Raw genomic sequence first — 71,765 nt, 5'->3', positions numbered from 1 at the left:
TTAGAAAGTATCACTATGAAGAAAGCTAGTGGAGGTGATGGAATTCCAGTTGAGCTATTTCAAATCCTGAAAGATGATGCTGTGAAAGTGCTGCACTCAATATGCCAGCAAATTTCGAAAACTCAGCAGTGGCCACAGGACCAGAAAAGGTCAGTTTTCATTCCAATCCCAAAGAAAGGCAATGCCAAAGAATGCTCAAACTACCACACAATTGCACTCATCTCACACGCTAGTAAAGTAATGCTCAAAATTCTCCAAGCCAGGCTTCAGCAATATGTGAACCGTGAACTTCCTGATGTTCAAGCTGGTTTTAGAAAAGGCAGAGGAACCAGAGGTCAAATTGCCAACATCCGCTGGATCATGGAAAAAGCAAAAGAGTATACAGCACAGGTATAGCTAGAATAAAAATTCTAGAGTCCTTGGACTGATGTGCCTACATTAAGTATTCCTAGGTGATTAGTTTACTGGTGCTGAATAGTTTTGCTATTTTAGGATTGTGAGCATCATTTTACATTTTCCCAAGTGTCCTTTTAAAATCACAAACTAGAAGGAGCTGAGAATAACATCTACCCTGGAAGCAGAATCATGTGCATGCATGTGTAGGGGCAGAAAGCATGGATGATATGCAACCATATCGGGTATCTTAGGTCTCTAATGTCATGCTGAGAGAGAAAAAGTGTGTGTAAGTGCATGTATGTGTATCTTGTGGTATGGGGAGCTCACCGGTTGGGGCTGAGGTAACTCAGACATCCCTGAGTTTGTGTGATGGGCTGATGCAGGGAGACTGCAGTGGCTCACTCACCAGTTTCTCCTTCTCCCTTTTGCTGAGTCGTCACATGACACCTGTGCTCTGAGAGCCAGAACACAGAGTTCCCTGGAGCACAGGACTCGGAACCTCGACCAGGCATAAGTTTGTGCTGGTGATGCCCAAAGTATGTCTGTGTGGCCCTCATCTACTTCATATTAGATCCATGAGTAGTATGTGTGAACAAAGTCGTACACACGTGGCTCTATTAGGGAAATGATAGCTCCTGTCATGAACACAGCATTTGCTACTGATAATGGATGAGCTAAAATCTGTAGGTGAACATTAATACATGTTTGTACCATGTGCACAGAGAAGGAGGACCTACTAACAGTGTATTTCTGGGTGTGAAGAGAGGGACTGAGACAACAACTGCATCTTCTGCATTGCACGCAGCTAAATGGTTGAAATTTATGTAAGCAAATATTTTGAACATCAGAGCATCCATGCTGTAAAGAGAGTTGGCAAAATGGCATGAAAAATAGGCATTCACAGGAAATGGTGATCAAGTGTGCTCTTGAGAGAAGAAAGGTGGCCCCAGCTAACATGTGCAGGTGTGTGTGTATGGATGCAGGGGAACTGTGTGGGAATCCCATACCCTACCCTTCTGAGAGTGTGTATCTACACTGTCTGTTGTTGTTGTTCAGTCACTCAGTCTTGTCAGACTCTTTGCCACCACATGGACTGCAGCATTCCAGGTTTCCCTGTCCTTCACCATCTCCCAGAGCTTGCTCAAACTCATGTCCCTTGAGTCAGTGATGACATTCAACCATCTCATCCTCTGTTGTCCCCTTCTCCTCCTGCCTTCAATCTTTCCCAGCATCAGGGTCTTCTTCAAAGAGTTGGCTCTTCGCATCAGGTGGCCAAATTATTGGAGCCTCAGCTTCAGCATCAGTCCTTCCAATGAATATTCAGGATTGATTTCCTTTAGGATTGAATAGTTTGGTCTTCTTGCAATTCAAGAGACTCTCAGGAGTCTTTTCCAAAACCACAGTTCTTTGGCATCTGTTGGCACAGTTCAAAAGCATCAGTTCATTAGCCCTCAGCCTTCTTTATGGTCCAACTCTCACATCCATATATGACTACAGGAAAAACCATAGCTTTGACTAGACAGACTGTTGTTGGCAAAGTAATGTCTCTGCTTTAAAATATGCTGTCTAGGTTGGTCATAGCTTTTCTTCCAAGGAGAAAGTATCTTTAATTGCATGGCTGAGGTCACCATCTGCAGTGATTTTGGAGCCCAAGAAAATAAAGTCTGTCACTATTTCCATTGTTTCCCCATCTGTTTGCCATGACGTGATGGGACCGGATGCCATGATCTTTGTTTTTTGAATGTTGAGTTTTAAGCCGGCTTTTTCACTCTCCTCTTTCACTTTCATGAAGAGGCTCCTCAGTTCCTCTTTGCTTTCTGCCATAGGGGTGGTGTCGTCTGCGTATCTGAGGTGCTTGATATTTCTCTCAGCAATCTTGATTCTAGCTTGTGCTTCATCCAGCCCAACTTTTCGCCAGATGCACTCTGCATACAGTGTCTGGTCTCTGATGTTTCAGGGTCTGTGAAAGCCCACTCGGTATTAGTTTAGAAGCCCAGGAAAGCACATAAGCAAACACTATGGGTCCCGTGTGTGGTATACACACACACACACACACACACACACACACGCACACGCACATAAGCATATGCACACTAGTGCTATTAAAGCTCATTTATTGAATTGTGACACACAGTATTATATTCATTTCAGGTGCTGCTACTGCTACTGCTAAGTCGCTTCAGTCGTGTCCGACTCTGTGCGACCCCATAGACGGCAGCCCACCAGGCTCCCCCGTCCCTGGGATTCTCCAGGCAAGAACACTGGAGTGGGTTGCCATTTCCTTCTCCAATGCATGAAAGTGAAAAGTGAAAGGGAAGTCGCTCAGTCGTGTCCAACGCTCAGCGACCCCATGGACTGCAGCCTTCCAGGCTCCTCCATCCATGGCATTTGCCAGGCAAGAGTACTGGAGTGGGGTGCCATTGCCTTAGGTGCAGGACTTAGTAATTCTGTGTTTTTATACATTACTCCGTGATCCCCACGACAAGTCTAGTTACCTCCTGCTACCATACAGAGTTATTACAATGTGATTGACTATATTCTCTATCCTGTACATTACATCCTTGGGACTTTTGATTCATTGCTTTTGCTTTTGGCCTCTATCCAGAAACATCACTGTCATTCCCAATGTCAAAGAGCTTATGGCTTGTGTTTCCTTCTAGGAGTTTTATGGTTTCAGGCCGTGCATTTAATCTATTTTTGTGTAAGAAAATGATCCACTTTGATCTTTTTGCATGTAGCTGTCCAGTTTCTCCAACAGCACCTGTTGAACAGGCCATCTTTTCCCTGTCATGTACCTTTGCCGCCTATGATGTAGATGACTTGACCACATACACCGGACTCTGTTCCTAGGCTCCCTCTTCTGTTCCACTGGTCTGTGTGTCTGTTTTCGTGCCAATACTATACCTGTTTGATGATGGTAGCTTTGTAGTGTCATCTGAAATCATGGAGCCTGATTCCTGAGGTTCTCCCTTTCTTTCTCAATTTATGGCAACCGCGGCAGTTGCCCGTGGCAGACTGAACTTGACCAGAGGCAGCCACTTCCCAAGTTTCTAGCAGAGCTGCCTAAGTTTATTTTGCTCTGTGTAACTAGGAGGGACTCTCCCTGACAGGCGCCAGCTTCTCCCCACCCCCCAGTGCAGGAGGCTGTTTGGAGCAGAGAGACATCCAGAACTATGGTCCACATTTGGTATCACATAGGGTAAGTCACTCAAGCTTGTTTTGCATTACATTTGTTTGTTCGATATTTGATAATACCTGCTGTGATAATCAGAGCTCTGTTCCATCCTATAGTCACCCTAAGGTATGAGAAAGATGATTTTTTTAACACTGCATAGCCACTATCTTCTTTAGACTATGGTGAGGGAAAAAATTGGTTAAGATGAAATGTCTGAAATTCCAAAACTGGTTCTTTTTGCATAGGCAGTTGGAAAAAAATTGGCCTGATGAAATACTTTTTTCAGAATTCTGACACTGAGAAAATAAAAATATTTCCGGGAGAAAGCATAAAGTTAACTAAGTAAATTTAACTTTCCCCCACTGTTATTTTTGGCTATGTGTTTGCCAGGTGAATTGCCATGACGTGTGGTCATGATTCCCTGTCTTTCCATTTTCACATTGTTTGTTTTTAATAAGAGGAATCTTTATTTTAAAAAGTAGAGGAAATTGTTGAACTTCACCCTTTTGTTTTTGCCCTGCAGGAATTAGTTTCTGTTCTTTGTGTGTGTATTTGTCTTGTGTGTAAGTGTGCTGGCTATAGGAAACTCAAATTTGTTTCCTGAATGCAGCCCCTTGAGGTGCATTCTCCAGAATGGGACCATTTTGGGTAATAATCCTTCTGAGTTAACTTGTAAATGAGCACCACTTAACTGACTCAAAACTAACAGCGCTTACAAATGAAATACTTCCTAACATTCAGAAAATTGACCAAAATGAATGTCAAACCTCTTGATCTGGGAAATATTCAGTACTGAATTGACATCTGGTATTGAAGCTAGCTTAAGTTTGTTGGTTTTCTAAATGTAACACAACTGTTGTACTTAGGTTTGTTAGAGATCAAATAAGACCTTATATCTGTTTCAAATGTGTCAGCAAGAAAATATCAATAACTTGATATGATGAAATATTAAGTCTACCTAAAATAGCTTTCTCCAAGTTTCTTTCAAGTTTTGGAAACTTGAAAGTGATCCAAGTTAAATGGCAAGAATTCATTGACTATCTGGGCCACACTTCAAATAGGATAAAATATTGGAACATTGGTTGCTGGACAAATCTAAGTTTACCAACCTCTGCCTTCTTAGGAGAGGAAAACTAAAGCATAAGTTTCCAATCAGAAAATACTGGTATGACAGTCCAGGTTCGATGCACGATACTGGATGCTTGGGGCTTGTGCACTGGGACGACCCAGAGGGATGGAATGGGATGGAATGGGGAGGGAGGAGGGAGGAGGGTTCAGGATGGGGAACACATGTATACCTGTGGCAGATTCATTTTGATATTTGGCAAAACTAATGCAGTTATGTAAAGTTTAAAAATAAAATAAAATTAAATAAATAAATAAATAAAATAAAATAATTATCAGTAAAAAAAAAAGAAAGAAAGAAAGAAAATACTGGTATGACAAACAGTTCACAATTACTTGCCTCTTAGTTTTCAATAAAAATTAAGGTGTTTAAGAGTTGAGCATTTGAATCTAAATATGTAATTAAAGCTACTAAGAATAAAGGAAAAAAATATCAGTATATAGTAGGGAAGTAGGATATATGTTTTGAGTGAAAAAAGGAGTTTTATACATGGTCAGGCTGAGATTAGATTAAACTTTTGTAAATGGATCTCACTAATATCTGTGGATAATTTGCAAAAAACATGGAGAACTGCTATGTACTGCTATGTTATCACATTAAATTGGAAAAACTCAGAATGTAAACTCTTTACATATAATACACAAACATAATTATGCTAAAATATTCATAGAAAAATGACAAGAGGGAAATTCTCCAGATTTTAATGCTGACTCTCTTTGAATGGTGAATGATTTTGCTTTCTTCTTTCAAATTTTCTGCATGTATAAGATTTATAATAGAAAAAGCAATCATTGGGCCAGGAATTAATCTTGCAGTGACTAATAGCATGGGATGTTTGGAATTGCAGACTTGATGCCAGATGCTGGTTTTTTTTTGTTTTTGTTTCTGTTTTTGTTTTGCTTTAAAAGGGCAGTCATTCTTAGGGCTGAAACAATTTTCCCAAAGAGATCAGCTTCAGCATTATAGCTCAGTAGTGTCCTCCTGACATACAGTTTTGACATGTGCCTCCTTGTCAGAAAATAGTTGCCTATGATCTGCCAATTAAGGATTTCTCCTTTGTTGCCAGAATAAGCACTGCTTCAGAAACTTATACTTCTGGAAAGTTTCCGTGCAGCCAGCACTAGAGAAAAATGCTGTTGCTTAAAGGAGATTTAATCTCCCAAGGTGAGATAATACCAACATGTATTTTCAGAGGAGGTTCCTTTGACCCTATAGTCATGAGCATTTCAGGTTTCCTCCAAAACTTTCAACCACTAAGCAAAGATCCACATCAGGAGGAGCAACTTGGAGGAATCTGAGCTCAATTACTTTACAAGACTGCTAGTGAAGATGTAGGTGATGGCAGTATTAACTAATCTCACTGCATTTATCCTTCAGTCATCCATTTATTAAGTATTTATTGAGTGCCAGATCTTGTGCCATAATTTATGTAACCTTTAGATTATATTTGCGTTGTCTTACAGTGACCAATGACCTTATTTGACCAAGAGTTTTGAGACTTTTTGACAAATTTCCCAAATGTCAAAATTTAATTAAATTTCTTTTGACGTCCAGCTGACTTTAAGGTTCTTTAGGGAGCTCTTAAGGCATCTGGAGGAATACTGAATTAGTTTCATTTGATATGTTGAATTACATGGGAAGTATTTTCAAAGCCTTCCAAGATTATACTGTATGGGTGAAAGTGAAAGTGAAGTCACTCAGTCGTGTCCAACTCTTTGCGACCCCATGGACTGCAGCCTACCAGGCTCCTCTGCCTATGGGATTTTCCAGGCAAGAGTACTGGAGTGGGTTGTCATTGCCTTCTCCGACTGTATGGGTAAAGTTTACTGTATGTCCTGGTATAATCTATCAGCCATAATTCTGATTCTACCACATCAGCCATAATTCTGATTCTACCACAGCAACTTGATTCAGCTTCTTTGTCAACACATTGTGATCAGATCTTCAACCTTGCCTTTTAAGTCTTTAATAGACAGTTAAGCTGTGCTTTGCAAAACTGCTTAATCTTCATGCAAATTCATAGGAAGATCTTTTAAACAAACATAGGTCAGATATATCATTGAATTTGGTTAAGAAATTTTTATCAAACTGGTAGGAGAAGCAAATTTTCCCTCTCACTGGCAGCCACAATGGACCTAAGGCTGTCTGCAGCAGAATCAGCAGAGTGACAAGACAATCTTACAGTGACACTCACCCTTGAAGGGAGAGGGGATTTTGACTGTGCTCTATGCTAGTACTTAAGAATGAACAGTGAAAGAGGAACTGTTATCTGCTTAATTAAGTGAGTTAGGAAGTGCTGGCTTTCGAAAAACCTGGTTTTCATAAAATACAATGAAAGCCTAAAACCAAGGATTGCTTACTTTGCCCCTTGAAATAACACAGCTCTATTGAGAACAATACTTTGGGGGCATGAAGGTAAAATGAGAAAAAGTAAGCAACTCAGGGCAAGCGGTGATGCCTTTAGAGCAAAAAGAGGATGGCCCTCCATTACCAAATACCATTTTTCCAGGGTCTTTGTGACATGTGTTGTTCTTACCCCAGTTCTGGCTCCTTTTCACTTTGATGAGCCTAACAGAAGGACTGGTTACTGAGTCAACTGGTGTATATGATTATAATGGTTAAGGTCTCTGTCTGGAATATTACTGATTTTGATCTATGTTCTCCAGATATTCAGAAGCCATGCCCCTCAAGTTACTCATGACCTAAAACGATTTGGTATATTATAGTTCTGCAAGTCTGGCTACCAGACAACACGTCTCCCCAGACTGGTTTTCAGGCTTATTCTCCTGAATTCAGGTCCAGGCTGGTTTTCAGGCTCATTCTCCTGAATCTTTTATACAAAGTCTTTCTTATATAAAACTCGAATTGAGGACTTGGAACTTGGGAGTATTTATAACTTGATATCAATTCCCTAGTCAAGGTAGGACTATGCCCCACTTCAACAGGAAACAGCTAGACAGGTTGTTGCCACATTCCCTGAAAGACTTGGGGAAGGATGAAATGGAATTGGAGGTTGAAACCCAGACACCCTAAACACAAATTCCTCTGCCAAGTTTAAACATACTCATGTGTTATCCTCAAGACTGAGGAGTATCAAAGAAAAGGGGAGAATTGTAACAGAACACAGTGAGTTCAGCCCCTAGCACAGCAGCCGTTGCTGTCTCTGCGTTATTACTCTGCACCCTGTTACCAGGCAATGGGTCCTTCTCAGCCATTGGTCAGTGTCACAGTGGGCGGAGCCCACTGGCAACCGACTGTCAATGAGTGACAGTTAGTGGCCCTGATCAGCCACTGGTCGGTGCCACAGTGGTCCTGCTCAACCATTGGACAATGCAGCAGTGGCCCCCACCCACAAGCTACCAACTGTTAAGAAAGGATGCTTAGTGACTGGATTCAGACAACAGTGGAGTGGTGGTCAGTGAAGTGGAGAGTGAGGTAAGAGGCAGATCTGGGCCTTCTCCCTGAGGCCCTCCAGCTCACCTGGCCTTAGCTGGAACCCCAGAGAACAGGCTGGGGGCTGTGTCCTGTATGGCTCCAGAGCCCTCACCAAGGCCCCCCACTAGCCTTTGAGGCAAGCAGTGAACCTCTCCCCATCCCTATCTCTTTGATCCTGTAGCAATGGCAGTCAGCCTGGGTTGCTGTCTGTGGGACCTGGTCTCTCCCCCTTGGGGAGTCCTGAGGAGACTGAGGGGCCACTTGGGTTGGGCACCTGGCTCCTTCAGTGATGACAGATGAGGAGGGTCTGGTGACCTGGCCCTGAGGGAGCTACTGGCTGAGCTCTGCCTCCTCTTAGCCAGGCCCAGGACCTTGGAGGGTGAAAGTTGCTCCTTGAGACATTGCTCTTTCATATCGGGACAGAGAATAACATTTGTTTGGTAGAGATTTATAGGAACACCTCATCTGACCATGACCTGACCTCAAGAACAGAGGCTCTGACAAGAAGTTTGTAACAGCTAAGCACCTCCCTCCCTCAACTAGTGCTTTTAAAAGGGCTTTGATGAAAGCTTTCAGTAACATTGGGGTTTATAGGGCATGAGCCACCCATCTCCTTGCATGGCCTTGTAATAAACCTTTCTCTGTTCCAAGCTCCAATGTTTGAGTATTGTTTGCCCTTGCTGTGGGTTGGGCACACGGACTTGGTGATGTTCAGTGACAATCTTCCCTTGCCTCCTTTGTCGTACATGAAGTGACCGTATGCACCGGGCTGTATTTCTCAGCTCTGACTTTTGTTCCACTGGAACAAAAGTGTGTGTGTCTGTTTTCATGCCAGTACCATACCTGTTTGATGACCATAGCTTTGTAGAGTCATCTGAAATCAGGGAGCCTGATTCCTGAGGCTCCTTTCTGAAGGTTGCTTTAGCGATGCAACCCTTCTTTCTCAAGGTTGCTTTGGTGATTCAGGGTCTTTTGTGGCTGCTCCTACTAAAACTATGTGTTCAGGGCAGATGAACTACTAAGGCTATCTGTTCAGGGCTCTGTCTTCTGCTCCACTGGTTTGTGTTTCCGTTTTCATGCCAGTACCATACTGGTTTGATGACCGTAGCTTTGTAGTGTCATCTGAAATCAGGGAGCCTGATTCCTGAGGCTCCTTTCTCAAGGTTTCTTTGGCTATTCAACCCTTCCTAAGGTTGCTTTGGCAATTCAGGGTCTTTTGTGGCTGCTGCTACTAAGCCTATGTATTCAGGGCAGATGAAGGCTCTCATGGAGCTGGTTGTCCCCACTCCTCTGAGATAGGAAGGAGTGGCAGAAAGTCAGTAGCTTACCGTGGAAGTATTTCAAAATGCAACAGAAGGGAGAAATAAACGTGACTCCCACATTATAAGTGAGATTTAACTAACATTTCTGTTTCAGAGTGGCATGCATTCCAGACTTGGGGAAGGAAGCATGATGAACCAATCCCTGGTTCAGTGGCTTAATTTTCTATCTTCTTTTGCATTTTCTAGATCCACTTTGGAGGTACTTGTATCCTGAGTCTGTACAGTTGATGCTGTTTGACCCCTGAGAGAACTCTGTGCACTTCAGAAGCACTGAGCAGGGCAAAGGGTCTGGCAGATGTGCAGTCTGAGTCTGAGAATCAACAGATCCAGTTCCAGAACCACACCTGCCAAGATCCGCATGCCAAGGGTAAGCCCTTCCCCTTTTCCTAAACATTTCATCTGGAATCAGATCTCTATGCACCTCTGGATTCCAAGCTCGTGCTATTTAACATAGCAATGTGCTGACACCCAATATATCTGTATGCTGGTGATCACCTCTGGCTCCCCTGGGTGCACAGGCAGTGGGGCACTGGCTCCGTAAGAGAGAAAAAGTGAAGCATTCTCCTGGGAAGGGCCCCAAGGAGTACACAAGGCTCAGGATGTCCAGTGACACAAACAAGGTCCCAGTCATGATATTCCCGCCTCCCCACGTGATTGCCCTTTCATGCACAGTATTAACAAATAGGGCTTTCCTGGTAGCTCAGATGGCAAAGAATCTGCCTGCAGTGCAGAAGATCAGGGTTTTATCCCTAGGTCAGGAAGACCCCCTGAAGATGGGAATGGCAACCCACTCCAGTATTCTTGCCTGGAGAATTCCATAGACAGAAGAGTCTGGTGGGCTACAGTCTTTGGGGTCACAAGGAGTCGGACAGGACTGAGGGACTAACATACACACAGTAACAAATAAGGCAAGGTGTTGGGTTTGAGGGGTTTATAAAACTCCCCCGGTACCTTTGGTATTTTCTCCCCATGTATCTGCCATGTCTCTAATCCCTAGGCACATGGATAAATAGCCTTAATACTTCCTTGCTTTATCTCTCATTAATGCTCTTTGGTCAAGCCTTCCACTTTCACAAAAGGCATATGCCCCTCCCTGCAACCCGTCCTGACTCTTTTCTTCTTTTCCATATTCTAGTATTCTCCATTATAGGCCATTGAAAGCACAACCTCGGGCATCTTTCAAAGATTCGGGCAGAAAAGCACAGGCTGCACAAGCTATAAACGCTTTGTAGTCATAGGCAAAGATTGTGGGCAAGCACACTGTTTAAGGGAGACCTGCCGTAGCTGTGGGTATGACGGCCAGACCCCTCAGCCTCAGCTAACTAATCCTCGGTACCCAAGTTGAATCATGATGGACACCAGGTATGTCCTATGTGTTTGGAAAGGCCGCTTTTGGCCAGCCAAGGTCTTGTCCAGACCCAGCGTCTCACCACAACAGAAGAGAAAAAGGGCCCTTTCTCTGGAAGTTCAGATACTCTCAATAGATGAAGAAATCAGAGTGAAAAAAACAAAGATAAAGACCCTAAAGGAGTCCATGATTGAATCCATCTCCACCTCACTAGCGGCCCAGCCGGAGCCCAGTGCCCCAGAAGAAGAGGAAATGGCCTACATATGTGCTATTACAATGGCCTGGGACGTTCTGAATAAGAATGGAAATTTCACTCCAGCAAGAGTCACGGGTGATCCAGAGTCCAAGATGCAGTCTCCAAGGAGACTGCAAAAGCAACATTGTAGAAGGTGTCAGAAGCCCAAGCGGGGCCTATGAAGGAGTGTGAGGAAAAGCAAAACTCCAAATCACCCATGGTACCTTCAGAGAGGGAGGATGGCCCATATGGGGACAAGCCACAGGTATGCACACCCATCACCCCGATCCCAAGTGAAATGCAAACAGTGTCATCTCAGAGCTCTGGGGTGCACCCAAACTTCCTGTCACTTTCAGAAGATGACCATGAGAAAGAGGGCAAGGAAAAGCAGGACACCTCAAAAGTTATGTCCTTGCCCTGTACAGTGAAGGAGGTGGGTGTAGATGTTAGAGGTGAACATGTGCTTCCATCACTTACACCGGGTTTCATCCTCACTGTGCCCAAGGCTCCAGAAGAGGGGGTGCACAACACCTGCCCAAAGTCCCTGGCTGTGTCCCCTGAACGTGCTACCTCCTCAGTGAATGTTGACCCTGAAGAGGGCACCTGCAACTCAGGCTCGGAAGATGCAGAGGCATCCTCCAATGCCCCTAACCTGGGCCTGCGTTATTCACTCTGCCTAGCAAACAGAAAAAGGAAGCTGCAGGCCCCAGGGTGTGAGGAAGAGTGGCAAGAATCTCAACCCTCAGCTGGCTCAAAGGCTATTAAGCCCACCAGTGCCATCAAGAAAGGCGGGGGCAAGGAAGTGGGACAGCTGACAAGCATGGCGTTCCCAGAGGAGCTGTGTCCCATTGAGAGAGGAATGCTGGTCTGGTTTAAGTTTCAGAATCACCCATTTTGGCCAGCTGTGGTCAAGAGTGTCAGCCCAACCAAGCAGACCGCAAGGGTGCTTTTGATTGAGGCCAACATGCCCTGTGAGAAGAGTGGCATTCAAGTTCCTCTTCGAAGGTTGAAGCATCTGGATTATAATGGCAAAGAAAAGCTAATGAAGAGAGCCAGCAAAGTATACGGGGCAAGTGTGAACTGGTGTTTCTCACTGATTTCCAGCTACAGAGAAGGGCTTGTTCGCGGGTCTTTTGTGGGCTCTTTCCTGGACTATTATGCTGCTGACATCAGTTAGCCCATGAGGAAAGCCATCCAGGAAGGAGATCTGCAGATGGATTTCCCCAAGGTGAATTATTCCAACCTGGAAGATTCTGAGGAGGAGACCCCTGTGGCTGCAAAGAGGCACTGCAAGAGAATCTTCCCTGACCGGATGAGGGCTGCTTGGGACCGAGTCAATGAGAAGCTGGTAGACTTCATCGTGAAAAGAAAGGGGGCCGACCCGCATCTTCTGGACATCGTCAAAGGCAGGAAAGAATCCAGGTGGCTTGAATCATTTATGAATTCAGAGAGGTATGTGATCTGCGTTGAAACATACCTGGAGGATGACGATCAGCTAGATGCCGTGGTAAGACATTTACAAGAAATCTACAAACACATAGACAAGAAAGCGCTGGCTCTGACAAGAGATGACCCAGTGAGCTTCCTTCTGGAAGTTCTTCTGCCAGAAGCAATCATTTGTTCAATTGCTATAATGGATGGATTGTACTACAAGGAGGCAGAAGCAAAGTACCGGCAAGGGCCACCTGTGCGTTACCAGGAAAAAGAACTATTTGATAAGGAAATCTTGACGAAAATAAGAAAGAGATCAGCTGAGAGGTACAAGGCTAAACTCTCCCCCTGTGCCCAACAGGGCATCGGGCAGGCTTCTCAGCCACACCATTAGCAACAATCCCCGTCTGTATGAACTGCACAAGCCTCCCACTCCACATGGCATGTAAACACTTTCTGGAAATCCGAGGCCTCAGGAACACACTTGAATTCACTCTGGATCCATCTCTAGCACCTGCGAGTGGCATGGTCATCATCAGTTTTTTCTTCCCCAAACCCTCACACCACTAATTTGTTAAATATTGTAAACAGCTGTATTTCCCTCTACTTGTCCAGATGTGTAGTTTTCCAGATATTTTTACGACATGGCTTTTGACTCTATGTCATATTTTAAAGGTGGACATGCATTCTTTTATTACATGAAAAAGCCCCTGTATTGGATACTAAGCAGCAATCGTGTTTAAGATCTAAGGCATGTTTCATACAGAAAAGCCACATGAGTTTGCCATTCCTCCTGTGGCACATCGGTATCCACAATTGATTGGATTCCTCCTTAAGATAAACCCTGATTTTTCCCTGCCATGCTTATCCATTTGGAAAAAAATCCCTGAGAGATGAAACCAGTGACAGAGATGTTTCCTGTATACTACCACTACCTTCCAGTGGTTCTTGGAAAAGCAGCCTGAAATCCAAACAAAGTTAATGGGTGATCCGCATGTGGTCCATGTGAGGCTGAATGAAACTTTTCGTGCAGTCAGTGTTTTGTCAACCCCTGCAAAAATGTTCACCCTTGGCTTCCCTGAGATTCCATTTGTGGGAGCTGCTCTTCTTCAAAGGCTGAATGGTTTCCCCAAATAGACAGACTCTTGGCTGTCTTCCTATATGACAGTGACTGGATCCCCTACATGCCATCATCTGTCCCCTTGTGGAAGATGACTACAGCCATCGTAGACTCAAGTTGACTTGTCTAGACCTGGAGTCCAGGCTGACTGCTTCGAGCCCATCTAGTTGGCATAGATTGTAGCAAAGCAGGCGCTTTGCCCTCATCGACCCATGTCCTCCCAAAAATTGCAGTCATTTGTCCCAAACCAAGCAAGCTTGTTCCTTTGACTTTTTCATCAACTAGCTCCGAGAGGTTCCAGCAGTGTAAGTGCAGACGCGTAAGTCATTCCAGGCTGCCTGAGCAGTAGGTGGACCAGGAGGGTCTGGGAAATGGGTAACAGAAAAGTCTCCATTCAGCTAAACATGGCTGCTGTCAGAGTACAGTGAAAGGTAGTTTAACAGGTAAATTCTGAAGCTCATGGATTGTTATCCTATCTGGAAACAAGATTTCATTATTACTATTTTTTTTTTTTTTGGAGAGGAAGAAAAGTGTTAGAAAAGCCAGTTTATTTTGTAAAACCCAATAGGAAAATAAACATTAAAGATTTAACGTGAACCTGAGTGTGTTTTTGTTCTTAGAATCAACTGTCACTGCCCCAGGTTCAACTGAGTTCAGTTCAGTCGCTCAGTTGTATCCGACTCTTTGCAACCCCATAGACTGCAGTTTGCCAGGCTTCCCTATCCATCACCAACTCCCGGAGCTTGCTCAAACTCATGTCCATCGAGTCGGTGATGCCATCCAACCATCCCATCCTCTGTCGTCCCCTTCTCCTCCTGCCTTCAATCTTTCCCAGCATCAGGGTCTTTTCCAATGAGTCAGGAAAAAACTTTAGCCCCAGGTTATGGGGATAAAATTACATGCCCATGTGATTTTTTTTTTTAATTTGCAAAGGGGAGCTGTCTTGATTCACAATAAAACCATTGTGTCTTTCACCTCAAACTTCTGCTTCATCACATTTCAGATTGTACATAGTTGGAATGTCTAAATAATACTCCTCCTCCTCTAGGAGGAGTTCAGCCTCCTCCTGGCCCACATCACCTGCATGTGCCCTTATCCGTTAGCAGCAATGAGTCTATTATCCAATGACTCTTGCACCTATGTTTCTCCTTAGCACAAACAAATACATATTTACTTATTCATTCTCAGCCCAGGTCATTCAATTCAGTGCTAAACCACACACAATCCACACCCGGAGTCCTGCACACCTGGTTCCCAGTGGCTTGTGGTTATCTGCTACTGACCACATCACTTGTGTGTGCTTAGTCACACAGTCATGTCCTACTCTTTGCAATCCCATGGACTCAAGCCCACCAGACTCCTCTGTCCATGGGGATTCTCCAGGCAAGAATACTGGAGTCAGTTACCATGCCCTCCTCCAGGGGATCTTCCCAACCCAGGGATGGAACCCAGGTCTCCCAAATTGCACACGGATTCTTTACTGTCTGAGCCACCTGGGAATTTCTAAGTCCAAGGAATTTGAATATGATGAAACACTAAAATTGTGCTGTAAAATTATATTTGGAAGCTTGGAGTCTTCGTCAATTCCAAAGCTACCTGGAGATTTCAAAAGCCATCTTTCAAGACCTTAACCTTGCACATGCCCCCTCCATGACCTTGGTATGGCAGGTTCGCTGGAGATTGCTGCCAGCATTGACCTGGCAGAGTTTCAAACATGTTGCTCAGTATCACTCTGCCACTGAGACTCAGATGCAGCTTTCATGGTCCCACCCTTGCGAGTCTGATTTGGGGATCTGGGCTGAAACATTGGCACCTGCATTTTCATATGCCACATGAAGATCTGGATGCTGGAGGTGCCGGCTGCCCTGTTTCATCTGAGATCAGCCATGGGATCAGTGTGTAGACTCCAAGGTGCACGGAGCTCACTGAGCCTCCAACTTCCAGGGTCGCACAGCTCAGAGTCTCCAGACTAGCCTTTCTGACCGAGTGGTGACTGACAGCCCTTCCCATCATGCCCCCAAGCCTCCCAGCTCCTGGCCCCGCCCCCATGCACAAAATGAGGCGAGCCCAGGCACCCCAAGACTGAGGCAAGATCCAGATGGAGTGGAAGCAGATCAGGGCTTTCCGTAGCTCTTCTGAGAAAACCATAAGGCTTCTTCCCACAAGAATGCTGCAAGAGCGCTCCCTCTAGGAGGTGATGTTGGGCACACGTGGAAGGACAATCACAGCAGTGAGGGAAAAGAGCGAGAGAAGCGTGCCCACCAGGATGTGGGAGAGATTGTTTCCCCATAATCTCACGTCCTAGCTCTAGCCCAAGAGCACATCTCATGATCTCCATTCTACTGATGAGGAACCAAAAAGGGAAGGGAATGATGTTTATTGGGGCAAAACGGGTAATCACCAAAACAAGTCAACTGAGCAAGAGAACTTGTTTGAGTGAGCCCAGTTCCATATTGAGGGCAGTCACATGGAGAAGGGTGGGCAAGAGAGGGTGTCCCTTCCCCTCTGCTGAGGGCTGCATGAGACCCCGCCTGAATGTTATACACACACTGTCCTATCCAAGCCTGCCTAAACACCTATCAGGGAGATATCTTTACTGTGGCCACCTTAGAGTTGATGGAAATGGGATTCCAAAAGGTGAAGAGTATTGCTGGGGGTGACAAAGCTGATAAGAGGTGGGACTGGGCTTAGAATTCAGTCACATCAAACTCTGTATACTAAAACCAATGCTGGGCTGCTGTGTTTTTAGAAGTTTCTTCCCTGTCAGAACCACTTGGAGAGTTTGTTAAAGTTCAGAGTGCTGGGCTCCATTCCAGAAGTATTGAAGAGGAAAATTTAAAACTTACACCCAGCTAGAAATAACTAAATACTCCTTCTGCTTCTGTAACTCAGCTTGCTCCTTGCAAAGTCACGTAAGTTATAACTGTTTGGGAAAATGGAAACTTAAAACAATGCCAGGAGCTGCCTGCTTAACCACGTTTGTTTGTGTAAAGGTCAGGCACCCCCCCTCCCCCACTGTGTCCTAACAGCTCTTCCCACTTGCATGAAACCCCTGGTTTAAACTAGCTTATTAACAGTCAGCACTGCCACTACAGTCTGATGTCATGCACTGTCTATAAAACCTTTGTAACGCTTTTGTTCAGTGCTCAGAGCTGGAAGTGTTAACTCCTCTGGACCTACTGGTGTAATAAACCTGAGTTCTCCAACACTCCAAGTGTGGTGCTTGTTTTCTCGACCATCAGACTTCTTCAACAGTATGGAGGCTGAGGATTTGCATTTCTGAAACTTTCCAAGGATGCTCATGTTTTGGTTCCTAGACCTCTACCTCCTCTCACAGCCCACCCTCAGCACTGGAGCAGTGGTGCTCTCAATACTGGAGATCTAGTCCTGCTTCCATGCTTTCAGACACTCCCTTCACCCCATCCAGAATGTTGCCTTCCTGGGTCACCTTAGAAAAATTCTCCAGGTCCACCCATCAGTCAGTTCAGTTCAGTCGCTCAGTCGTGTCCGACTCTTTGTGACCCCATGAATCCCAGCACGCCAGGCCTCCCTAGAAGACTGCTTTCTCTGATCTGTTCTCTATCTGCAACAATCCACTCCCACGTCCTGTTGCTACTCCTTGTAACAATGACCTCATGGTTTTGTGTGTTATACTTAAGTTTGTCTTTATCTGTCCTCCATGCTGAGTTCTTAATTTTCCAAGGGAATGGCCTTGTCCTGTTTATCTTTTTATGCCCAGCTGCAAGTAGAAGCTTACAGAAATGCTTGTTCACAAACCCATTCCTCCACACTGCTAACTTTCAGGTCCCTCCATAGCCCTGACCTAACCACTGTTTCATTGTGATCTTTTGCCATTCCTTCGACTCCCCAGTGCTGCTCCAGATTGCTTTCCACCCAGTAACAGCATCAGATAGTACAGGGGGAATGACTGCATCCACAAATGTAAAGTATGATTAATTATAACAATGACCAGCTTCAGTGTAATTAATAAATATGTTTTCAGGACCCAAGAAGTACGAAGTAACACTGCAGTTCTCAAAGCAGAGTCCAGGGAACCCTGGGAGTCCTTGAGACCCTTTCAGCTGGAATCTACAGGATCAAATCTCTCTTCATAATGCTGCTAAGATGTTTTTGCTTTTTGCACTTTTTCCCAAGGGTAAGGTGGAATTTCCCAGAGGCAACCAAAGTGTGATATTGTGACAGACTAAAGTCAGACAGACATGATTTCCCAGCTCTCTCACATTAAGCCATACATCAAAGAGGGTTACAAAAATGTAAAGCAATGCCGTTCTTTCCACTAACTTTCATCTGTTTTGTATAGATTTTTTTCATAGAGTATGTTATTCATGTTAACATGCAGTGGCTTTATTACTGTCATCTTTAAATCAATAAATAATATTTTAATTTCTCATTTTCAATTTTAATACAGTAAATATTGATATTTATAACCCACATAAAGAAGAACTCTTTGAAGTTCTCGATAAATTTTAAGAATGCAAAGGGGTCCTGAGAACAAAAAGTTTAAAGACTGATTTAATTTGATGCTCCACAATGGAATGAAGTAAAAAATTGTATCTTAGGTTATTGGGGTGGCAGTCTTCACTCTTTTAACAATGATTTTATGTTTTTTTTTCCTCTTAATGATAGGACAGGTACCACAGAATTCAAATTTAGGCAGGCAAGCACAGAAGATTTTTGTAATCCATGCAAAACATCAGATGTTTGCACTAAGTTTCTATGATTTAACTTTTAAATTTTTCTTTTTTTGTTTTTATGTGGGAAAGATATACATTAATAAATGAAATATATGTGTGTGTGTCAGTCCCTCAGACATGTCCAACTGTTTGCAACCCCATGGACTGTAGCCCACCAGGCTCCTCTGTCTATGGGATTTCCCAGGCAAGAATACTGGAGTGGGTTGTCATTGCCTTCTCCAGGGGATATTCCCCACCCAGGGGTCAAACCCAGATCTCCCATATTGGCAGGCTGGTTCTTTAGAACTGAGTCACCAGGGACAATACCAACATATGCTTTAGGGGGAACTCAATTCAACCTAGCACAATAGACAATGGCACAAGTTAGAGAAATTATACATAAAAGAAGTATGACTTAAAATCATGGAGCTCAAATCAAAGAAGCTACTTCCATATTTCAGTCTATGATAAGAAAGAGGTGAGGAGGTTATCAGACCAAAACCTTAACTTCCTTTATTGTATTGTTGCTCTTTGTCACCATGTGCTTGGAAATGTGACTTAAGAAACTGGGTATTCTGCTCTTAAGTTTCTTGCTGGACCTCACAGAGGCCAGGAGTGCCTACTGGTCTGGGGGAGCCCATTTACATTCTTTTAAGTCAGTCCATTCTTGCTTAGATGATGCAGGTGGGAAAAATGATCTGGACCTACAAGTTTTAGAACCAATTCCAGTACGTTGTGCCAAAACTCTTGGATAGGAGAAGGGATACAGAGGGAAAGAAAGAAGAAAAGTCGAGTCTTCTGAAATTCTAAACCCTTCTAACCTTGGGACCTCGAGGCCATTTAAAGATGCAGCTTGCAGTGATGACAAGCGTTGCTAAGAATGAAATGAGTTTGGTCAGTGAATTTAAGGCAGGAGATCTTGTAAAGAAAGACAAACGAGGGCAAAAACACTGCCAAATTGTTGTGGTGAGTTGAGCCAGGAAAACTGTTGCAAGTTGACCAAAGGGAGCCCAAAGACTGAGGAGGGCTGAGCCCAGCATCCACCACTGCATGTGGCCTCACTGATAAGAAAACCACACCCATGGGCAAGAGCTGCACTTACCTAATCCAGCCTCATGTACCCTATAGGTACATAGAACTTCTACTGTGGCTCAGCTGGTAAAGAATCCACCTACAAGGGGGGAAACCTGTGTTCGATTCCTGTGTTGGGAAGATCCCCTGGAGAAAAGAACAGCTACCCACTCCAGTATTCTGGCCTGGAGAATTCCATGGACTGTATAGTCCATGGGGTTGCAAAGAGTCAGATACAGCTGAGTGACTTTCACTTTCACCCCATTGATACACATTTAGAAGCTTAAAATAGTGCCCTTTTATTATGCACAGCTGTCCAGACCTGGCCTAGCTTCCAAGGCTGCACAGAGAGTGTCGACTGGCTGGGGTCTTCCAAATTGCTTTGTTGCCAGTCTTGACATGTAATCTCAGCAGTTCCCTTTGCAAACAGTGCAGTTAGCTGCCTCCCTCCTTTTTCTTTTTTTTTTAATTTTATTTTATTTTTTAAACTTTACATAATTGTATTAGTTTTGCCAAATATCAAAATGAATCCGCCACAGGTATACATGTGTTTCCCCATCCTGAACCCTCCTCCCTCCTCCCTCCCCATACCATCCCTCTGGGTCGTCCCAGTGCACCAGCCCCAAGCATCCAGTATCGTGCATCGAACCTGGACTGGCAACTCGTTTCATACATGATATTTTACATGTTTCAATGCCATTCTCCCAAATCTTCCCACCCTCTCCCTCTCTCTCAGAGTCCATAAGACTGTTCTATACATCAGTGTCTCTTTTGCTGTCTCGTACACAGGGTTATTGTTACCATCTTTCTAAATTCCATATATATGCGTTAGTATACTGTATTGGTGTTTTTCTTTCTGGCTTACTTCACTCTGTATAATAGGCTCCAGTTTCATCCACCTCATTAGAACTGATTCAAATGTACTCTTTTTAATGGCTGAGTAATACTCCATTGTGTATATGTACCACAGCTTTCTTATCCATTCATCTGCTGATGGACATCTAGGTTGCTTCCATGTCCTGGCTATTATAAACAGTGCTGCGATGAACATTGGGGTACACGTGTCTCTTTCCCTTCTGGTTTCCTCAGTGTGTATGCCCAGCAGTGGGATTGCTGGATCATAAGGCATGTCTATTTCCAGTTTTTTAAGGAATCTCCACACTGTTCTCCATAGTGGCTGTACTAGTTTGCATTCCCACCAACAGTGTAAGAGGGTTCCCTTTTCTCCACACCCTCTCCAGCATTTAGTACTTGTAGACTTTTGGATCACAGCCATTCTGACTGGTGTGAAATGGTACCTCATAGTGGTTTTGATTTGCATTTCTCGGATAATGAGTGATGTTGAGCATCTTTTCATGTGTTTGTTAGCCATCTGTATGTCTTCTTTGGAGAAATGTCTATTTAGTTCTTTGGCCCATTTTTTGATTGGGTCATTTATTTTTCTGGAGTTGAGCTGTAGGAGTTGCTTGTATATTCTCGAGATTAGTTGTTTGTCAGTTGCTTCATTTGCTATTATCTTCTCCCATTCTGAAGGCTGTCTTTTCACCTTGCTAATAGTTTCCTTTGATGTGCAGAAGCTTTTAAGGTTAATTAGGTCCCATTTGTTTATTTTTGCTTTTATTTCCAATATTCTGGGAGGTGGGTCATAGAGGATCCTGCTGTGATGTATGTCAGAGAGTGTTTTGCCTATGTTCTCCTCTAGGAGTTTTATAGTTTCTGGTCTTATGTTTAGATCTTTAATCCATTTTGAGTTTATTTTTGTGTATGGTGTTAGAAAGTGTTCTAGTTTCATTCTTTTACAAGTGGTTGACCAGGTTTCCCAGCACCACTTGTTAAAGAGATTGTCTTTAATCCATTGTATACTCTTGCCTCCTTCATCAAAGATAAGGTGTCCAAAGGTGTGTGGATTTATCTCTGGGCTTTCTATTTTGTTCCATTGATCTATATTTCTGTCTTTGTGCCAGTACCATACTGTCTTGATGACTGTGGCTTTGTAGTAGAGTCTGAAGTCAGGCAGGTTGATTCCTCCAGTTCCATTCTTCTTTCTCAAGATAGCTTTGGCTATTCGAGGTTTTTGTATTTCCATACAAATTGTGAAATTATTTGTTTTAGTTCTGTGAAAAATACCATTGGTAGCTTGATAGGGATTGCATTGACTCTATAGATTGCTTTGGGTAGTATACTCATTTTCACTATATTGATTCTTCCAATCCATGAACATGGTATATTTCTCCATGTGTTAGTGTCCTCTTTGATTTCTTTCACCAGTGTTTTATAGTTTTCTATATATAGGTCTTTAGTTTCTTTAGGTAGATATATTCCTAAGTATTTTATTCTTTCCGTTGCAATGGTGAATGGAATTGTTTCCTTAATTTCTCTTTCTGTTTTCTCATTATTAGTGTATAGGAATGCAAGGGATTTCTGTGTGTTGATTTTATATCCTGCAACTTTACTATAGTCATTGATTAGTTCTAGTAATTTTCTGGTGGAGTCTTTAGGGTTTTCTATGTAGAGGATCATGTCATCTGCAAACAGTGAGAGCTTTACTTCTTCTTTTCCAATTTGTATTCCTTTTATTTCTTTTTCTGCTCTGATTGCTGTGGCCAAAACTTCCAAAACTATGTTGAGTAGTAATGGTGAAAGTGGGCACCCTTGTCTTGTTCCTGACTTTAGAGGAAATGCTTTCAATTTTTCACCATTGAGGATAATGTTTGCTGTGGGTTTGTCATATATAGCTTTTATTATGTTGAGGTATGTTCCTTCTATTCCTGCTTTCTGGAGAGTTTTTATCATAAATGGATGTTGAATTTTGTCAAAGGCTTTCTCTGCATCTATTGAGATAATCATATGGTTTTTATTTTTCAATTTGTTAATGTGGTGTATTACATTGATTGCTTTGCGGATATTGAAGAATCCTTGCATCCCTGGGATAAAGCCCACTTGGTCATGGTGTATGATCTTTTTAATGTGTTGTTGGATTCGGTTTGCTAGAATTTTGTTAAGGATTTTTGCATCTATGTTCATCAGTGATATTGGCCTGTAGTTTTCTTTTTTTGTGGGATCTTTGTCAGGTTTTGGTATTAGGGTGATGGTGGCCTCATAGAATGAGTTTAGAAGTTTACCATCCTCTGCGATTTTCTGGAAGAGTTTGAGCAGGATAGGTGTTAGCTCTTCTCTAAATTTTTGGTAGAATTCAGCTGTGAAACCATCTGGACCTGGGCTTTTGTTTGCTGGAAGATTTTTGATTACAGTTTCAATTTCCGTGCTTGTGATGGGTCTGTTAAGATTTTCTATTTCTTCCTGATCGAGTTTTGCAAAGTTGTACTTTTCTAAGAATTTTTCCATTTCTTCCACGTTGTCCATTTTATTGGCATATAATTGTTGATAGTACTCTCTTATGATCCTTTGTATTTCTGTGTTGTCTGTTGTGATCTCTCCATTTTCATTTCTAATTTTATTGATTTGATTTTTCTCCCTTTGTTTCTTGATGAGTCTGGCTAATGGTTTGTCAATTTTATTTATCCTTTCAAAAAACCAGCTTTTGGTTTTGTTGATTTTTGCTATGATCTCTTTTGTTTCTTTTGCATTTATTTCTGCTCTAAATTTTAAGATTTCTTTCCTTCTACTAACCCTAGGGTTCTTCATTTCTTCCTTTTCTAGTTGCTTTAGGTGTAGAGTTAGGTTATTTATTTGACTTTTTTCTTGTTTCTTGAGGTGTGCCTGTATTGCTATGAACTTTTGCCTCCCTCTTGATGCAGATCACCTTATGCATTTTTCATGGAATGCACCTCCATAGCAGATATCAAAAGAGCTGTCTGCCAATTAAGTAAGATTTCATTGCCAGTCCCTGTTTGCCTCTCCAGCCTCTTTTGGTGTGCCAGGAACTCCCAGTACACATGCATCATGGCCCACATGAATTTCCTCTCTGATAGACTGGCAACACTTTCTCCCCTAGTGTCCCACTCTTTAACCCTGGCTGGGCCTTGAAGACCAAGCTCAGAACACTTCTTGTCCAGAGAGTCCCCGTAGATTCTCCCCAGACTGAGTCCCATGTCATCAAAGCTGATCTTCCTTGGGCCTATGCACACACCCCATGGTAAGTACCCTCAGGCCCAGGTGCTTTGTGCTGCTCGAACATAGGACTCCAATGCCTAAGAGTCCTAAGGAGGTGCCCAGCCCTTAGTGCTCAACAAGGGCAGTTGTGTACCTGCCACCACCACCTGTATCAGGATGCCTTTCCTCCAGCACTGACCCTTTCTCTCTGTGTGCCCAGATGGTAGCACTGGTGTTGGCCCTACCAAGCAGAGCAGCTACCCCAAGCTGTGAGTAAACAGGCCAGCAACAAACAGCCCCCATCTTTTAGAAGGAATGCACTGAGTATGGAGCCCCTTGCTGGTAAACAAGGAAAGAAAAGTACCCCCAGTGTGTGTGGTTCAGTTGCTTCCCCGCCTGTTCCTGGGCATGCCCCTTCCAGGATCTCCCAGAATCCACTTGGGCCACTCTGCCTGTCAGCCATCAATCACCCTCTGGTCCCTCTAAATCAACGGATTGGCCTGGCATGGTTTGCAGAGAGACAACCAAGGTAGGGGGAGGGAGAGAAATGCACACCTCCCACCCCTCTCAGGGGCCCTTTCCCACATGGCCAGGCTACTTCTTCATCCATTCTCAGAGCAACTCCCTCTGGGAGGAGTCAGGACTCAACCCTGGGCCAACTCCTTGTCAATCAGACAGCAGGGATGCAGAAACACAAATGGATACACACGTGTTCCAGCTCGTGTCCACCAGGGCAGGGGTCTGGTGAGAAAACGGAGTGACTGGACAATCCTGCCCTTCCTCCAGTGCCATCTTAACCCCAGGGCAACTCTACACCTGAGAACATGCCTGCTGAATTGCCCAGAACATTTGTACAATGGTCCTCAGAGTGGCGTGGTGGAGGGCAAAAGCAGGAGGGCTGAACCAGACCAGGCAACAGGGACTTCTGGGAGTTTGCTCCAGCTGCTGTTGTCATAAGGTAACATGCAATGGTTAGGCGGGAAAGTGGTCCAGAGTGACCTCACTGTGCTCTTGTCTTTGTTAGTGGAGGGGACTGGGGGTGCTGCATGCGGCCTTTCCCCTGTGACCTCAAGTACTGGCCCTGTGTGGTGACCCCAAGCCCTGCACAGATGTGACAAGAGGATGCACACAAGGAAGGGCTCTTTGGCACATGTGTAGGGTGAGTAGGAAATGGCAACCCACTCCAGTGTTCTTGCCTGGAGAATCCCAGGGATGGGGGAGCCTGGTGGGCTGCCGTCTCTGGGGTCACACAGAGTCAGACACAACTGAAGTGACGCAGCAGCAGCAGCAGGGTGAGTAGGGAGAAGCGGTGACCACCAATGCAGCTCACAACCGCTTCTGTGTACACCGCTGCATGCTGACTCAGGAGCTGTGGTGGCCTCCAGCATAAGGAAATCACCTGTTTTTAAATCTCATTCCATGCATGTCACTCTTTTGAAGTGGACACCTCAGTGGCATTTAGCACATTCCCAGTGTTGTGTAGCCTCCCCTCTGTCCAGCTACAGGATATTCTCCTCCCCTCAAACAAGACCTCATCGGCATTAGGCAGTTCCCCTACAAATCCTGCCAGGCCCTGCCAACCACTACTCTTTCGTGCTCTGTAGATTTACTTGTTCTGAACATTTCACATTAATGGAATCAAACAATATACTGCATATTTCACCTGGCGTCTTTCACAATGTTTTCAAGGTTCATCCATTTTGTAGCATATATTGGTACTTTTTAAATTCTTTCTGGTTGAATAAAATTCTGTTGTGTGGATAGACTATATTTTATTTATCCTTTCATCAGTTACTGAACATTTGGATTGTTTTCAGTTTTCATGTCTTATGCATAATGTTGCTATGAACGCCTTTCTGCAAGTCTTTGTGTCAACATATTTTCATATATATGCCATATATATATTTCATATATATTTTGACATATGTATATATATGTGTGTCGACATATATATTTGTGTCAACATATATTTTCGTAAGTACCCTTGCGTAAGTACCTAGGACTGGAATTGCTGGGTCTTATTAAACTCTATGTTTAACTTTTTGAAGAACTACCAGACTGTTTTCCAAAATGGCTGACCATTTTATGCTCCTACCAGCAGTGTATGAATGGTCCAACTTCATTGCATCCTCAACAGTACATTTATTGTTCATCTTTTTTATTCCAGACATCCTGGGGGGTTATCTCACTGTGGTTTTAATTTTTGTCTCCCTAAAAACAAAGGATGTTGAGCCACTTTAATCTTTAATCCATTCAGTCGGACACATAGCAACTGAACAGCAACATTTAATGTAATTCCTGATAACACAGGATTATACCTGCCCTTCTTTTATGTCTTAGTGAAAGTTGCTTAGTCGTGACCAACTCTTTGTGACCACATGGACTATACAGTCCATGGGATTCTCCAGGCCAAAATACTGGGGTGGGTAGCCTTTCTTTTCTCCAGGGGATCTTCCCAGCCCAGGGGTTGAACCCAGGTCTCCTGCATTGCAGGCAGATTCTTTATCAGCTGAACTACAAGGGAAGCCGTTCTCTATGTCTTATGTCATTTTTATTCCACTGTTCCTTCATTATGCCTTCTTTTGTGTTAAATAGATCACTTCTATTGTACTATATTACACTTTCTCATTTTTTTGTTTGTTTGTTTGTTTTTTTTTTTGTAAATCTTTTGTTTATTTTAATCGGAGGCTAATTACTTTACAATATTGTAGTGGTTTTTGCAATCCATTCACATGAATCAGCCATGGGTGTACATGTGTTCCCACCCTGATCCTCCCTCCCACCTCCCTCCCCATCCCATCCCTCTGGGTCATCCCAGTGCACCAGCCCTGAGCACTCTGTCTCATGCATCAAACTTGGATGGGTGATCTATTTCACATATGGTAATATACATGTTTCAATGCTATTCTCTCAAATCATCCCATCCTCACCTTCTCCCACAGAGTCCAAAAGTCTGTTCTTTACATCTGTGTCTCTTTTGTTGTCTTGCATATAGGGTCATCATTACCATCTTTCTAAATTCCATATATATGTGTTATTATACTGTATTGGTGTTTTTCTTTCTGACTTATTTCACTCTGTATAATAGGCTCCAGTTTCATCCACCTCATTGGAACTGATTAAAATGCATTCTTTTTAATAGCTGAATAATATCCAATTGTGTCTATGTACCACAGCTTTCTTATACATTTGTCTTCTGATGGACATCTAGGTTGCTTCCATGTCCTAGCTATTGTGAACATGCTATGATGAACACTGGGGTACATGTGTCTCTTTCAATTCTGGTTTCTTCGGTGTGTATGCACAGCAGTGGAATTGCTGGGTCATAAGGCAGTTCTATTTCCAGTTTTTTAAGGAATCTCCACACTGTTCTCCATAGTGGCTGTACTAGTTTGCATTCCCACCAACAGTGTAAGAGTGTTCCCTTTTCTCCACACCCTCTCCAGTATTTACTGTTTGTAGACTTTTGGACGGTGTTATGAAGACCTACAAGACCTTTTAGAACTAACACCCAAAAAAGATGTCCTTTTCATTACAGGGGACTGGAATGCAAGAGTAGGAAGTCAAGAAACACCTGGAATAACAGGCAAATTTGGCCTTGGAGTATGGAGTGAAACAGGGCAAAGGCTAATAGAGTTTTGCCAACAGAACGCACTGGTCATAACAAACACCCTCTTCCAACAACACAAGAGAAGACTCTACACATGGACATCACCAGATGGTCAACACTGAAATCAGATTGATTATATTCTTTGCAACCAAAGATGGAGAAGCTGTATATAGTCAGCAAAAACAAGGCCGGGAGCTGACTGTGGCTCAGATCATGAACTCCTTATTGCCAAATTCAGACTTAAATTGAAGAAAGTAGGGAAAACCACTAGACCATTCAGGTATGACTAAAATCAAATCCCTTATGATTCTACAGTGGAAGTGAGAAATAGATTTAAGGGACTAGATCTGATAGATAGAGTGCCTGATGAACTATGGACGGAGGTTCCTGACATTGTACAGGAGACGGGGATCAAGACCATCCCCATGAAAAAGAAATGCAAAAAAGCAAAATGGCTGTCTGAGAAGGCCTTACAAATAGTTGTGAAAAGAAGAGAAGTGAAAAGCAAAGGAGAAAAGGAAAGATATACCCATTTGAATGCAGAGTTCCAAAGAATAGCAATGAGAATAAGAAAGCCTTCCTCAGCGATCAATGCAAAGAAATAGAGGAAAACAATGGAATGGGAAAGACTAGAGATCTCTTCAAGAAAATTAGAGATACCAAGGGAACATTTCATGCAAAGATGGGCTCAGTAAAGGACAGAAATGGTATGGACGTAACAGAAGGAGAAAATATTAAGAAGAGGTGGCAAGAATACACAGAAGAACTGAACAGAAAAGATCTTCACAACCAAGATAATCACGATGGTGTGATCACTCACCTAGAACCAGACATCCTGGAATGTGAAGTCAAGTGGGCCTTAGAAAGCATCACTATGAACAAAGCTAGTGGAGGTGATGGAATTTCAGTTGAGCTATTTCAAATCCTGAAAGATGATGTTGTGAAAGTGCTGCACTCAATATGCCAGCAAATTTCGAAAACTCAGCAGTGGCCACAGGACTGGAAAAGGTCAGTTTTCATTCCAATCCCAAAGAAAGGCAATGCCAAGGAATGCTCAAACTACCACACAATTGCACTCATCTCACACGCTAGTAAAGTAATGCTCAAAATTCTCCAAGCCAGGCTTCAGCAATACGTGAACCGTGAACTTCCTGATGTTCAAGCTGGTTTTAGAAAAGGCAAAGGAACCAGAGATCAAATTGCCAACATCTGCTGGATCATCGAAAAAGCAAGAGAGTTTCAGAAAAACATCTATTTCTGCTTTATTGACTATGCCAAAGCCTTTGACTATGTGGATCACAATAAACTGTGGAAAATTCTGAAAGAGATGGGAATACCAGACCACCTGACCTGCCTCTTGAGAAACCTATATGCAGGTCAGGAAGCAACAGTTAGAACTGGACATGGAACAACAGACTGGTTCCAAATAGGAAAAGGAGTACTCAAGGCTGTATATTGTCACCCTGCTTATTTAACTTATATGCAGAGTACATCATGAGAAACCCTGGGCTGGAAGAATCACAAGCTGGAATCAAGATTTCTGGGAGAAATATCAATAAGCTCAGATATGCAGATGATACCACCCTTATGGCAGAAAGTGTAGAGGAACTAAAAAGCCTCTTGATGAAAGTGAAAGAAGGTTGTGAAAAAGTTGGCTTAAAGCTCAACATTCAGAAAACTAAGATCATGGCATCTGGTCCCATCACTTCATGGAAAATAGATGAGGAAACAGTGGAAACAGTGGCTGACTTTATTTTTCTGGGCTCCAAGATCACTGCAGATGGTGATTGCAGCCATGAAATTAAAAGATGCTTACTCCTTGGAAGGAGGGTTATGACCAACCTAGATAGCATATTCAAAAGCAGAGACATTACTTTGCCAACAAAGGTCCGTCTAGTGAAGGCTGCTACTGTTTTTTCAGTAGTCATGTATGGATGTGAGAGTTAGACTGTGAAGAAGGCTGAGGACAGAATTGATGCTTTTGAAGTGTGGTGTTGGAGAAGACTCTTGAGAGTCCCTTGGACTGCAAGGAGGTCCAACCAGTCCATTCTAAAGGAGATCAGTCCTGGGTGTTTTTTGGAAGGAATGATGCTAAAGCTGAAACTCCAGTACTTTGGCCACCTCATACAAAGAGTTGACTCATTGCAAAAGATTCTGATGCTGGGAGGGATTGGGGGCAGGAGGAGAAGGGGACGACAGAGGATGAGACGGCTGAATGGCATCACCGACTCGATGGATGTAAGTTTGAGTGAACTCAGGGAGTGGATGATGGGCAAGGAGGCTTGGCGTGCTGCAATTCATGGGGTCACAAAGAGTCGGACATGATTGAGCTACTGAACTGAACTGAACTGAACTGAGACTTTTGGATGTAAGTTTGAGTGAACTCAGGGAGTGGATGATGGGCAAGGAGGCCTGGCGTGCTGCAATTCATGGGGTCACAAAGAGTCGGACATGATTGAGCTACTGAACTGAACTGAACTGAACTGAGACTTTTGGATAGCAGCCATTCTGACTGGCATGAAATGCTCCCTCACTGTGGTTTTGATTTGCATCTCTCTGATAATGAGTGATGTTGAGCATCTTTTCATGTATTTGTTAGCCATCTGTATGTCTTCTTTGGAGAAATGTCTGTTTAGTTCTTTGGCCTATTTTTTGATTGGGTCATTTATTTTTCTGGAATTGAGCTGCGGGAGTTGCTTGTATTTTTTTGAGATTAATTCTTTGTCAGTTGCTTCGTTTGCTATTATTTTCTCCCATTCTGAAGGCTGTCTTTTCGCCTTGTTTATAGCTCCCTTTGTTGTGCAAAAGCTTTTAAGTTTAATTAGTTCCCATTTGTTTATTTTTGCTTTTATTTCCATTACTCTGGGAGGTGGGTCATAGAGGATCCTGCTGTGATTTATGTCAGAGAGTGTTTTGCTTATGTTTTCCTCTGGGAGTTTTATAGGTTCTGGTCTTACACTTAGATCTTTAATCCATTTTGAGTTTATTTTGGTGTATGGTGTTAGATAGTGTTCGAGTTTCATTCTTTTACAAGTGGTTGACCGAGTTTTCCCAACACCACTTGTTAAAGAGATTGTCTTTTCTCCATTGTATATTCGTGCCTCCTTTGTCAAAGATAAGGTGTCCATAGGTGCATGGATTTATCTCTGGGCTTTCTAATTTGTTCCATTGATCTATATTTCTGTCTTTGTGCCAGTACCATATTCTTGATGACTGTAGCTTTGTAGTATAGTCTGAAGTCAGGCAGGTTGATTCCTCCAGTTCCATTCTTGTTTCTCAAGATTGCTTTGGCTATTCAAGGTTTTTTTGTGTTTCCATACAAATTGTGAAATTATTTGTTCTAGTTCTGTGAAAAATACCATTGGTATCTTGATAGGGATTGCATTGAATCTATAGATTGCTTTGGGTTGTATACTCATTTTCACTATATTGAGTTTTCTTATCCATGAACATGGTATATTTATCCATCTATTTGTGTCATTTTTTAATTTCTTTCATCAGTATTTTATAGTTTTCTATGTATGGGTCTCTTGTTTCTTTAGGTAGATTTATTCTTAAGTATTTTATTCTTTTCGATGCAATGGTAAATGGAATTGTTTCCTTAATTTCTCTTTCCAGAGTGGTGATTAAGATGCACTGCTCACATGGGACAGTACACTCACCAAGCACCTGGTCGCCTGAGCCTCTCATCTCTTTTACTATATTTTTGAGTTATTTTCTTAGTGGTTCCACTGAAAAATACAGTTCAAGTCCTCTGCCTTCCTTCTGGAGTATCTCCCTTCCCTTGCCCCATCCCAGCCCCAGGTTATGAGTCATGGGTGGGAGTCACTGGGTCTGAGGCTACAGCAAAGGCAGAGAGTGTGGGTGAAGGGACAGGACTGGGTCCTGCTTGCAGAGCAAGGATCCTGGAGGAAGGTGTGAATCCCACCGGGTGGAGAAAAAGAAGTGGAGAAAGAGGAATGTAGTGTATATGGGGAAGGACGGAGGGCCCTTCCAAGGAGTGACAGGGACTGCATGGAGGATGCCCCTGGGCCTAGCTCTCTTCTTTGTGACCTTCGGGATAGACCCTGCCCTCCTGCACACCTGAGCCCTGTGCCCAGCTTAGAGATGCACCCGTTGGAGACCTAGGAGATGGAAGAATTGTCCTGAGCCATCAGAGATATACATGAGAAGCTTGGGTGGTGGGGGCGGGGAAGTGCCCTGGAGTTTGTGCCCAACAATGCTGAGGGCCTCCAGGGACAGAGTATGTTCTTGGCTCTGGGTCAAGGAGGCACAGTTCTAGGAACATCAAGTACAGCTGAGGCGGACAGGAGCAACTTGTTTCAAACCACACGGGTGCTGCAGCTGAGGGCAGCCACCCACAGTGTGGCAGGGGCACAGGGTCTGGAAGGCATGTGTGGGCAGTGTTTAGGCCCTGTTCGCCCCAAGGCCCTGCTGTCAGTCGGAGCCTTCCCTAGGCCTCCCCCCAGGACCAGTCCTGCCCTGGGAAAGGCCTCACAGGCCCCAGGATGTGGTGGTCAGAAGTATCCCCTCAGTCAAGCTCAGCCCAGCAGGGGGAACTCCCACCCCTCACCCCCACCACCTTCTTGTAGAGCTTCATCTTACCCCATCCCCAATGGTCCCAGGCCCCCTCCAACTACAAGACTAAGCCAGGCCCTTTCTTGGCCCCTTCCTTGGCCTCTACTGTGGAGCCTGACTCCCGAGATGGGTGGGGTGCAGGTGGGGGCCAGAGTCTTCCCTGCCTGCTGTGCAGGGCACACCTGCACCACCTCACCCTGGGCCCCCACAGAGCCCAGGCACTGGTCACTACATCCTGTGGGCTGAGGGCAGCTGCAGCCTGACATAGCAGGCCAGGGAGGGCATGGGACCCTCAAGGTCAGGATCGGGGGTCACAGCCCATATCTACAGGCCCCCAGCTGACATGTGCTGTGCTGTCCGGAGCAGGGGCTCAGGTAGATGAACTGAATGCCTGTCTCAGCTCCACCTGAGCCCTCTGCTGCTCTTTTCCTTCCCATTTTCCATTTTCTGCAGGACCTGGCCTCCCTCACTTGTCCTCACACTTGGATGGGGCATTCTTGTGTGAAACAAGCTCTCCCTGCCTGAGAGCCATCCAGGCCGTGTGCACAGAGCACAAGGAGACAAACAACAGGGTTCTGAGGATGGGAGGGGTGAGAGCCCAGGGGATGCTGGAGAGACATTGCAACACCTGCCCCAGAAGAGGCAGCAGCAAGACTGGCTGGAGGCATGTGGCTGGCCACAACAGGGTCTTGCCTGGGAGCAGGCAGGAGCAGAAGGCCAGGGGACACCACCCTCTTATCACCACTAACAATGTGCCTCACAGCCCTCAACTGCATTTTTGGATTGTTACTTCTAGCCATGTGCCTCCAGCCAGTCCTGTGGCTGTGTTTCCAGGGCCTGGGCCATGCAATGTGTGGCCCTGGCCTGGAATCCCTGTGCCTCCCAGGAAAAGCTGGGGCACTTTGGACAAGTCTGTAAACCCTCCTGTCCTCAACAGGAGCAGAAGGGTCCTAACAGTGCCCACCTCCCCCTAGGGCTCCTCTGAGGACTCAAACAGTGACTGCGGCCCCAAGGGGTCAGCCCATGTCCTGGTGCAGAGTCAGTGCTCAGAGATGCAAGCTGTTGGGTGTGGGGCTGACTCTTCTCCCAGTCTCTAAATCCTTCAGCATCTAAGTAGTGGTGCAGAGCCATTAGTACCAGGTTTCTGCTGTCCCTTATTTGACCAGATGGCATTGTGGGTCTCAGGCTGCCTTGTGGGAGTGCCAAGGAAGGCACTGTGATGAGCAGTGCACAGAAGCACAGTGTGGTGGGCATACAGACAGGGGATCACCCCATTACAAGGCCCAGGTGGGCATGCACTAGGACACCTGGATCTGGCCTCAGGGGCAGGGTCAGGGTCCAGTCCTCAGCAGCACAATGTGTCCTGGGACAGAGTCCCAGGTCACAGGGTTCTCAATGGTAATCTGGGCTGGATGGCAGCTCTAATGGAAAGAAATTGGCCCCAGTCATACACGCTCTGGCATAGGGAAGCAATCTGCTTAGGGGCTGATCTTCCATCTTTGTGATGGTGACCAGGTGCTGGAGGATAGGGAGATATGGCTTTCTATTGTGAGAATGGGAGCCATGAGTTTGAGCCCAGGTGGGTAGCTGGGGAAGAAACAGGGCACCTGAGGTACTATCGGGCCCAGTGCTCATGGGAAGGACTCCCACCCAAGCCCAGGGACAGCAGGCTCAGAATCTGGAGATAGGCCCCGCTTCAGCTCAAGGAGGAGGAGATAGGCTCTAGAGCAGGATGGTGGCCTTGAGAAGGGATGCACCCCCAAATGGTGAAAATCTGATAGCAGAGCCAGCTCCCGGTGCAGGGCCACATCCTGGCCAGGGAGGAATGTCAGGTGCACAACTCTGGGGACCCCCAGCAGCCAGGAGGTGTGGGTCCCTCTGCCAGGCCTGGGGAAGTGTCTCCAGATTGTCTGCTTTTGAACCTTGCCTACTGGCCCTAGGCAAAGGAGCCAGTGGGTACGGGGGTTGGGGGGGAGGATGGGCCCTGGGGTAGGGAAGGGGTGGTCCCACTGAACAGGCAAAGGAAAAAGAAGAGCCAGTGGAGGGAAAGTGCAGTTCCTCTTTTCAAATTATCCCCCAACCAGGAAAAGGCTGGGAGGGAGTGGTCCCCACAGAGCTGCCAGTGATCCTAGAGCCTGGTGTCCTACCTGCTGACCCTGCCCTCCACCCACATCTAACCCACTTATTCCTGGGGGCTCCCCAAGGTTCCTGGGGACCCAACCAGCCACAGTCCCTGCCCTCAAGTCTCTGTCGCTCAGCTCTCGTCTGTCCCCTCCTTCCCACTGGTTCCTGGGAGTGGGTTGGGGTGTCTCTGCACCACAGTGTTGGGGGGAGCTGCTCAGAGAAGAACACACACACATCTCCAGGAGACCAAGCAGAACTTGGCCTAAATCTGCAGTGAGGAAGCACGTGCTAAGCTGAGGACCCGGGACCACAGTGGGGAACTCAGACCTGCTGAGCCTATTGACCCAACGAGAACCCTGGGGGGATTATCTCCACAGCCTCATCCTCATTTCCAGGCTCCTCTGGAATGGACTTGAGCCCCTCCTTGGGGGCTGGTCTCTTCCCCTCCTCAGCCTCCTGGTCTCCTGCCTCGGGGAGACCCTCTGGCTCCCAGCCAGGACTTCCTGGGACCACCAGGGAATCCCTTCACATCCAGGCAGTGGTGGGACCCAAGGGGCTCTGTACCTCCTGCCTCACCTGTACCTCCTGCCTCACCTGCAGTCCCTTTCTCTGCAGCTTCTACTTCATGTGCACCTTCTTCCTCACCTGGGGCTCCTATCTCACCTGACTCCTCAGCCACTGCTCATCTCTGGATCTGTGCAGGGAAATTGGGCCTATCCTGTGACCCAGCATCAGGGGCCTGGGGCAGGCAGACAACATCCCAGGCCCCCCCACCTTGCCTTCTTCCTACCCTGGGGCTCCTGTGACTTATTTCACCTTCAGCCCCCACTGCCTGTTGAGGAAGAGATCCAGCCCCTGCCTGGGGTGCCTGTGGTAATTCTGGGGTCAGGTCACCTGCCCACTTTTTCAAAGTCTGGGATCACTGCCTATGGGATGTGGAGCACACTCCAGAGGCTACCTTTGAGCCCTGGTCAGAGCCTCAGGGATGCACAGCCCAGGGGTGTCCCAGGCCCTCTGTACTAAGGCCACCGTGTGCTTCCCAGTGTCCCAGGAGAGCCCTGGCGGATGAGGGACAAAGGCCTTGGGGTCTCTGTGCAGGGCCAATGGCTAGATCGGGAGAGCATTTGAGGTGTCAGTCAGTGTTGGCGCCAGGAGACCTGCTTAAGGGAGGGCTTGAAGTGGCAGGGCTTGGAGCCTCCAAAAGCAACAGGTACACCCACTGGTCCTCCAGAGCAAAGTGGCCTCCATCAATAATGGTCCCAATTGTGAGGGATGGGGTGCTGGAAAGAGGACCCTAATAACAGGCCCCACCCTACACTCATATTCTGCCCTCAAGAAGCCTGGAGTCTCTTAAGCAGACACAAGTTGGCTGTTTCCAAGCCAGGAGCCCCATTACACCTCCTTACACTTGAAAGCCTGACCCAAGGCAGTCACTGCATTAGAAATGTGTAGGCTTCGGGTTCAGTCAGTTCAGTTGCTCAGTCATGTCCAACTCTTTGAGACCCCATGGACTGCAGCTTTCCAGGCCTCCCTGTCCATCACCAACTGCCAGAGTTTACTCAAACTCATGTCCATTGAGTCGGTGATGCCATCCAACCATCTCATCCTCTGTCGTCCCCTACTCCTCTCGTCTTGAATCTTTCCCAGCATCAGGGTCTTTTCAAATGAGTCAGCTCTTCACATCAGGTGGCCAAAGTATTGGAGTTTCAGCTTCAACACTAGTCCTTCCAATGAACACTCAGGACTGATCTCCTTTAGGATGGACTGGTTGGATCTCCTTGCAGGCCAAGGGACTCTCAAGAGTCTTTTCCAACACCACAGTTCAAAAGCATCAATTCTTCTGTGCTCAGCTTTCTTTATAGTCCAACTCTCACATCCATACATGACTACTGGAAAAACCATAGCATTGACTAGACAGACCTTTGTAGGCAAAGTGATGTCTGTGCTTTTTAAGATGCTATCTGGGTTGGTCATAACTTTCCTTCCAAGGAGTAAACGTCTTTTAATTTCATGGCTGCAGTCACCATCTGCAGTGATCTTGGAGCCAGGAAAAATAAAGTCAGCCACTGTTTTCACTGTTTCCCCATCCATTTGCCATGAAGTGATGGGACCAGATGCCATGATCTTAGTTTTCTGAATGTTGAGCTTTAAGCCAACTTTTTCACTCTCCTTTTTCACTTTCATCAAGAGGCTCTTTAGTTCTTTTTCACTTTCTACCATAAAGGTGGTGTCATCTGCATATCTGAGCTTATTGATATTTCTCCCAGAAATCTTGATTCCAGCTTGTGATTCTTCCAGCCCAGGATTTCTTATGATGTACTCTGCATATAAGTTAAATAAGCAGGGTGACAATATACAGCCTTGATGAACTCCTTTTCCTATTTGGAACCAATCTGTTGTTCCATGTCCAGTTCTAACCGTTGCTTCCTGATCTGCAAACAGGTTTCTCAAGAGGCAGATCAGGTGGTCTGGTATTCCCATCTCTTTCAGAATTTTCCACAGTTTATTGTGATCCACACAGTCAAAGGCTTTGGCATAGTCAATAAAGCAGAAATAGATGTTTTTCTGGAACTCTTGCTTTTTCGATGATCCAGTGGATGTTGGCAATTTGATCTCTGGTTCCTTTGCCTTTTCTAAAACCAGCTTGAACATCAGGAAGTTCACGGTTCACGTATTGCTGAAGCCTGGCTTGGAGAATTTTGAGCATTACTTTACTAGCGTGTGAGATGAGTGCAATTGTGCGGTAGTTTGAGCATTCCTTGGCATTGCCTTTCTTTGGGATTGGAATGAAAACTGACCTTTTCCAGTCCTGTGGCCACTGCTGAGTTTTCGAAATTTGCTGGCATATTGAGTGCAGCACTTTCACAGCATCATCTTTCAGGATTTGAAATAGCTCAACTGAAATTCCATCACCTCCACTAGCTTTGTTCATAGTGATGCTTTCTAAGGCCCACTTGACTTCACATTCCAGGATGTCTGGTTCTAGGTGAGTGATCACACCATCGTCATTATCTGGGTCGTGAAGATCTTTTTTGTACAGTTCTTCTGTGTATTCTTGCCACCTCTTCTTAATATCTTCTGCTTCTTTTATGTCCCTACCATCCCTTCTTTACTGAGCCCATCTTTGCATGAAATGTTCCCTTGGTATCTCTAATTTTCTTGAAGAGATCTCTAGTCTTTCCCATTCCATTGTTTTCCTCTATTTCTTTGCATTGATCGCTGAGGAAGGCTTTCTTATTCTCATTGCTATTCTTTGGAACTCTGCATTCAAATGGGTATATCTTTCCTTTTCTCCTTTGCTTTTCACTTCTCTTCTTTTCACAACTATTTGTAAGGCCTCCCCAGACAGCCATTTTGCTTTTTTGCATTTCTTTTTCTTGAGGATGGTCTTGATCCCTGTCTCCACGAACCTCCATCCATAGTTCATCAGGCACTCTGTTTATCAGATCTAGTCCCTTAAATCTTTCTCACTTCCACTGTATAGTCATAAGTGATTTGATTTAGGTCATACCTGCATGGTCTACTGGCTTTCTCCACTTTCTTCAATTTCAATCTGAATTTGGCAATAAGGAGTTCATTATCTGAGCCACAGTCAGCTCCTGGTCTTATTTTTGCTGACTGTATAGAGCTTCTCCTCTTTTGGCTGAAAAGAATATAATCAATCTGATTTCGGTGTTGACCATCTGGTGATGTCCATGTGTAGAGTATTCTTTTGTGTTGTTGGAAGAGGGTGTTTGCTATGACCAGTGCATTCTCTTGACAGAACTCTATTAGCTTTTGCCCTGCTTCATTCTGTACTCCAAGGCCAAATTTGCCTGTTACTCCAGGTGTTTCTTGACTTCCTACTTTTGCATTCCAGTCCCCTATAATGAAAAGGACATCTTTTTTGGGTGTTAGTTCTAAAAGGTCTTGTAGGTCTTCATAGAACTATTCAACTTCAGCTTCTTCAGCATTACTGGTCAGGGCATAGACTTGGATTACTGTGATATTGAATGGTTTGCCTTGGAAACGAACAGAGATCATTCTGTCACTTTTGAGATTGCATCCAAGTACTGCATTTAGGACTCTTTTGTTGACTATGATGGCTACTCCATTTCTTCCAAGGGATTCCTGCCCACAGTAGTAGATATAATGGTCATCTGAGTTAAATTCACCCATTCCAGTCCATCTTAGTTCGCTGATTCCTAGAATGTCGATGTTCACTCTTGCCATCTCTTGTTTGACCGCTTCCAATTTGCCTTGATTCATGGACCTAACATTCCAGGTTCCTATGCAGTATTGCACTTTACTGCATCAAACCTTGTTTCTATCACCAGTCCCATCCACAACTGGGTGTTGTTTTTGCTTTGGCTCCATCCCTTCATTCTTTCTGGACTTATTTCTCCACTGATCTCCAGTAGCATATTGGGCACCTACCAACCTGGGGAGTTCATCTTTCAGTGTCCTATCTTTTTGCCTTTTCATACTGTTCATGGGGTTCTCAAGGCAAGAACACTGAAGTGGTTTGCCATTCCCTTCTCCAGTGGACCACATTCTATCAGACCTGTCCACCATGACCTGCCCGTCTTGGGTGGCCCCACACGGCATGGCTTAGTTTCATTGAGTTAGACAAGGCTGTGGCCCACGTGATCAGATTGGCTAGCTGTCTGATTGTGGTTTCACTCTGTGTGTCCTCTGATGCCCTCTCTCAGTGCCTACCGTCTTACTTGGGTTTCTCTTACCTTGGATGTGGGGTATCTCTTCACATCTGCTCCAGCAAAGCACAGCCACTGCTCCTTACCTTGGACATGGGTACCATTTATTATACAATTCCATCTACGTAAAACTCTAGAAAATGCAAACTACCTTACAGTGACAGAAAGCAGATCAGTGGTTGCTTAGGACAAGAGGAGCAAGAAGAGAAAGGCAAAAAGGACTACAAAGGTACATGAGGAATCTTAGAGAGTAATAGATATCTTTATTACCTTGATTGTAGTGATGGTTTCATGAATGTGTATATATATATATATATGTCAAACCTTATCAGACAGTGCAGTTTGAACATTTCCAGGTTATTGTTTGCCAAATATACCTCTAAGGGGCTGTTTAAAAAAAAAACCTACAAGTAAGTAATAAAGAGACAAAATACCCATAAATGTGAACAAGTTATTAAAAACAGACACTTTACAAAGGAAGATACAGAAGTGGCCAGTAAGCACATAAAGACATCACACGCAACATGATTAGTCATCAAGGAGATGATAATTAAAATCACAATGAATTACCACTTCATACACACTTAAATGGCTAAAAATAAAGGCTGACAACCCCAAATGCAGAGGAGGATTGAAAAGGAATTCTCATACATATCTGGTGGGAACATAAATTGTACAACCACTTCAGAGAATATTCTGGCAGTTTCTTATAAAACAATTCTCCTTTGTGGCAGTTCCCTTTCTAGGTAGTTATCCAACCAAATGAAAGCATATGTCTACACAAGGTTGTACACAAGTGTTCATGGTAAGTTTATTTATAACACTCCAAAATGGAAACAGCTCAAATCATAAACAGGTGAATGAATAAAAATCAACTCAAATATATTCAGACAATGGGATACTGTTGTTGTTCAGTCACTAAGTCATGTCTGACTCTTAGTGACCCCATGGACTGCAGCATGCCAGGCTCCCCTGAACTTCACTATATCCTGGAATTTGCTCAGATTCATGTTCACTGAGTCGGTGATGCCATCCAACCATCTCATCCTGTCATCCCCTTCTCCTCTGCCCTCAGTCATTACCAGGATCAATGTCTTTTCCAATGAATCGGCTCTTCACATCAGGTGGCCGAAGGATTGGAGCTTCAGCATCAGCCCTTCCAATAAATATTCAAGGCTGATTTCCTTTAAGATTGACTGGCTTGTGTTCCTTGCTGCCAAGGGACTCTCAAGAGTCTTCTCCAGCACCACAATTCAAAGACATCAATTCATCAGTGTTCAGCCTTCTTTATGGTCCGACACTGATATCTGTACATGACTACTGGAAAAACCATAGCTTTGACTATGTGGACCTTTGTCTGCAAAGTGACGTCTCTGCTTTTTAATAAGCTGTCTAGGTTTATCATAGCTTTCCTTCCAAGGAGCAAGCATCTTTTCATTTCACAGCTTCAGTCAACGTCCCCAATGATTTTGGAGCCTAAGAAAATAAAATATGCCCCTGCTGCCACTTTTCCCCCTTTTATTTGCCATGAAGTGATGGGACTGGATACCATGATCTTAGGTTTTTGAATGATGAGTTTCAAGTCAGCTTTTTCACTCTCCTCTTTGACCATCATCAAGAGGCTCTTTAGTTCCTCTCCACTCTCTGCCATTAGAGTGGTATCTGCATACCTGAGGTTGTTGATATTTCTCAGTCTTGATTCCAGCTTGTGATTCATCCAGCCTGGCATCTCACAAGATGGAATACTACTCAGTAATTAAAGGAAAGAAGCAACACTTTAAACAACATAAATAAATCATCATACTGAATGAAGGAAACCAAACACTGTTGGCTCAGACGGTAAAGAATCTGCCTGCAATGCAAGAGACCTGAGTTCAGTTCTTGGGTTGGGAAGATCCCCTGGAGAAAGGAATGGCTACCCACTCCAGTATTCTTGCCTGGAGAATTCCATGAACAGAGGAGTCTCATGGGCTACAGTCCATGGGGTTGCAAAGAGGCAAACATGACAGACACAAAATAGTACATACCATGTGATTCCATTTATATGAAGTTCTCAAATTGGTGAAAGTAATGTAAGATGGAAAAAATTTAGAACACCAGTTGCCCCTATGTTGAATTGTGGTGGGAACTGACGGTGAATGAAGTGCTTCCCAGGTGGCTCAGTGGTAAGGAATCGGCCTGCCAATGCAGAAGACACAGATGTGGATTTGATCCATGGGTCAGGAAGATCCCCTAGAGAAAGAAATGGCAACCCACTCCAGTATTCTTGCCTGGAAAATCCAATGGGCAGAGCAACCTGGTGGGTTACAGTCCATGGGGTCCCACAGAGTCAGACATGACTTAGCAACTGATGACACACCCACACTGACTGGGAATGGGCACAAGGGAAATTTCTGGGGTGTTGATAATGTTCAGTATCCTGACAAGAGTTTAGAGTATGTTTGTCAAAACTCACTGCATGGGGCACTTAAAATTTGGGCATTTCACTGTATGTAAATTTTACCTCCAAAAAACAGAAAATAACAGTAAACAGGTATGCTAGGTAATGCTAGGTAGAGCCTCTTGATGAAAGTAAAAGAGGAGAGTTAAAAAGTTGGCTTAAAGCTCAACATTCAGAAAACTAAGATCATGGCATCCTGTCCCATCACTTCATGGCAAATAGATGGAGAAACAGTGGAAACAGTGGCTGACTTTATTTTTCTGGGCTCCAAGATCACTGCAGATGGTGATTGCAGCAATGAAATTAAAAGACGCTTACTCCTTGGAAGGAGGGTTATGACCAACCTAGATAGCATATTAAAAAGCAGAGACATCACTTTGTCAACAAAGGTCAGTCTAATCAAGGCTATGGTTTTTCCAGTAGTCATGTATGCATGTGAGAGTTGGACTATAAAGAAAGCTGAGCACCAAAGAATTGATGCTTTTGAACTGTGATGTTGGAGAAGACTCTTGAGAGTCCCTTGGACTGCAAGGAGATCCAACCAGTCCATTCTAAGGGAGGTGAGTCCTGGGTGTTCATTGGAAGGACTGATGTTGGAGCTGAAACTCCAGTACTTTGGCCATCTGATGCATAAAGCTGACTCATTTGAAAAGACCCTGATGCTGGGAAAGTTTGAGGGCAGGAGGAGAAGGGGACAACAGAGAATGAGATGGTTGGGTGGCATCACTGACTCAATGAACATGGGTTTGGGTAGACTCTGGCAGTTGGTGATGGACAGGGAGGCCTGGTATGCTGCGGTTCATGGAGTCACAAAGAGTCAGACATGACTGAGTGACGGATCTGAGGTAATGCTATGCAGTAAACAGGTATGCTAGGTAATGCCATGCAGCTCTAGGTAATGATATGCAGGCTGGAGTGTTAAGGTGTGAAGTGTGCTTGTATGTCTGCAACTTACTTTGAAATGGATTGGTAATATAAGGATGACCATGCAATCAAGCAAGTATGGCATAATGCTAATTGTACAATATTGGTGGTTGGTACATGGGTACACATCTTTCAATTGATCTGTATGTTGCAAAGCTTTCATAATAAAATGTGGAAGGTAAATAAGAAAGGCAGCATGTAGTAAATAAAATTGCTACAAGAATATTTAAGAAGTTGGTTATAATCATTATCACTAATAAAATAAAGGTATATTAATAAAAAATGAAAAATTAGACTGTGTCCTTCAAACTCAGTTTCAGTACCCAGCTTCATCCTTTCAGTGTGGCTCTTTTTCCCTTGGCTTACTCCAACATTTTTCTTTTGATACTAGAATATGCCTAATTGGTTCCTATCACAGGGAATTCGCACTTGCTGTTCCTTTTGACGCTCTTCCTATCAACAACCTTCACGCTGAGTTCTTGTAATTCAAGTCTCATATCAACCATAGCCTCCCTGAAGTTTCCCTCCCACCACTCCCAAACACCACCCTAAATGATGTTCTTCACAGTTCTTATTCTTATGCATTGTTTGTTAACCCTTGTTTATTATTGTTATATGACCTTTATGAAACAGGAATCTTCAAGAAAGCATAGATGGGCTTAGAACACTGCAGAGCACTGCAGCTTCTTAGATCTTTGTTGAATGGCAGATATTCATCTGGAAGCAGCTGTCAATACTTGCAACACCCCCGATCCAAGAATCCTGTTCTTTTCATAGTATGACCTGCTATTTTGAAATTTACTCAAATGTGTTTCCCTTCCATCTTTACTCGAGCACATGGGCATACACGTACACACACACCCAAACACACACACATTCACAGGAGCCCTTGGGAACCGAATGCACGCCCCCCTGATAGCAAGGATGTAGCCTGGTTTCGCTCACAGTTGTAGTCTCAGTATCTGGCATTGCTAGGGCTCACAAAACCTTGCATGAATGAGTGAGCCACTTTGATCCCTCCAGTGGAGGCTGGCTTTGCTCTGCCTCGCCCTCCCTTCTCATCCCCCCCACCCATATTCCCGTTCTAAAGGCGCCCAAGAGGGAGGGGTCCTGTCCATTTCTTCGTTCCCTCCTTCGTAGGCTTGTCAGTTCATTCGCTAGTTCACTCATTCATTCACTCTTTAGTACTCTCATTCCACGCCTCCTGCCTCCACCGAAGCTTCTTGCCTGCGCTCACTGCTCCCCTGGGGTCTGGCCAGACCCTAAACCCGGGCTTAGCCACGCCCCCTTCCCGTCCCGCCCCCTCTCCGGGCCAATCGGGACCGGCGGCCCGGGCGGGGCCGAAGTCGGGGCGGGGCCTCGCCCTCCCACTACCCACGGCGGCGCCTGCGGCTCCGGAAACGCGCCGCTGGGCTGCTAGGCTCGGCAGTGCGCTAGCTGCTCCGTGGCGCTTCCTGCCACGCGAGGCTTGGGCCTCGCCAGCGCTGCTCCGCCAAGGGCCGCGCGTCGGCCGCCGCCAGGCTAGGGTGAGCGTGCGGGCCATAAGAGGATGTGCGCGGGGCCCGGGAGGGTGCGCGAGGCCAGGATGAGCGTGCGGGCCGCAAGAGGATGTGCTGGGGACCGCGGATGAATGTGCGGGGCCCGGGTGATCGTTTGGGCCCCGGGAGGATGTGCAGGGGGCGGCCCAGGAGAGTGTGCAGAACTGGGTTGAGTGTTCCAGAAAGTGTGCAGGGGAGGGGGGGGCAGAAGGCGGCCAAGCCTTGTTGGGGAGGAGCGTTTGTGTTGCCTCGGGAAGCTGCTCTGCCCTGGGGCCAGCTGGAGAGGGGCACAGGTCCGAGATGGTGGGTATGAGGAGGCTGAAGGCCTTCCCGCGGCGGGCAGGGGGCGATGGTTAGGGGCAGGAATCGCTGGACGTGCCGAGGCCTACGCTGCTTTGGGGGTGACACTAGGGGATGGGAACCGGCCACTATGAAAAGAGGGAGATCTCCCGTCCCAAGCGCGGAGAAGGCCGACTGGAAGAGGGCGTTGTGTGGGGGAGTGTGTGTTAAAGGGCTTTTCCCCCCATCTGGGGGAGGGGCTGAACAGCAGCCAGAGACGCTGTACTGGGGACAGTTCCTGCTGTATTGGGGACGGTTCCTGCAGGCGGAGTCCCTCTTTTCCTTTTAGGAAGGGGTCGAGCCTCGGCTTGGTAGGGAGGGTGAAGGGGTAGCCTAGAGCCCAAGGGCTGTGAGGGAGGGGGAGGGGCAGCCCTTGCTGGGTGAAAACGAGCCCAAGGCCCTGGATCTGAAAAGAGGTTTTCCTGTCGCCCTTCTCGGGCTACATCTCACTCTCCAGTGCCCCCACCAAACTCCTTTGCTGCCTGATGCTGGGAGGGATTGGGGGCAGGAGGAAAAGGGGACGACAGAGGATGAGATGGCTGGATGGCATCACCGACTCGATGGACGTGAGTTTGAGTGAACTCCGGGAGTTAGTGATCGACAGGGAGGCCTCGTGCTGCGATTCATGGGGGTCGCAAAGAGTCGGGCACGACTGAGCGACTGAACTGAACTGAACTAGTCTATATTTGGTTGATTAATTACATGTCTTTTTCCATCCTCCCTCACAACACAGTCGCCTGCGGCAGAAAGCCCATGGTCCCTTTCACCACCACCACCACCACTGCCTCCCACCCCCGCCACTGGCCCTGTTCCCAGAGGTCCCACCCTGTTCCAATTGACACCCTCCAGCCAGCGTTGGCCCAGCCAGGGGCCATCAGCCCCCTCTAGACTCCTTGGTCAGTGAAATATTTCTTCTTCAACCTCAGACTTGACATTTTTCTTTTACCAAAGGATTTCAGATGGGCTTGCTAGAACAGCACTCCCTCTAGGTACTAATGCTGCCTCATCCCACCCCCCATCCTCCCTCCCCAACTGGGCCTTTAAGTCGAAGCAGCTTGCACAGTACCTGGCGCAGTCCAATACATTCTCTCAAAATGTCTTAGGATCTGCATTTAGAATTCTATTGAACACTGATTTTCAGCCTTCTTTGGGTGAGAGACCCCTTAGCAAATCACTGCTGCTGCTGCTGCTGCTGCTAAGTCACTTCAGCCGTGTCCAACTCTGTGCGACCCCATAGACGGCAGCCCACCAGGCTCCACCGTCCCTGGGATTCTCCAGGCAAGAACACTGGAGTGGGTTGCCATTTCCTTCTCCAGTGCATGAAAGTGAAAAGTGAAAGTGAAGTCGCTCAGTCGTGTCTGACTCTTAGCGACCCCATGGACTGCAGCCTACCAGGCTCCTCCATCCATGGGATTTTCCAGGCAAGAGTACTGGAGTGGGGTGCCATTGCCTTCTCCTAGAAAATCACTAGAAAGTGTGAATTCCCTGCCCAGAAATCTGACAGTCAGCAGAGAGTGGCATCCCATTCAAGAGGCTCATGGGCCAGAAACCTGTCTGCTGAGTGCTGGAGGTGAGGAAGCCTCCAGATTCTAGATGGGCCCAATGTTAACAAGGCACAAGTCTGCATCCCAGTCTCCTGAGTGCTGGTTGAAAATGCAGATTTCTCGTCCCCACCTACACCTGCTACTCTGCCCCTTGAGTTGTTAGCACACCCCAAGCCAAGGGTCTAACGCACCCATCTAGCTCTGGCCCTAATTTGCCTGGGCTCCACAACTGGCCCAGGGCCCCTTGGTATTTGCACAGCATCCCCCATCCCCATTTAGAATCATTCATATCCAGGACAGTGTAACTTAAATGAAGCTATACTTACAATTTATTTTCATTTTCAGTAAGATAGCATGCATTTTCTTGGGGAAATGGGAACATAAACCTTCCCTCAATTAAGTACAACAAACACTACAAAATCCCCTTCTGGTCTACCTTCTGGCTTTTTATAGAAGGCAAAGAAAATGGAAACGTAAACAGAGAGGGGCAGGTGCCCAGGCAGAGTAAGAGAGGAAAACTGGGGAAGACAGAGACAGATGCCTCCCACCCACGCACAGAGAAAAAGGCACACACAGACACAAACATCCCGAGAGAAACAGACTCTACTGGTGAGACACCCTCTCTGTTGGCCCTTTAGGATTCACTTCTAGTAGCAGTGCATGTGCACAGTACAGGGTGAGCCCAAATGGGCGTTGTAGCCACAGCCTGGCCTGACAGGTTGAGAGCTCAGGCCCTTGGCATCCCAGAATTGCCGGACTTGGGTGGATTGGTGTCTCAACAGTGTATTCAGTCTCACAGCCTGTCCTTTGAACACTTGTGACCCAAAAAGACATGTTCCCGGAAGGTGTGCCCAAGTTCTGTCTTCCCAAATTATTTTAGTCGAACAGGTAGGACTTTACCTGCCTGAGTAATTGTTCAGAATTGTTCTGAGACATGATGCCATCTCTGTATGTCTCTTTTGGGTAAGTCTGGATGTTTATAGACCAGGTCTGCTGGCCTTAAAGCTGGCCATGCTGTTAGAAGACCCCATGGGGATGCAAGGTGGTGAGAAGTATTATTTTGGTTCTGGAAGCACTTATATTTTTATATATGCCAGTGCTGTTGGGCGATCTTTGTCCAGATATAATTCTATTGATCTGAGAGCACAACTCAAGGGAGAACAGACATCCAGCAAGGAGAATTGGGAATCCAGGTGATTAATAGGATGATTTAGGGTTAGGGTTAGTGATGGGAGAGGGAACTGAAGGCACCTATCTGAATTAGATGATAGAAAGTGCAGTCTCTCGTGTGATCTATAAATATTCCCTCTAGGGCATTTTTGCTGTGGCCCAGAACTGAATTGAACACCGTGAGCCACCTGTTATCTTCTAGGGTCTGGGGACATTCTGCTTCAGTCCTTATCTAGATGTTCCAAGGAGACCAGGTGCTTCTGGCACCTCTTTGAAGTTTCTGGAAGCTGCTAGTTCTAGTTTGCATGGCTTTGCTCCCTCTCCCCTGTGCCCATTGCCCATAGAATGCTGGCACCTGCTGAGGAGGCACCCTGGCTACTTGTGCCATGAAATCAGTCTACTGCTGATCTCTTAGGCTCAGAAGTGACCTTTCCTAGTAACCAGACACCCTCAGTAGGGGTCCCGAGCTCCAAAATGACCAGAAGACACTAAAGTATTCCCTGCTTTTGTGACAAATGTTGGCTTTTGGCTCCATTAAATTCAGCTGTTAATTTCTGTTCTTTCAAATCAGGGTGAAATGATTGTTTTGGTTTTCAGTGTTTCTGATTGGATACAGAAAATTGGATTTAAATAAGTTGGTTAAAATTTACATTGCCGTCTAAAGCACATATCAGGAACCTTTATTCACTGACATGAACTCTCAGGTTTTAGGAAGCATGATGTTTCAGAAATGTGTCTGTGAAGCAGCTGCAGAGTCTGTGGCACTTGGCTAGCTCCAGGGTAGAATCCACAGTCAACCTGATAGAGTCTTTATTCTCTGGGAGCATAGAGTTGTTAGACTACACTAAAGATCCTGCTTAAAGAAGAAAGATAATATTGTTTATATTAAAAGGCCAAGATTTGTTTTCCCAAAGTCTTTCTACCGACTTCTCTTTCCTGGTTGGGCAAAGGAGTGCACTTATAAGATTTGGGTATGCTTGTCCATGGTGAGTTAAAGTGCCTCATGTTCAAGGTCAGGATCTCCCTGTGTATCCATTGAGTACAGGACAATGGTTTTCATATTGTGCCTGGAATCAATTTGACCTTGATTTCACAAGGTCCACCTTTGGAAGGCAGTAGACACCTGTGTCATGGAGTCCAGCTTCTTTTCCAGATTAGTTCCACCATTTTAAAGTGGAGTGGTTGGGTGACATAGCTTCTGAATTATCAGATTGTTTTCAGGATTGATGATGATTCTATTTTTAACTGCAGTGGATCATTTTTAAATGATCTTCCTTTGTGTCTCGTAAATGTTTTCCCCAATATATCTGATTCATTATGCAGAGTTTAGCTTCCTTTTATGAAAGCAGGGCTCACTTTTCCCCTCCCATTTTTATGGACACCTTTGAAATGGCCTCTGTCTGTCACGGTCTCCATGTGTCCATAGTCTCTTGTCACTGTGGGTGGTGATCTGAAGTGCAGTTGGGTTAAGTCCCCTGGGCAAGCCTGGTACAGGAAGAGCCAGTCCTGTTGCTACACTGGAGAAGATAATTAACAATTCACTTGGGGGTTGTATCTCCAGGACTTCATGCCAATTAAGTGAATACACTTTGGTAGGATCTGCTCAATTAAATGGGAACTTTTCAGGAGGACCTTTTCAATTAAGCATGGATGGCTTGGAAAAACTGTGAATGAAAGAATGACATGTGTATCTTTTGTGCATGGGACTGAAAGCAAGTCCCCTAAACCCATACATACCATTAGGCTTCGATGACACAGTAGCCTGGCCTTTGGACAAGGCCCAGTGTTAGGTATTACTTTGTGGCAGATTACTTCTCTCTCTTCTCTGGTGTGGCTCAAAATGCCTCAAATCTTGGGAGCTAGACCTTAGGCAATTTATTTCACCCCTCAGATCCGTTTCTTCATTCTCGGTAAAATAGAGGCAGTCACTCAGTTGTGTCCAACTCTTTGCACATTTAAAGGAGAAGTATCTACGTGCTCAGTCACTTCAGTCATGTCCAATTCTTTGTGACCCCACAGACTGTAGCCCGCCAGGCTCCTCTGTCCATGGGATTCTCCAGGCAAGAATACTGGAGTAGGTTGCTATGCCCTCCTCCAGGGGATCTTCCCGACCCAGGGATTGAACCTGCGTCTCATGCATTGATATGTGCATTCTTTACCAGTGCACCACTAGGGAAGCCTGTGAAGGGAGAAGCACAGTGCCAAATGCATAGTAGGTGCTCTGTTAATGAGAGTTATGTAACTCACCCCTCCCTCACAGGGTGTCACATGTCCACTGAGTGCTAAGAGCTACTGCTCCCTGAATGCTGGGGATTCAGGGGTGGCCAAGAAAGAGAAGGGCCCTATCCTGTGAGAGGTGCCATTTTCCCCAGGGAGAATCAGGTAAAAACAAGCAATTTCAGAGGGTAAGTTTTAGGTAGTGAAAAGTATTGTAAGTATGTGATGGAGCTGCAGAGTGAAGACATTTGGAGGAGGTGGCACTTGAGTGAGGCCCGAATTCTTCGAAGGAGCCACTTGAGGCAGGTTCAGAGGCTCTCGGGATTATTGCCTTGGTATATTTAGGACGGGATGAAAACTGAGTGTCTGGAAGGACTGACTGAGACATATGGGTCTGGTGGGCTCAGCCAGGGCCTTGGAGTGGGTTAAGGCCTTAGGTCTCTGGCCTGAGGGTAGTGAGGCAAGGCTTGTAACAGACCATCTTGCTCAGGTGAAGGGGAGATGTTTTCCTCTTCATTCCATTTGGCAACAAAGCCTCAATATCAATAAGAAGTGAATTTTTTAGAATGAACTATGTAAATAATCGATGACCCGTTCATTTTGTATTGGAAGCCAAGGTCAAACCAAATATCAAATGTATGCCAGGAAGAAGGAAGCCCTGCCCAGGGGACAGTGGGTTACAGAAGTCTTGGCTGCTGGGCACCTAGGGCTTCCCTCACACACTGGGGAGTCACTTCAAGATGGAAGTAGAGTTTCTGTGGACTTTGGGGCCAAAGGAAGCCTTCCCTCACACCTGTCATATTGCTTATAGCTTGGGGGAATGATCCCAGGAATTCACAATCCCATGGACCTGCCTCTAAGCTTTCTGGGACTGCCCACGCATTCCTGCCAGCCCTGCTCTGTTGTGGCTTGCCTGTGTGGGCACCTCAGGACATTGCCCAGCTTCAAGGACTATTATTCCCTCTTGTCTTCTTGGCCTTGGCCTTGTCTTCTCACATGCTGAGCATCTTTCTTATCCAGAGTCTACTGAAATCTTTTAAAACTGTTGTTCCTTTCTGGTTACTAAAGAAATGCAGCTTGGTTACTAAACATTCATGACAGAAACAGAAAGCTGAAGACCTTTCTAGACCTGGACTCTACACCAGGGTGGTGCACATTGCAGTCTTGATGTGCTCATTAGCTGTGAGTCACTCTGTTTATTCCTTTTTTTCCTTAAAACGCAAATGTATACTGTTCTTTCCCCTTCCTCTACAGTCTGTGATTTTTTTTAATAAACAGCTACTGTCTGTCTATAATCTTGTTTGATGGAGGATTCAAATTTTTGTAATCTGCTGTGTATCATGCTGTATTGGCCACCTGTTGATTTTTTTTCCTTTTCATTTACTCATTTATCTTTTGTCCTATGTTTTTTTTTTTCTTGTCCCTTACAACCTACCGATTTTATGCTTGAGCTCTCCAGTTTTCTTCCTGCTCTGAGTTCTAGGATTCTTCAGGAAGGTCTCCCTCTTGTTTTTATGACATTGGGATTACTGACACTCTTCATGTTGGTTATATTGTATTGTTTTCCATCCTTTTACTTTTAACCTATCTCTCTCTTTACATTTAAAGTCTTTAACTTTAAAATTTCTTGTAGACGTCTAGCACACACTTGAGTTTCTTTTTTAAAAAAATACAATCTGATAATCTCTGCAAATTAATTGGTGTGTGTTTAGTACATTTATATTTAACTTAACTATCCATATGGTTGTGTTTACATTTGCCTCTTGCTATTTGTTTCTGCTTGCCCTAACTGTTCTTTTTCATTTGTTTTTTTTAACCTACTTTTGGATTATTTATTTTATCTCCACTACTGCCATGTATCAGAGGCTTGGAGGGCTTCCTAAAGCACAGTCTTATATTTTATTTCTATATATGTTATAAACCCCAATTGTTGGTTTTGTTTAGTTGCTAAGTTGTGTCTAACTCTTTTGCAACCCCATAGATTGTAGCCTGCCAGGCTCCTCTGTCCATAGGATTTCCCAGGCAAGAATACTGGGGTGGGTTGCCATTTCCTTCTCCAGGGGAATCCTCCCAACCCAGGGATGCTCCCAACCCAAGGATCGAACCTGCGTCTCCTGCTTCAGCAGGTGGATTGTTTACGACTGAGCCACCAGGGAAGCCCTATAAACCCCATACTACCTTACTATTTTTTTCTCTAAATGTTCAGCTTTCTCTTAAAGATGTAAAAGTGTTCTATATTTCAGCACATATTTACGTTCCTGGTGTTCTTCATTCCTTTGTGATCCAAGTTTCCATCTGGTACCATTTCCCTTCACCTGAAGAATTTTCTTAAATATGTCTTATTGTGTGGATCTGCTGGTGACAGATTCTTTCAGCTTTTCTTTGTCTAAAAAAGTTTGTTTTTTGCCTTCATTTTTGAAGGATACTTTCCCTAAATATCAAATTCTTGGTTGACATGTGTTTTTTTTTTTCCCTTTAGCACTTTAAAAATGTCATGAAGTTGTTTTCTGGCTTGCACATTTTCTGATAAGAAGTCAGCAGTTATTATCTTTGCTCCTTTGTATACAACATCTTTTATTCTCTGGCTACTTTAAGATTTTTTCTTTATCACTAGTTTTCAGCGATATGATTATGATGTGTCTTAGTGTACAAGTGTGGGGTTTTTTCTGGTTTTGTTTTTTGTGTGTTTGTTTAGTCTTGCTAAGGGGTGATTGGGCTTCTTGGATATAGGTTTTATCCAATTTAGAAAATAATAAATTTTAACCATTATTTCTTCAATTATACTTTTATCCCCCCCTGCTTTTCCTCATCTTCTCAGATTCCAATTATATGTGTGTTAGACCACTTTTTGTTATCCCCAAGTCAATGAAACACTGTTAAATATTTTTTTCTTTCTGATCTTCATTTGGGATAATTTTTATTGCTAGGTCTTCAGATTTTCTAATCTTTTGGGGCAGGGGGAGAAGGCTGCATCTAATCTGCTGTTAAGCACATCCAGTGAAATTTTCATTTTAAATGTTACAATTTTCACCTCAGTAAGTCCCATTCAGTTTGTTTTTATCATCCATTTCTTTCATTATGTTCCTGTTTTTCTTTAAATAGTTATACATTGTTAAACTAGCTGTTATCCTTGTCTGTCAGTGATCATTTCTGGGTGTTTCTATTTTCCTTTCCATGAGTCACATTTTTTCCCTGCTTCTTGGCATTTACTTAATTATTTATTGGATGTTGAACATTGTAGAGATTATGTTGTTGAATGTATGGATTTTGTTGTTTCACTGTGAAAAGAGTTAGACTTTGTTTTTGGAGGTAGTTGCTTATGGAATAGTTTCATCCCTTCAAGCCCTATTTTTATGTTTTTCTAGAGCAGATCCAGGGTCACTCTGGCTCCAAGGATAAATCAGTCCTGCTACTAAAGCATGGCCTCTCTGATTCTCTACTGAATACCCCAGATGATCACTGAGAACTCTGTACTCTCGTTGGTTGGACCCTGAATATCTCCCTACCTTTGTGTGTCTTAGGAATTATTCAACTTACAACTTCCTGGTCATTGTTTTCCTAGTCTTTGTGAGTTTTATTGTATGCATGCATGGCTTAGTGGTCAAGAAAGACTCAAGGGGAATCTTGTGCAGATTTTTTTGAGCTCTTTTTTCTGCATAGCTCCCTCGTTTCTGGAACTTTGCTTTGCCTTAGCTTCCCTGAATTCTGGTCTGTGTTGGTAATAAAGCCACCAAGCTCTGTTTGGTCCCCCTCTCCCTGTAATATAATCTGGAAATTGCCTCCGGAAGATATCTGGGACACTGACAAAGCTTATATTATTTGTTTCTCTTCTCTCAAGGATCATCATCCTGTGCTGTCTGCTGTCCAATACTTAAAACTGTTGATTCACATCTATTTTGTCCAGTTTTGTATTTATTTATAAGACATTAAATCCGTTCCTTGTTATTCCATCATAGCCAAAAGTGGAAGTCTCTGTCCATCCCTTTTAATATAACATCTAATTTTATGAAAAACTATTTCTGGAGTACCTGGGTTCTGTAATCCTTGAGCTAGTGTAAAAATGCTTTCTTTTCATTTAACTATGAACCAAATTGACTTGATAGCAGAACAGAAACTGGGTTCCTGTTTCTGTGAACTCACTGAAGTGGGCGGTCTGTGATGCAGACACACTTGTGGTGGGATCTGAAAGAAAAAGGCAACTTGCACATGTGGTTCAGATCTTTTATTTAGCAACTTAGTCTTTGAAAAAAAAATTTTTTTTTGCGGTGTCTTTTTCCAGCTATTGTTCAACTTTTCATTTTGTCAAATATATCACAGAAATGTTCTTCTCTGCAAGCTGTCACCTGATGAATTGTTTTGGTGTGGTGGAGTATGGACTTTTGAGGGCCTTACTGCTAGTCAGGAAGCCCTTGCTCCTGTTCCCTTCCCTTTAGTAGCCCAGTCTGTTTCTTTGTTGCCCCTACAAGGTTGAAAAAGATCTCCCACTTCCCAGTTATTTCTTCTGATGTTCTTTTGGGGAACACTGCCTTCCTGTGCAGTGTGAGCATGAAACTTTCCAAGGCCTACTGCTAGGAGGCCTATGGCTGACCTGTCTCTGAGAGCCAATATTCCTGCCACTGGCTTTCAGTCTGAGTTTGTCTTCTCTCTGTGCCTGGGCTAACATTCATTTGTCTTGTCTGGATTCTCTCTGGGCTGCCTTTATCAGTTCTCTGCCAGCCCAGTTTCCCCACTATTTGGGATATGTTTTCTTAGGTATGTCCATGTTCTAGTTTGTCAGTCAACCTCTGTGCAAGAGAAGACTCAAGATTTAAAACAAGTGAAAAGGAAATCACCAGTCTCATCCCACGGGACCCAGAGGCAGGGCTGCTGTCACTCGTGGCTCTTTCCACTTTCATTAGCTCCCCCTGATCCCCAGGGTCTGGCCCTTACCCAAGAAGTCAAGTCCTGTCCAAGTCCTTACCATTCCTGGGAACAAGTCCTGGCAGTGCCCCCTTGGAGTGCTTGAGGCTCAGATGAGCTGTGCTTCCCTCAGCCTAGCTTGGGAATTTGTCACTGCTTCCTGATTCTAGTATTGGTCTCTGCCTCTTGCCCCAGCATAACACACAACTGGACCTGAACCCCAGCTGCTATCTTTCCTCCCTCTTTCTGCTTCTCTCCCCAGAGTCTGCCAAGGAATTGATACCTGCTGGGTTTGTAATTTCCATCATCCCAGTTGGGGAGCTGAGTTTCAGTTCAGGAAAGTGATTGAGCTAACGTCTCTTGGGAAGACAATGGGAGCCAGGGCCACAGCCCAGGTCTCCTGGCACATGGTCAGGTTCTCTTTCTAGGACTTCTTGAGGCTTATACTTAGATTTCCATGTTCGCATGTATACTCACTCTAGACTCTCACCTCTCATCCCTGGGGTTACTGGCATTGCCCTTGCCTCATTCTAGAATGGATGGAAAGACAGATTGTTCCTGGGAATTCTTTCAGGATTCGGTGACATTTGGTAACGTGGCACAATACCTCATCAAACGGAGTGATTGAGGCTGGACCCTGAGCAGAGGACCTCAGCATATTGAAGAAACGTGATATCTGTGGGTAAGGATGACCCCAGCCCTTCCACAAGATTTGCCACCAGCTTCGTGGTCCTACGGAGCTGGGAGTGGGATAAGGGGGCACCTGACAGTCTAGTCCCACACAGGCCCAACTTCCAGCTTATGCTCCCTGGGAATGGGCTGTAAGGAAATACAGAGGGTCTGCTACACACGACCTGTCAAAGTAGCGGGTATCCCTCCCAACTCATAACGGCTTATAAAGAAGTTAGAACAAACTGGCCACCATAATGAAATACTTTTTTAACCCACAAATTATGTAAATTGTATGGGAACTTTATTGTAGTTTACTGTTGAGAGAGGCTGACATGGCAAGTTCCTTAGCACCACAAGGGGCTGCATGTGTGAGGTGGGGAGGCTTCTTAGGAGGAGAGACTGCCAGGGGTCAGCTTTGATAGTTATGGAAGGACTCCAAGTTCAGTGTGCAGACCTTAAGGAGAGTGGACAGGGGAAAGGGAGGATTCACCCCTCAGGAAGACAACCTGGTGCTCTATGTGGATAGACCCAGAGCTTGCTTCATCCAGCCCCTGGAAGGAGCTGACCATTGGGAAAGGCATTTGATATTAATGGATGACTTGCCTAAGGGAACAGCCACTCCAGCCTTTGAGGATTGAAAGCTTCCCCTTCAAAGGCCCCAACCTGATGTCATCTCTGGCTGCTGCTACTGCCTGTTTCTTTTTCCATGAGAAGGAGTTCCTGTTTTGACCCTCACCTTGGTCTCTCACCTGGAGCAAGTCAGAGCCGTCCCCTAATGTGGATTGAGCTAAACATTCAGGTGAGTAAAAAAGAAATTTGAAGAAATGTCAGGGCATCATGGGGGAAGCCCAGCTGAAGCTTTGGGGAGGAAGCCACATGTTTGGGGTGTGGCTTGATCCTCAGCCACCTTGAGAGGGAGCTTCCAGCAACCAGGCCCTTATGCCCTTTCTGTCTACTGTCCTTATTTCTGGTTGGTGACCTCCTGCCAAGTGGTCAGCAGCTGTCTCAGGAGCAAAGTGATTGTTGACACTCACTCGTTTTGCTGTGATTATTCCTTCCTCCTCTTGAGACTGCAGTGTCTTATGGTTTTCATTTCAGAAAGCATCTGGGCAACCCAACAGCCAATGATGGATGAAAATGCACAGTCACAGGAGATGGCTTCCACAAGCTCCCCGAGGGCCAGTGAGCCCAGCCCTGAGGTCAAACAGAATGGGGACTCGGGGGGGAAGGGAGGAAGCCCCCAGAATTTGCCTGTAGAGCATCACTTTGCATGTAAAGAGTGTGGGGATACCTTTCGGCTTAAGGTCCTCCTGGTGCAGCACCAGCGAATTCACAGTGAGAAGAAGGGCTGGGAGTGCGGCGATTGCGGTCAGGTCTTTCATGGGGTGGCTGAGTTAAATGAGCACAGGAAGAGCCATGTGGCTGCAGAGCCCCAGCCAGGCCCCAGCTGGGTCCTCGACGGGGCCGTGGAGAAGAGGGAGCAAATGGAAAAGGAGGCAAAACCCTTCGAGTGTGAAGAATGCGGGAAAAGGTTCAAGAAGAATGCAGGCCTCAGTCAGCATCTGCGCGTCCACAGCCGAGAGAAGCCTTTTGACTGTGAGGAATGTGGCCGCTCCTTCAAGGTCAATACCCACCTCTTCCGCCATCAGAAGCTGCACACTTCGGAGAAGCCCTTCGCCTGTAAGACATGTAGCAGGGATTTCCTGGATCGCCAGGAACTTCTCAAGCACCAGCGGATACACACCGGCCACCTGCCCTTCGACTGCGACGACTGCGGCAAGTCCTTCCGAGGAGTCAATGGCCTGGCCGAGCACCAGCGCATCCACAGCGGAGCGAAGCCCTACAGTTGCCCCCACTGTGGCAAGCTCTTCCGGAGGAGCTCGGAGCTCACCAAGCATCGGCGGATCCACACTGGTGAGAAGCCATACGAGTGCGGCCAGTGCGGCAAAGCCTTCAGGCAGAGCTCCAGCCTCCTAGAGCACCAGCGCATCCACACTGGGGAGCGGCCTTATGCCTGTGGCGACTGCGGCAAGGCCTTCCGGGGGCCTTCTGACCTGATCAAACACCGGCGCATCCACAGCGGACTGAAACCCTATGAATGCGACAAATGCGGGAAGGCCTTCCGCCGGAGCTCCGGCCTGAGTCGCCATCGGAGGACCCACAGTGGAACAAGACGCTGCGAGTGCAGCGAGTGTGGCCGCGTGTTCAAGAGGCGGTCGGCGCTGCAGAAGCATCAGCCAACCCACCATGAGTAGGCGAGGCTCACAGCCCCACGGCTGGCAGCGGATTCCCGCCGGGGCCAGGTCCCTAGAGGGGGAGGGCAGAGTCAAAGGAGATGAACAGTTTTGTAATGCTTATATATTTTCTCTTCAGAAAGGTTGAAATCAATTTATACTACCACCAGCAATTTATAAAGTGTCTATGTTTCCCATTTTGCCTATCGAGAGTAGCTTTTACCATTTTGATTGATTTTGGCTGGTTCAACTGGCCTCGAGTACCTTCAAGGTATTTAAACCCACAGGCCTTGAATCGGAGAATGAGAGAAGAGAAATCTGGATGTGGGAAGTGGAGCTGGATGGAGATGCTTGTTTTCCTCCAAGCTCCCCCTTCAGGGAAAGGGAGACCCAGAGCTATTCAACGACAGCATCTGTAGATTGTGAATCCCGACTTTCCCTAACAGAGCAATCACCCCAAAGTTTTTGGCCTACTTGAATTTATAAATTTTTAGGGTTGTAAATAGAATAATCAAATGTCTTATAATATTTAATTTATTAATTTAGTTATGCATACCTATTATAAATCACATTATATATAATAATATATTAATTTACAAAGTATTCCGTTTTTGCCTGACTCTGCTCCATGAGATCATTTTATTCTAATTCCTCCTATGCATTTCTAACCACACTGTCTTCACCAACCTCAGAGCCCCTTTGGAGTCATTATTTTCAAAGCCCATCCAGTGGCTTCCATCTGTATGAGCTGTGTGCCATGTAGCACTGTGACAATCCCTGCACAAGGCTCTCACTAGAAATCACCTCCCACAAGCCATAAGTACCTGTTCACGTAACATTAGAATGATGGTTGTCCTTTTTTAATTTGTCCTATAGTTCTACAGTGCACCCACTTAAGGTGTTCCTTTTTAAATGAACTTTAAAAGGCTTTTTCAAAGCATTAAAAACTTGTCATTGTGAGCTCATACTCTTAAGAAGAAGTACTGAATCTGAGTTACATTTCTTTTGTGTCCTTTTTTCTTAAACCAATTCAACCTGGTGACTTCCATGCATATCCAAAACTAGCATCGACTGGAGTTTATTTCAGGCTAATGGGTCTCATCCTCAAGCAGGACTATTAAAATCAAGTATTTGAGAGAAGATCAACATGATAACAATGACATCCCAAGGACTTAAGCATAAGGTGATGCCTCCTTTTGGGGAACAATAGCCTCTCCTGATATGGGGCCTAGATGGTACTTCTCCAATCCTCCATTTCCACCTCTATAAAACGAAGATGATCACAGGACTACCTCTTAAGGTTATCGCAAGGACCGAGATGCCTCACCTGGCACAGAGGTACACACTCAGTGAAGTCATCTGCCATCACCTCCATGGTTATTGCTGTTGTTCTGTGACTCACTGGTATCTGAACTGGGGATAGACCCAGGGCTCCTGACTCCTAGTCTCATCTTCTTTCTCTCACATGATGGCTTAAAATACTGTTTCCATTTGCTCGCATGCAGATCATATGTGCATCTCCTTTGACCAGTTATCAAGTTACCTTTGAATATATTGACATTATACAGCAGTTCTTTCTATATCAATTGTGATGATTTCTTTGCCAGTTTTATTGCTTTGCTCTTTGTAGCAATTTTATTACATTTTTGTTTTGTAAGCTTTTGATTTTTACATATCCAAGCGTTCATTGTTGTCAGTTAAATCGTAACTTCCATTGCTTCAGTAGTTAGAGATGATGGTATTTTCTTCTAGATATTGAATTACAAATGAAAAGTTGAAAGTCCTGCCCCACCAGAAGGTGGATGTCCAGGTGGGCAGGCTGGATGGAAATGGGCCAGAGATGCAGGCTCACTCCTCATCCAAGATGAAGACTCTGCACATAAGTGGGCAGTACTTGACTATCCAACCTGGCCACCCAGGCACTCAAGAGGAATTTCCATCTTGGATTGGCCAGAACACTCTTGACTGTTCCTCAGCATAGCCCTGGCCTCAGCAGTGGGGCGGGACCTCACTTATGGGTCAGGATCAATGGGACGGTCCAAACTTGGTCTTGGCAGCAGCTGGCCAACCTTCCAGCTCCTGGGAGCCTTGGCCATGGTTCGGCGTGGATTCAGTGCCTGAGCAGCAGATCCACCCAACAGACATCTCAAACACGAAGACTCAACCGACTGATGGCTGTCACATGGATGGTATCCTCTTCCTAGAGAGTGATTCTGGAACTAGAAAGAGGTCACCAGTTCGGTGGCTTCCACTTTTGGTGACTAGGAGGAAATTCACCTGTGTGTTCTGATGTCACCTCCTGCATCCACATCTGTGAGGGGGTGACAGAACAAAGGCTTGGAGACAACCCTGCCCCTCTGATGGCTACACCAGGCCTGGGTTGTGACTTGCCACAGCCTTGCCCAAGAGGGGCAGTTAAAACAAGAGTTCAGAGGGCAATGATGCCCTTCTGACGACAGCCCATGTGGCATAGAAATAGAAATTGGTCATCCTGGAACTGGTCTCTCACTTTCAGCAGCCTCCCCCAGGAGGAACAGCAGCAAGGGCTAGCCAAGAACCTGGCCCCTGTAGCGTGACTTCTCAGCAGCTGTGCCTGGGGTAGAGGGGAAGCTTGAGAGCCTGCTAAGGAAGGGCGCCCTTCTGACAGGCCCACCGGGGCTGGGAAGCAGGGTCCCACAGTGACCCTTGTGACCTTAGCCAGAGGTACTCTGGAATGGCTCCCCCAGGTCACACCAGTGGCTCTCTGCAACATCTCCATCCTGACCCCCGGGCTGGAGAGAAGCTGACAGCTCTTGTTACATAGCAATTCTTTCTGCTAGGGGGCCTCAGTTCTTGCAGTAGGTGTAAATCTATGTCTGAAATCACTACTTCCTGTCTCATCAGTTTTCTCTTTTCAAGCTATTAATGACGTATTTGCTGCAACTGTCATTTGGTAACGAATGTTGGCATCCATGGGGGCAAGTCTGGCATTGCAACCTGAAAGTAGCCTGCCATGTCTTGCCTGGGTTTTAGGAAGGATCTAGATGCAGTATTAACTCAGAACTTAGTATCGTCGACACCACTCCACTTGTCCCCAGCCAGGACCCGGCACCTTGGCACCTTGGCACCTTGTCATGCCCTCCTTTCCTTTGTTCCATTCTCAGTTCTATGATTTTCTCTTGAACAGACCGTCCACCGGAGTGAACACATCTTTTCTGTCACTGTGTTTGTGGGTGAAGTCCATGCTCTCTCTGTGGCTTTAACGTGTGTCCTGTAGTCGCACCGAGTTCAGTGTTTGCCTCGGGTCCCTGGGGGAGGGGGTGGATTTCCTTGGACTCTCTAGGTCTACTGCTACATCAGATGCAAAATGTGATCAGACTTGCTGTCATGTGTGCTTGTCTATGCATTTATGTATCTACCTCATTTCATTTTTCTTTCTAATCACATGTATTCCTTTTGCAAGGCAAATGGAGAGCAGGTTGATTATGTAGAATGCCAGCTGTCCTTCAAAATGGGTCCTTTTCTTATATTCTGAAAAAAAACCTTCCATCACTTTTATTAAAGTTTTGAATACTTGCTGAAATTTTCAGAAGAAAGTAACTGTTTACCACTTCTGCTGCTTAATAAGATGAACTGTGTGGATTAGTTGTGTCATACCCACTCTCCAGTTTCCAAAATGAGCCCCACCCTGTCCTGGTGGGCATCTCTGTCATGTGGGGTTGCATTCCGCATTCCCGGGGCTGTGCCCTGTTGTCTGTTATGTGACCCCCACCCCGTCAAGGTCATGTTCATTCAACCAGAACTGAACACTTGACTCACAGGCAGTAATTGGTCGACAGAGCTGGAGACATGGACCAGATCTTTAGGGTTCTCTGTAAAGTGTAAATAAGAAAACAGAGAAGTTTCTAGTTTGTGCTGGAAGGAAGAGGGAGCCACCTGGGATTTAGGGGAGTTGCCCTGATGGGCAGCACCAGCTTGAAGATCTATGGACTCCTGCTGGGCACCCTCAGAGAGGCCTTGACCCCAGCACTGCAAGGGAGCCTGGCAGTTCCCTTCTGGGATCTCTGGCGACTGCCCTGGTCCACTTGTGTCCCTGCCGTAGACCCCCTTGACCTGAGCCAGCTTGAGTAGGCCTCTGCTTTTTACAGTCTGTCAAGACCAATTGCATTTCCCCATTTGTCCACTTCCTGAGAAGAATCACATGATTGGCTTTCCTCGTGTCCTACCCAGCCCTTGTCCCCAGACCAAGCCCCACCTGACTGTTCTAAACATCTCTTTTCAATGTGGTATTCTGTTTGCTAACATGGATACAAATCTATGCCTCCCAGCCTCAGTGAGTTTGACCAATGATTTTTCTGTCTGGGCATTGTTCTTTCCTGACCCCATGTTTACCCCAGGAAATGAGTTAAGTCACTGCTCACCCTATTCTTGATTTTGGAAGTGTCTAGTTACTTCCAGCTACTTTCCAACTGTCATATTGGAAAACTGATAACTTCTGGATAACTAGTATACTTATAATGTGTAGTTCTCATTGCATCTGTTCGGGTGGTTATTTTCTAAAGTAGAAATGGTCTCTTTAAACAAACATGGCCTTCAGTGTTACTTGCAGATCTGAGAACCATTATGCCCTGCCCCAGTTCATGTTTTGGTTGTTGGCTCTCTTTTCTCATTCTTCCCCAGTCTCCTTAACTTGTCTGTTTTACAGCAGTTACTATAATCAGCCTTGCACTAGCGCTTTGCTCTCCCCGACCTCCCCAACCCGTTAGATTGTGAGCTCTTAGAAGACAGGGGTGGCCCTTCTTGTCTGATTCCCCTTCCAGATCTAGCACAGTGCCTTGCATTGAGTAGATTTCAATAAATATATGTTAAATGGCATTGGTTGTCCTTGACTTATTTCGTCAAAGCTTGGTTTATCAGTTCTTCCATTTTTTCTCCACATTCTGGACTTCCAGCCCCTGTCTTGCCTCGCCCCATGCCCTGCAACTGCCTGCTGGATGCCTAGAGGAGAAGCGGGGTTCCCTGGAGACAGAGAGTTGGTCTTCCTGGAAGTTCGAGCTGTCCCTTGGCAGAAGGGGCCTGTCATTCAGCCAGGTGCCTCCCTTCACCATAGCTGAGGTTCTCCCCTGGATCTAAATTCCAGGTGGAAGTGGAAGACCAGCTTTCCCCTTAGCTTCTCCTGCTAGGAATCAGAAGTGGGGTGACAGAAGGGGCTTCTGAGACTTAAGAATTGTCCAGCCTCTGTGGGCTGCATAGGAGCAGGAGCAGGGAGGTCAGTCTTCTTGGTGGTCAGTGGCTGGCCCCCTCTGTAGTGTCTGTTGCCTCAGAAAAGGCAGGCAACGAGGACAGGCTGCTGGTTCCCTGACCCTCTGAAATGCAAACAGAGCTCAGCCTTGGAGTCAGCTGCCCCATTCTGGAAGGCCAAGTGAAAAATGGGCTCCAAGAAGTGCATGGGTTGGCCCCTTCCAGGCCACAATGTGCCCCAATAGGAGAGAGCTGCATTTTGGAAAGGAGCATGACTCCACCTACCAACCTTGTCTCCCTGGAGGTGCACAGGCAAGGCCTATGTCTTCTTTCCCCCAGGTCCTGTCAATTACTCTACCCAAATGCAACTTCCAGGCAGGGGGTGTGATACTGCCTCACCCAACCAAGAGCCCAGCCATCTCTGCTTGAACCACTCACTTGCTTTGCTGGTATCATGATGTGCTTGCCACCAAGAATTTCACCTCTTTTCCCTTCATACATGTGCAAGCTCTGTTCGGGCAAGCTGCCTTGTGCAAAAGTCAAGGCCACAGGTCCACTTGTTAAGAATGGGCCCCGGGGAGAGGGGACAAGCTGGGGCTTTTATCTTGGTGTCCTGTGGACCTCCAGTAGGGTGTGGAGAGTGTTCATCTCTGCTCCTCTCTTAGTGCCTCTGCCTTCCGGAGCCCTGGAGCTTCTCTCAACACCACCCTCCTCTGAGTCCTCCCAGAAGTCTTACCTGAGAGTTCATTGACCCCAGACCCCCACCTCATGGGCCAGCATCCGAGCCTCCCTCATTGCTAAGGAGGCTCACACCCATGGCCCTCTGTCCCAGTCTACTTCTGCCCAGCTCACATACAACCTGAGAGGGGCCACTGGCATTGTCTTTAGGCTGCTTTAATAAAAGGCTGCTTTAATAAAAATACCATGAACTAGGTGGCTTCTCAACAGACGTTGATTGCTCACAGTTCCAGAGCATGGGAAGTCCAAATCATGGCTGGCGGAGCTAGTATCCAGTGAGGACCTGCTTCCTCATGCATATGTGGCTGTGTCCTCACATGTTGGAAACAGTGGGGGAGCTTTCTGGGGTCTCTTTTATAAGGTCATTAATTCCATTCATGGGGACTCCACCTTCCTGGCCTGCTGCTGCTGCTGCTAAGTCACTTCAGTCGTGTCCGACTCTGTGTGACCCCATAGATGGCAGCCCACCAGGCTCCCCCATCCCTGGGATTCTCCAGGCAAGAACACTGGAGTGGGTTGCCATTTCCTTCTCCAATGTGTGAAAGTGAAAAGTGAAAGTGAAGTTGCTCAGTCGTGTCCGACCCTCAGTGATTCCATGGACTGCAGCCTACCAGGCTCCTCTGTCCATGGGATTTTCCAGGCAGGCGTACTGGAGTGGGGTGCCACTGCCTTCTCCGACCTTCCTGGCCTAGAAGCCCTTTAAAGACCCCACCTATTGATCCCATCTCATTGAGGGTTAGGATTTCAGTGTATGAATTTGGAAGAGACACAGACCTTCAGTCAATAGCAAGTGTGTAAGTAGAAAGGGAGTTCTTCTGCTAAAATGCAGACTAGTCCCAAGAGTCTCCTAGCCCACTAGCCTGATGCTTCCAGAGCTTTTTCGAGGTCCACCCTCCCCAGTTCTTCCAAGAGAGGCTGAGCTGAGCATCTGCTGTGTACCAGCCCTGCTGGCCCAGGTCGTGATCAGAGCTCTGTGCTAAAAACGCATTTCATTCAAAAGAGATGGCTGGGCTGCCAGTAGCCTCACATTGAAGGGCATCATTGATATGAGTCTGAAGTGGCCTAGCAGGACTGGGCAGAAGCCATCACACTGGTGATGGGAGAAAGGAGAGATGCACGTGGGCAAGAGTGCCCCGCCCACCATTAATGGATGTGAGGGGACTTGGGCTTTGCTTGGGTTTGTGCATTTGTGAGTCTGATTTACCCATTGGTGAGCTGTTTGACCTTGTAACCACTGAGCACATATTATTGCTTTAATTCAGATGTTTTAAAAAATATAATAAAAAACGGCCCCCAAAGTTTTCAGACAGGACAGTGGAGAAAAACCCTGTACTCCCTCACCCCTCACTCTTTTTCTGAGCTTCATTCATAAGCACTTATTGAGCACCTTCTGTTTGCCAAGCTCCAAAAGAGATGATGCAATTCCTGCCCCCAGGGGCAGAGCACCAGAGAAAGCCAGATGTATAACCAAAACATCACTGCAAGTGGGACCTGTGTTCACCAAGCTGGGCTCCTGGGATTTGGGCAGTTTAATGGAATCTGGTTACACTTCACTTAAAAAAAAAAAAAAAACTACAGAGCCAAACACTGTGTATAAGATTAGCAAACGAATCCCCCTCCCTCCATCCTCTGGTCCTGTTGATTTTACAACCCAAAGACCACCCTGGCTCAGCCTAGCCTGGGAGTCTATGGTGGTGTCCATGACGCTGCTCAACCTGGTGGGGCAGCTCCGGGAGGCGGACGAGGAGCTGGTGGGCATCTCCGTGGAGCTGGGTGACTGGTGCACTCAGAGGATTCTGTGGCATGTGCAGGTGAGGGCAGGAGGCTGACGCTGGCTGCCAGACCAGTCCTGTGGGGCTGGGGCACAGGGCGACCCTCATCCCCCATCCCCGGGCCCGCACCCACCTTCTGAGCTGGGGGCTGATTTTACAGACTGGGAGACACGGGAGGTGCAGCCCAGAACTCTCCGAAAGTGGGGGGGGGTGGCGGGGAGGACCCTGGCTAGCCAGGTAGGGGTGAGGGCAGGAGGGTGAGGTCCAGACCCCAGCCATGTCAGGGGCCACGAAACCTGCTCAGGCTCGGCTTCATCCCAGGCCTCTGAATGTTCCAGAACAGCCACTTCAAAGTCCAGTGGGAAATGGCGGGTAAGTGGCAGGGCCTAGGGGATGGGAACGCAGGCAGCCTTGGCCTTGACTCAGAAGCCTCCACCCTCCCAACACAGACCAGGAGCCACCTACACTCAGGAAAGCTGAATGGGATATGCTGAATTGTGTGGGGTGGGGACTCTTGACCTTGAACTTCAAAAAGTCTCACAACACCAAGCCTGACAGAAGGGCACAGAAGATGGCCAGGGCCAAACCCCATATCCCACTGTCAGGGAATGAACATCTGAGATTCAGTCATTCTGAAATTTTCTCCAAGTGTAACTATTATTACAATTTTGTGATCCGCTTTCATCCTCCAACTTTCAGGAATCATGCTTCTCAGTTGCCTGTGACTGATTCACTAGGTTCCTGTGCTGCGCATTTGCCTGCTTTACACTGGCCTCGGCATGACCTCTAATGCTTTGCAAGAATTTGAGAAAGATTTCAATAGCATGTTCTCCAAAAGAAAATTTGTATTTAGGATTAACAGTTTGGTCAAATCTCAAAAACCCATTGTCTTTAGTCACTGAGAACCTTCGGCCTCTATAGCACTTCATGTGACAAGATTTCCTTTAAATTTTCTTTAGCAGTTTAAGCATTTTTTTAAAGTCTGGTTTGTCTTGAGAGCCTCGTTTTTCTCTAAACTCGATTCTTTATTTCATACATTCACATTCTTTATTATTTCAGAATCAGAGATGATTTATCAAACCTGGTTGTATACAACTTTGGAGATTTTCCTTCTGGAAAATTTTACAAAATGAAAATTCTCCATAGGACTTTTTCTGAAAACATTTATGACCTAAATGGAATCAAACAATGGAAATACAAACAAATCAAACGGAATACTAAATTTCATTCTTAAAGTTCTTTTACTCAATGCAATGAATGCTGTACTGGTATACCAAACCACTGGATAACATTATTATTCTGTTTTACCATAATTTTTTAATGTACAAACATTCTCTGCTTAATATTCTGTTAAATTTATTTTTAATGACACAAAAAAAGATGGATATAATCTCATTATAAAATATTAAGTAGGGATAAAACAGACATACTTTTAGCCCCTCTCTAGGCCCCAAAGTATTCTTCCTGACATTTTCTGCACATCTGCATGCATAAAGGTACATATATATGTATGGGAGAGTTTCTCATACTATATGATTATTCTGCAACTTTCTCTCTTCATATAACTAAGCATCTCTGGGAAAGGTTTTAACAACAGCTGAGCATTTCACAGCATCCCACACAGTTAAATGGTAAAGAATCTGCCTGCAACGTGGGAGACCTGGGTTCAATCCCTGGGTCTGAAAGATCCCCTGCAGAAGGAAATGGCAACTCACTCCAGTATTCTTGCCTGGAGAATTCCATGGACAGAGGAGCCTGGTGGGCTACAGTCCGTGGGGTCTCAAAGAATCGGACATGACTGAGCGACTACCACTTTTTTTCCTGGTCCTTAGTGCACATACAGGTGCCTTGCAGGGGTTTGGAAAATAATGCTGCATGGGCAGCCTTGCCCCATCACCCAGGACGGATGCTGTCATGTAGGGCAGCTCTAGACACCTTCAACAAAGAGACCAGCAATAATGTGGTGGTTTATGGAAGAGCGAAGATTTTTCTTTGTTCACTGAAGTCTGAGCTGAGGGGTCCAGGTTGATGGGGCAGCTCTGCCCCACAAGTCTCTCAGGGACCTTAGGTCCTTGAATCTTGTTTATTCTCTTTCCTCCAGACCAGGTTACATCCCCACTGCAATCCATAACCCTGTCAATATTCATTTATCTTTGCATTTCTTGGGAAAAACCCTATTTGAGCATGATAAAGGATATGGTTTAGTATCTTTCTGTTTGTGTTCATAAGACATATTGGTCTCTTTCTCCCAACCTGGAACACATATTTGATGGCCAGAGCTTCAGCTGCAATCTTGGCACAGTAAAGAAAATGACAAGAAAGTAATAAAAACCTCTCTTGGTATCCTTCAGCAACTAACCAAAGCTAGCAACTGCCCACTTCCAAGCATCTCAATACATGAGAAAAATAAACTCGGTGTGTTTAACCACCTGTTTTTGTGTATCTGTTACTCCATCAAACACAGTTCCTGTTTCAGTTCCTATGGAGGCAACCAGTGTTATTAGTTTCTTGTGTATCCTTCTAGAGATATTCATTTTATTCCATTATTCTAGGTATATTTTTTTACTTTTATTATAGAAATTTTCAGACATACACAAAACAGGAAATAGTATGGCATGTACCCATCATCCAGCTTCAACAGTTATCCATCAATATTATATGAATGTACATGTGCACACATACATACATATTCTTGTTTTACACCAATGCAGCGCACTAGCCACACTCTCCTTTGCCTTCCTTTTTGAAGTTAACCATATATGCTGGAGATGGTTCCATATGAGTACCTAGTGTCTTCATTTTCTTCATGTCTCTTTAATGCCTAGTATTCCTTTCTCATTTCACACATATGCAAATGTATGTGTAGAATGAACGCCTAGATGTGGAATTGCTTGGGAAAAAGGTATATAAATTTGCAATTTTGAGAAATGTCACCAGAGTACCTGCATAGAAATTGTGCCAGCCCCAACTCCCATCAGCCATGCAAGAGAAAGGCAATGCGGTATGCTGGCAATTTTCTAATGCTGCCAAACTGGTAAGTGGAGAAAGGTAGCTCACTGTCATTTTAATTTTTCTTATTTAGAAGTCATTTGTATTTCTTTCATATAAGCTATACTCATAGTTTTTGCCCATTTTTCTATTGAGTTATTGCCATTTTTCTCCCTATTTTGTATGCATTGTTTAATGCAAAAGCTAGTCTCTTATCTCTTATCTTCTTTTCTTTTCTGGCTTCTCAGGTCTAAGTCATACCTAAACAGTTCTTTCCTCCTCTAACATTATATTTTAAATCTACCATGGTTTCTTCTAGTAGTTTCATGGTTTTGCTTTTTTAATCTTTAAATCTGATCCATCTGAAATTTAGTTTGCTGTATATTGTATATGCCTGTATGCAGGACAAGAAGCAACAAAACGAGACATGGAAAAACAGATTGGTTCAAAATTGGGAAAGGAGTACATTAAGGCTGTGTATTGTCACCCTGATTATTTAACTTCTATGCAGAGTACATCATGAGAAACACTGGACTGGATGAAGCACAAGCTGGAATCAAGATTGCCAGGAGAAATATCAATAACTTCAGTTATGCAGATAACACCACCCTTATGGCAGAAAGTGAAGAGAAACTAGAGAGCCTCTTGAGGAGAGTGAAAAGGCTGGCTTAAAACTCAACATTCAAAAAACGAAGATCATGGCATACGGTCCCATCACCTCAGGGCAAATAGAAGGGGAGAAAGTGGAAGCAGTGACAGATTTTCTTATCTTGGGTTCCAAAATCACTGTGGACGGTGACTGCAGTCATGAAATTAAAAGACGCTTGCTCCTTGGAAGGAAAGCTATGACAAACCTAGACAGTGTATTAAATAACAGAGACATTGCTTTACCAAGAAAGGTCCTTATAGTCAAAGTTATGGTTTTTCTAGTATTCAAGTACAGATGTGAGAGTTGGACTATAAATAAGGCTGAGTGCTGAAGAATTGATGCTTTCAAACTGTGGCACTGGAGAAGACTTTTGAGAGTTCCTTAGACAAAAAGGAGATTAAACCAGTCAATCCTAAAAGAAACCAACTCTGAATATTCATTGGAAAAACTGATGCTGAAGCTGAAGCTCCAATATTTTGGCCACCTGATGCGAAGAGCTGACATATTGGAAAAGACTGTGATGCTGGGAAATATTGAGGGCAGGAGGAGAAGGGGACGACAGAGGATGAGATGGTTGGATGGCATCACTGACTCAATGGAGATGAGTTTGAGCAAACTCCCAGAGATAGTGAAGGACAAAGGAACCTGGCTTCCTGCAGTCCATGGAGTCACAAAGAGTTGCACATGACTTAGCAACTGAACAGCAACAACAAATATTGTGAAGTAGGGATTCACCTTTATATTTTTTCCCAGATGGCCACCTAGGTGTCCCAACACCATTTATTGACTAAACTCATTTTCCCTTGAACTATTTTTAGCGTATACTAAATTCTTCTTTGTATTTTGGTATATTTCAGACTTTCCTTTTTTTCTATTCTGTCACTCTATCATACACCATTACCATACTTCTAAAAATTACTATACATTTATTATGTTTTAAAATCTGATGAAATTACTACTCCTCTCATTTGTGTGTGCTCAGATGCTCAGTTGTGTCCACTCTTTGTGACCCCATGGAAGGTAGCTCGTCAGGCTCCTCCATGGGATTCTGGACAAGAATACTGGAGTGGGTTGCCATGCCATCCTCCAGGGGATCTTCCCAACACCGGAATCAAACTCGCGTCTCTTACATCTCCTGCATTGGCAGGTGGGTTCTTTACCACTAGTGCCACCTGGGAAGCCCTCCTCTCATTAGTCTTCCTTTAAGAATATTTGTGGCTATTTTCACTTTTTTAGTTTTCCATAATAATATATGAGAATCGCCTTGTCAAGTTCCAACAAATTCTATCATTGCTATCATTGTATTTTTAGATGATATTTAACTTATAGATTGATGTAGGGAGATTTTGTATCTTTATGAAGTTAAATTTTCCTGTCTGAGAACATGGCAGACCTTTACACTCATTCAGATTTTTTTATGTCTCAAAACAACATTTTAAAGTTTCTTTACAGAGGTCTTGCATATTCCTTGCTTAGTTTATTTCTAGATATTTATCTTTTTTGTTGAATGGAATATTTTCTTTCATTACATCTTCTAGTTTGTCACTTGTCTAAATAATTTTGTACCCAGCCAACTTGCTGCATCCTCCTTAACTCTCTGTAATATTTTTAAATAAGATTCTCTTGGATTTTCCATACATCGAGGCATCAGTTCAGTTCAGTTCAGACACTCAGTCATGTCCAACTCTTTGCAACCCCATGAATTGCAGCACACCAGGCCTCCCTGTCCATCACCAACTCCCAGAGTTCACTCAAACTCACGTCCATTGAGTCGGTCATGCCATCCAGCCATTTCATCCTCTGTCATCCCCTTCTCCTCCTGCCCCCAATCCCTCCCAGCATCAGAGTCTTTTGCAATGAGTCAACTCTTTGCATGAGGTGGCCAAAGTACTGAAGTTTCAGCTTCAGCATCAGTCCTTCCAATGAACACCCTGGACTGATCTCCTTTAGAATGGACTGGTTGGATCTCCTTGCAGTCCAAGGGACTCTCAAGAGTCTTCTCCAACACCACAGTTCAAAAGCATCAATTCTTCGCCGCTTAGCTTTCTTCACAGTCCAACTCTCACATCCTTGTCCTCTGCAAATGGGCTTCCCAGGTGGCGCTAGTGGTAAAAATCCCATCTGCCAAGGCAGGAGACCTAAAATACGTGGGTTCAATCCCTGGGTTGGGAAGATCCCCTGGAGAAGGAAATGGCAACCCACTCCAGTATTCTTGCCTGGAGAATCCCACGGACAGAGGAGCCTAGCAGGCTATGCTCCATTGCATCTCAAAGAGTCAGACACGACTGAGCAACTTAGCATGCACACACGCACGTGCATCCTCTGCAAATAGTCATCATTTCAATTCTGCTTTGTAATGTCTTACCCTTTCAAATTGTGATGTACAACATCAATGACAGAGAAGGGTGTAAATCATATGTTTTACATGCCTTTCCTGCCCTTTAAATGAAGTGGACATACTTTCAGGGACTTCCCTGGTGGTCCAGGGGTTAAAACTCCATGCTTCCACTGCAGGGGGCATGGGTTTGACACCTGGTTGCAGAACTAAGATCCCGCATGCCATGTGACATACTGAGGGAAAAAAAAAAGTGAACATACTTTTTATTTAAAGCACAAAGAAAGAAAGTGAAGTCTCTCAGTCGTGTCTGACTCTTTGCGACACCATGGACTGTAGCCTACCAGGCTCCTCTGTCCATGGGATTTTCCAGGCAAGGGTACTGGAGTGGGTTGCCATTTCCTTCTCCAGGGGATCTTCCCAATCCAGGGATACAAACCAGGGTCTCCCGCCTGGCAGGCAGACGCTTTACCATCTGAGCCAACAAACTTTCTATTTAACTCTCCACAAATTACTTAGCTTGCATGTGCCAGCTGTTTCCTGTTGAGCCACTGACTTGATTCAAATGTGTAGTATTTTTTTAACCATTCAATGAAACATTATGTAATGTCCATCATGTTTTTGTCATGGAACCCTGGGTATTTAAATGTGTGTTTCTTCATTTCTAAACACGTGGGGGTTTTCCTAGTGATCTTTTTGTTATGAGTGTCAACACACCCAGGAACACATCTGTAGGTGAGCAAGATGAGCCTATTACTCTTGGAAGTGAGGGAAGTGCATGCCATGGGGAACTGTGGGGGGTCTGAAAATAAGAGTGATAGAAAGAACTTAGGACTTCCCTCATGGTCCAGTGGTTAAGAATTCACCCGCCAATGCAGATGACATGGGTTTGATCCCTGGTCCAGGAAGATTCCACGTGCCATGGGCACCTAAACTCATAAACCACAACTTCTGAATCTGGTGTGCTGAGAAGCTGTGCTCCACAAGAGTAGCCACTCAATGACAAGCCTGTGCACTGCAGCTAGGGAGTAGCCCCCACTCACCACAACCAGAGGAAGCCTGCCTGTGGCAACGAAGACCCAGCACAAACAAAAATAAATAAATAAAATTTAAAAGAAAGAAAGAACCTATTGTAACATTTGGGCTTTAGCAGAGTGATTTTGGGGAGAGTCCAAGGAATCGAAGGTTTGCTTTAGATGCAATCAGAAAGCAAGGACAATTCTATGACTGAAGATGTTGATAAATCTTCTCTATAGTAAGATCAATATAGCAAGGTGAAAGTTTTGATTGGGGAAGTCAAGTGAGAGGGGATGTTTGGTATCTGCAGGTTGCATATTGACCTCGATTTTATCTAGGCTTAGGAAAAAATTATGAAGTGGCTTTGCTTCATCTCATTTTATCATGGTCCCAGATTAACCTTGTCTGAGATTGGTATTCTGTGAGAGAGTTTACATCCAGTAAAATGAGAGCCAGGCCAGCTTGCAAATGTCAGGAGCTGCTGTTCTGTTCTTTTTTGCTCATGGGCTTCCGGCTTAGTTTTCATAGATCATGCTATGAATAATTTTGATCTTCTGAAACATGTTAAGACTTGCTTTAGTTCCAGTATGTGGTCAGTTTTTGTAAAGTTCCCTTATGTGTGCAAAAGAATGTGCAGTATGATGTTGGGTGCAGTGT

General features: G+C 45.2%; 2 protein-coding genes across 6 annotated transcripts; both read left to right on the top strand.

The window, feature by feature from the left end:
- Positions 1–11,254: 11,254 nt before the first annotated feature.
- LOC102413608 (PWWP domain-containing DNA repair factor 3B-like) lies at positions 11,255–12,862 on the top strand. The gene is given in 1 exon segment (XM_025275941.2): positions 11,255–12,862. A coding segment is annotated over 1 exon segment (1,608 nt).
- A 30,283-nt stretch (positions 12,863–43,145) lies between these two features.
- Positions 43,146–61,243, top strand: ZNF275 (zinc finger protein 275). Of its 5 annotated transcripts, none has more exons than XM_006043707.4 (4): positions 43,146–43,302; positions 54,058–54,165; positions 54,870–54,954; positions 55,254–61,243. In XM_006043707.4, exon 4 carries the CDS (start codon positions 55,280–55,282, stop codon positions 56,408–56,410), a length of 1,131 nt encoding a protein of 376 aa, XP_006043769.1. In that variant the 5' UTR covers positions 43,146–43,302; positions 54,058–54,165; positions 54,870–54,954; positions 55,254–55,279; the 3' UTR covers positions 56,411–61,243. The 5 variants fall into 5 exon arrangements, with proteins under 5 accessions (XP_006043769.1, XP_006043770.1, XP_006043768.1 ...); XM_006043708.4 differs by having other exon boundaries at positions 54,811–54,954; XM_006043706.4 differs by having other exon boundaries at positions 54,771–54,954.
- Positions 61,244–71,765: the final 10,522 nt, after the last annotated feature.

This window comes from Bubalus bubalis, chromosome X (genome assembly GCF_019923935.1).
Source record: "Bubalus bubalis isolate 160015118507 breed Murrah chromosome X, NDDB_SH_1, whole genome shotgun sequence".
Lineage (NCBI taxonomy): Eukaryota > Metazoa > Chordata > Mammalia > Artiodactyla > Bovidae > Bubalus > Bubalus bubalis.
The sequence above is the reverse complement of the archived record's forward strand: the minus strand, read 5'-3'. Positions and strand labels throughout refer to the sequence as shown.

What these genes read in the sequence shown, in the direction of transcription:
- ZNF275 (XM_006043707.4), top strand. Translation starts at nt 55,280, where the DNA reads ATGATGGATGAAAATGCACAGTCACAGGAGATGGCTTCCACAAGCTCC.